This window comes from Helianthus annuus, chromosome 11 (genome assembly GCF_002127325.2).
Source record: "Helianthus annuus cultivar XRQ/B chromosome 11, HanXRQr2.0-SUNRISE, whole genome shotgun sequence".
Taxonomy (NCBI): Eukaryota; Viridiplantae; Streptophyta; class Magnoliopsida; order Asterales; family Asteraceae; genus Helianthus; species Helianthus annuus.
The window spans coordinates 17,949,460-18,021,548 of NC_035443.2; the positions used below are offsets into that span (position 1 = coordinate 17,949,460).

The window sequence follows — 72,089 nt, forward strand, 5'->3', positions numbered from 1 at the left end:
AGCGAATTTCGCAGTTGTAGTCGTTAAGCAATTCTACCCAACGACGTTGACGCATGTTCAGCTCTTTTTGGTTAAAGATGTGTTGTGGGCTCTTATGGTCGGTGAAGACCACACATTTAGTACCATATAGGTAGTGTCGCCAAATGTTTAATGCAAAAACAACTGCGCCAAGTTCGAGATCGTGAGTAGTGTAGTTCTTCTCATGTATTTTTAGTTGTCTCGAAGCATACGCGATAACCTTGTCTCGTTGCATGAGAACACAACCAAGACCTCGGTTAAATGCATCGCAATTCACTAAGAAATCATCATTACCATCAGGAAGAGCGAGAATAGGAGTGTTGCAAAGTAAGTCCTTAAGCATTTGAAAAGACTCCTCTTGTTAGGGACCCCAAACAAAAGGTTTTTATCTTTTTGAGTCAACAAAGTGAGGGGAACATCGATTTTCGAAAAGTTTGAGATGAATTGACGGTAGTAGCCCGCCAATCCGAGAAAAGAACAAATTCCAGACGGAGATTTCGTTGCGATCCAATTCTTAACAGCTTCGATCTTGGAGGGATCCACATGAATACCTTTTTAACTCACGACGTGTCCAAGGAATTAAACTTCTTTGATCCAAAATTAACACTTGGAGAATTTGGTGTATAGTTGTTTAGCACGTAGAAGTTCAAGGATCAGATGCAAATGACGTTCGTGTTCGGGTTGGGTTTTCGAATAGATAAGGATGTCGTCGATGAATACGATCACAAATCGGTCTAAGTGGGGTTTACACACACGGTTCATTAAGTCCATGAAGACCGTAGGTGCATTGATCAAACCAAAAGGTATGGCCACGAACTCGTAGTGACCATATCTAGTACGAAACGTGGTTTAAGGGATGTCCTCTTCGAGAACTCGAAGTTGATGATAGCCAGAACGAAGATCGACCTTGGAAAAGTACGTTGCACCTTGGAGTGGATCATAAAGGTCATCTATACGGGGAAGAGGGTAACAGGTTTTGATGGTGAGTTTGTTAAGCTCACGATAATCGATACACATTCGAAATGAACCATCTTTCTTCTTGACGAAAAGGACAGGAGCACCCCAAGGAGAAGTACTTGGGTGTATGAAACCTTTATCAAGCAACTCTTGAAATTGACTTGACAACTCTTGCATTTCAGAAGGTGTAAGACAGTAGGGAGCTTTAGCGACAGGAGTAGAACCATGGATGAGGTCAATGCGAAAATCAACAGTACGAGAAAGAGGAGGACTAGATAGGTCTTCGGAAAAACATCCGGAAAATCACGCACAATTGGAACATCTCTTATGTCTTTTCCCTTGCCCTTTTCTTCCACAACGTGAGCTAAAAAGGCAAAGTACTGTTTACGTAAGTACTTGTTCTCTTGTGTGCATGACATGAGTTTGAGTCCCCGTGAAGAGTGTCACCAGCAGGAAGAGGCAATCGAACAAACTTTTCATGACAAGCGATTTCAGCATGGTTCTTACGAAGCTAATCCATGCCTACTATGATATCAAAGCTACCTAATTGCATTGATATGAGATCGATAGGGAAAACATGATCGTTAAGAGTGAGAAAACAATCGTGAAGAACAAAATCAATAGTGATAGACTTGCCATTGGAAACTTCGACAGTAAACGACTTTGGGAGTCTAGAGCATGTACAATTTAACATTGATTCAAATTCAACGGACACAAAGCTTTTGTTCGCACCAGTATCAAATAGTAAGGAAGCATATAAGCCATTAACAAGAAACGTACCGTTCACGACTTCATTGTCGTTCTGGGCTTGGTTCGCGTTGATGTTGAATGCACGACCACGAGGTGCTTGCTGTTGTAGTTGCTCCTAATTGAGTTGAGGGCACTGAGGGCGAAGGTGAGTAGTGTCTCCACACTTGTAATAAGCTCTTACATATTTGGCAGGAGCTTAACGGTGTTGGTTTTGAGGAGGTTGCTGAGCTTGGTTGCCTTGTGGTGTAGGTCCACTACGACATATGGCAGTTGTATGCCCAAACTGATTGCAATTTGTGTAATAGCGGCATGAAATGTTGGCTGGTTGATGGTAATGACAGGTATTACACTTGGGATGTGTCCCATTGTAAGGCTTTCTCGTGGGTTCTTATAGGGGTTTGGGGTAACAACAGGGTAATCGCGTTACAACTCAGGCTTTGAAATCTGCGTTTCTTGCCTTTGTTGTCACACGACTGGGTTTTGGGTTCTTTGGGTTCAGTGGTAGCTTGATTAACGGTTTTGGTGGTAGTAGGGGTTATGGTTTGTTTATCTCTCACTCGGTTGTTGTTAAGGCTCGCTGCCAGCCGGTAAACTAACTCTATGGTGTCAGGTCTTGTGGCTTCAATGGTGTCGCGAATAACATAGGGTAAACCTAGTAAATATTTCCTGATAGCACGCTCAGGAGTTGAAACCAGGTGGGGTACTACAACACTCAACTGTTTGAAACGGGTAGTTTAACCAAGGTTATCATCACCGACCTGCTTGAGGTGCCAGAACTCTTCCTCAAGCTTCTGCTGCTCATAGGGAGGGTTGAACTCGGTCGTCATCATCTCCTTAACTTCAGCCCAAGGGAGGGCGTAAGCTTCTTCATTGGAACAGATATTATGCTCGTTCGTCCACCAGTCGAGAGCTCTCACCTGAAAGACACCAGTAGCACTTCAGGTTTTCAGGTTGTCAGGACATTCACTGTTTATGAATGCCACCTCGATGCTATCGAACCACTTGAGCATCGCGGTAACACCATCATTGCAATTGAAGGGTTTACGGTGACAAGCAGCGAAGTGCTTGTAGTTGAATGAAACAGGCTTAGGTTGGTCGACCTTGGAATTGACAGAGGATTTGGGGTATTGGATGCAGTAACCTTGCTCACGATTTAAGGTATTTCACGAGCCATCTGCTTAGCCATAAACGCGAGCATCTTCTTGTTGGTGTTGGCCTTAGATTTTCCAGTGGTGTTGGAAAGACGGTTGGAAGATATCTAGAGAGTCAAAACAGGGAAAAGGATGAGACTTGATCATAATGTTTTGGAAAAAAATTAGATTGTATCATGTAATGTGTCACATAACATGTAGTTCACATAAGCATAACAAGATTTCACATAGCATCATCACAAATAATGATAAAAGAATTGTAAATTTAGTTTGTTCACGAAGAATTATTATTGTTTTAGATTGCGAGGAAAGTGCGATTCGTGTCTCCAATGTTGAAATGAATAACGTATTAAATGTAAAACACATTAAAATTGATAAGACATAAAAGAGATTCAGTATAAAACGTGGAATGTCTCGGAATGAAACTAAGACTTTTCAAAAGTGTTCGAAAATCCTTTTGAGTTAGGGAAACATGTTTTGGCCTAATGGGTAGAATACTCTCACCGAGAAGTAGTTAACGGTATTCACCCTTCCAGTTACTACATATCCCTAGTCAACTGAAGATTCGAGACTTTGGCGAGATTGAAAATCGAAGAGTGGGACTAGTTATCAAGATGCGGGTTTCACCCTTAACTTGGTAACATGGTACCTTAAGTGTGGTTAGTACTTATCAGACAAAACAAAGAAATAAATTTCGAATCGTCGATAAGGGTCCTCTAGAATATGAAAGGGAAATTCCCATCAAGATATGGATATCACTCCTAACTTGATGGTGATATTTCGTGAAAATTGATAAACGCGGATTAAGAGTCCTTCACAAAGGTGAGGGTTTCACGCCTATTTCGGTGAGGTCATCTCGTTTATAAGATAAAAGTATCTTCAAGTCTTCACATGTGTATTGTGTTTGCCTTAGGAAATGCATGTATATTTGAGACCAAAGAAAATGGTTAAGAAACAATTAAGAAAGAATGCAAGTAGTTTTAAAGCACAAGCAAGAAATGTTCCTAAAATATAGACTAGGTCAAAAGCATAGCAACTTTTCCTAATTCCCTATAGTTATGGTTCTGATACCAATCTGTCACATCCCAACCGATGGCGGAAACATCGGAGTGAGACGAAAACAAGATTGCTCGAGACATCATAACACTAATTGTGACAATAATTAAATAATTCAAATTTCATAAATGCTAAATTGAAATACATTGTTCGAAATTCAAGTTACATCAAGTAGCAACAAACCAATGAAACAAAAACATAAGTTTATTTTTAAGGTGAGTGTCTAAGTCCACCCTAAATTGTTTCCTTCGTGTCGTCATCTATCAACCTGCAACATGTATTAAAATATGATCAACAAAATGTTGGCGAGTATACAAGTTTGATAACATAGCATAATAGTGAAAAAGTGTTTACTCATATCCAACATGATAAAATGTATAACCTATTACTAACATACTACACAAGTGTAAGCTATATGTAAAACGAGAGTTTAACGCAATCGTGATTACCAAACAACGTCGAAACAAAGATGGTGTAACATAGTTTACGTAATAATACCACTAGAATACGGGCGGGGCCTTAGTCCTATAGCGCTATAATTGTTAAGGTAGGCTTGCAAAGTTAATGAGCATATAGACACGTGTAAACAAAGCATGCGAGATTAACAAGTATAAACAAGTCTCATGTTAAATAGTGGATAGAGTGTGATTTTGTAACAAGTTTAATAGTGTTAGGTGTTTTTGTATAATTGTACATGTTGCACCCAAAGTGTCTAAAATTGAAAATGGGATCGAGTATACTCATAGAGTCACAGTTTTGCGTAGATTTCCATGATACTGAGAACTGATTAGTTGAGGTTGGTACACCGAGGTCACCCTGAAATGAGTAAACAAGGTGTGAGTATTCTGATGTGATAACGGTTCCAGATTAGACTTTAAAGTACGAAAAAGTGCAAAATAAAACTAATACTGGACCCTTTGTGCGAATGGGCCCTTCGCGTGAATGGTAGGCCATTCATGCGAATGGTTCTGTTTTGTGCGTAAAACTTTATTGTAAACTGATTAACGTTTAACCAGTAGTATTATTTGTCAATAAAAGTGTAAACAGTAAATAAAATGTTCAAATAGTCAAATGAGGTGGTGGAACTAGGTTGGAAAGCCAAAGCTTCCACGGTTCACACTTCTGTCACGACTCAGATTCATCCATATTGAGAATGGGGAATCTGATATGACTTCAACATTTGAGGAACTGATGAACTTGAATTAAACAGAAAAGAAAATCAAAACGGAAATACGTGAAACAGTCCCTTCATGAGAAGCGTGTTGCCTTTCATGCGAAGGGTGTGAAATCTGTTAAAACGATTGTTTAATCCATCCAAAACAGAACATTCCTTGGTGAAAATTAACCCTAACACAAAACCATAACTATGAACTGAGTTGTGAGCCTGGTGGGTACCAGATTCCATCAAGTTTTGTAACAAAATGCATGAACAAGTTTTAAAATTAAAGTTTGTAAATCTTAATTTCAATCTCATAAGTGGTGAGGTTTCACTAGTAGTTTGCCATGGCAAACTCGTGAAAACCATCCAAGAGATGTAGCAATCAAGATGATTTTGAAGAAAAGTTAAGAAAAGAAATAAAAATGCAAGAAAATGTAAAGGAAACAAAAAGAAATGAAAGAAAATAGTTACAGAATGCTTCTGCTCGCAAGAGGGAGTTTCGGAGTGTCGGGGAGTGTCTTGGGTGACTGGGAAAGTGGAAGGAGTGAGGGTAGGCGCTTATTTATAGGCTATAAAGTGCATTGGAGCGAGAGGACCTTTTGTGCGAGAGGGTCTTGGGGTGACTGGTAGGCTTGGAGCGAATGGCCTTGTCCATCCTCTCGAAGGTCCAAGTTTGATTATTTTTGTATTTTTAACCGGTTTTCGAAGTAACAAGCATAATTGTGTATTGTATAAGTATACTAAACATGTATAATGGTGTTTAAAACATTGATTTTGAGTATGAACATGCAAACAAGTATAAAATGTATAACATAAATGTGAATATGATACTTGAATTTCATTATGATCAATCGTCTCGGATTACAAAGTTGAAAAGAAAGTATGATACAACAAATAAAAGTTTCCAAAAATAGAATTATTACAATATTTCCTAAATAAGGAAAGTACAGAAATGCGAGGCGTTACAGCTGTGATCAGCATCATCGACGTAGAGGGTTTTGTTTAAGGGCGAAATTGAGGGTTAACCAGGATATCATCATCATCATTGGCGTAGGAGGTTGTTTGAAAGGTCGAATGAAGGGTTTTGTGGGGTGGAATCGTGGATATTGATTAGTTATTAGTGGATAATCTTGTCATCTTGAGGTATAAAATTTTTTATAATTCTTGTTTAATTTAGAATCTTTAGGCTTATTGTGTGATTTCATATGTTTAGAGCCGTAAATCCCAATGTTTAGTAACTTTAGTTAATGTGGTAAAGGTTGATTTTGAATCTTTAGGAAAGTGAACCTTTGATGTTTAATACTTGAAATGTATGATTGAATGAATGTTTTTGTTTTATGTTTACTTGTTTAGAAATTATGCCTCCGGTTCCTAAATCAAACACCTATCCGACCATCAAAAACGTAAGAAGAGGAAGCTAGAGGAAGAAAAAAGAAAGACGGACAAAGTAAAACAAAAGCGAATACACAAGTGTTTTTTTTAAAAGAAACTCATAGTTCTAGTTCTAATGTAGATGAAGAAGCTAATGTGGATGTGAACGTAGATGAAGTAGCTAATGTAGATGTGAACGTAGATGAAGAAGCTAATGTGGGTGAAGATGATGTTAACCCGGTTCCTGATATTGATATTTTTGATCCTAGAAATTGGGGTGGGCTTAGTAATGACATGATTAAAGAGTTGGTTACGAAAGGTCCAAAAAGAGATATGGATAGTATTAACTCTTAAATCATTGTCTACAACTCGTTGGGAAAGTCGTAAAGATAGTATTAAGCCTATAAGAACTCAACTTGGAGATGTAAGAAAAGTTTTGCGAGAAGTTAGGGAGACGGATAGAGATGCTAAAATCATAAGCGAAGCTAAATCATTAGAAGAGTATGAACTTGCTGATTTTGAATTTTTGGCACAAAGTGTCATTTGGTTTGAATTATTATTAAAAGTGAATGTGGTGAGCAAACGGTTGCAATCAAAAGATGTTTTTTGATATTGCTATTGATGAAGTGGACAAATTAATTAAATTCTTTAAGAATTATAGAGAAGTGTGGTTCTCTAAGGCGCTTGATGAAGCTAGAGAAATTGCAAATGAAATAGATGTTAGTGCGGAATTCCGTAAAAAAACGTGTGATATATAAGAGAAAACAATTTGATGAATCGTCAAGTGTAGAAGAAGTAACATTTTCACCCGAGGAGGATTTTAGAGTAAATTATTTATATATTTGATTAAATGATTGATGAGTTTATATTATATGAAGATTTGCGAATATGCCCCAATATTTTTCTCTCGGGCAGGGCCATTTTTTTTTATTTTCAGAAACGGCCCTACACGCATACGTGAGTCTCTTAACTCTCTTGCATCAGATTTTCATTTTTATTAATTAAACAACTTATTATTATGACATCATTGACATAATCCCTTTTTATCAATTATATAACTTATTACATGATATTTACGTAGTATTTATTTGCTAGTTTTGTATGTATAATTATATTGTATTTTATCTTTAGAGTGTTTAAAAAAACTTGCTTTTTTTATTTTTAACTCAATTTTTTTTTCTAACAAGTATTTTAATTTCAACTTTAATCCTCTATACTTTTCATCTTTCGCAAATTTTCATTTTACTTTTCGTTATAAATTTTATGAGTTAACGTGGCGCAACGTGCGTGTGTGGTTCAACATTTTTACGTTTTGTAAATTGATACGACAATGTGCTTGTGTGGTTCAATGTTTTTACGTATATATTTTCCCGTTTGACAGGTTCGTTGCAATGCCCGAATCCTAGATTGACTTCGTTATTCTTTTTTATGTTTTACGTTTCAGTCTAATTTCTTTGCATTAACACGCCCTAATTTCATGTTGGTGATCGCTAACGGTAGTGTGACATTGGTGCTATTTAGCATGGTTTTACGTCCCGTCACAACGGAGAAGCATAATAGTAGTCTCTTTTAAATAGTGATATACAATATTTTATTTAAGGTGATAAAAGAATAGATGAGAGACAGCTAATAGTGACATACAATATTTTATTTAAGGTGATAAAGAACAAATGACAGACAGCTAATAGTGATATACGGTATTAAAGAACGCCTATTTATAATAATAAAAAATGGCTTATTTAAACCAATAAAAAGGCCTATTTAAAGCAACAAAAATCAGGGTAACAATGGCAAAGAATAACAAAGATGGCCTTAGCAAACATCCTACATATGAATACTGGAGACGGAGAATTAAGCTATGCCAACAACTCCTTGCTTCAGGTTTGAGTAATATCAAAAACCTTTTCCATATATTTAACAATATGTTTCATCTTATTCGTTCTTATTTTCTAATCAGGAAACCGCGATACGGAAAGTTATACCATTTATAAAGCATTCAATCAAAGGTATAGCAAATTGTGACATCTTCAAAGATTGTATCACTGTTGCAGATTTAGGATGCTCATCTGGCCCTAATACACTGTTGGTCGCGTCTAATATCATTGATATAGTGCATGAGGTGTGCAAAGAAAATAATCGTAAAGCACCACAGTTTCAAGTGTGCTTAAATGATCTCTTTGGAAATGATTTTAATACTCTTTTCAAACTATTACCGGATTTTTATGCAAAGATTAAGGACAAAGGAGAAAGTTTTGGCCCTTGTTTTGTTTCTGCTGTTCCGGGTTCTTTCTATGGTAGACTCTTCCGCGACCAAAGTCTGCACTTTGTTCATTCAGCTAATTGTAATAGTTGGCTTTCTCAGGTATGCATAATATCCAACTCAATTTGTAGTTCTCATATGTGATATGACTATAGCTAAAATTACTCAAGAAAACATTTGAGATAATAAACTATGTGTAACATGTGATAGATGCCTCAAGGCCTAGAAAATAATGGATCAAACATATACATGGCGAAAACAAGTCCTCCAAATGTATTTCACGCATATGGAAAACAATTTAGTATTGATTTCACAAAGTTTTTACAAATGCGCTCTGAGGAAGTAGTATGTGGTGGAAGCATGGTTTTAACATTCCCTGCTCGGAGTATAGTTAATCCAACTTCAGATGATAGTTGTGCATTTTGGGAGCTACTCGGACAATCACTCATCGACATGCTCAAAGAGGTATATATGCGGTTATTTCGTATCCAAATTTGAAATCAAATTATAGATGAATATTTTGGTCAAAAGTTCTAGCTATTCTGCTTTGCTTACGTGACTAACCATTTAAGATTAACTGACAGGGGTTGGTACAGGGATCAAATCTTAACTCATTCAACATTCCATTGTATTTTCCATGTGAGGATGAAGTTAGGAACGCTATTGAATATGAGGGATCATTTTCTCTTAAAAACTTGAATGTTTTTAAACTCAACTTGGATCCACATGACACTGATTACATAAACATGAATGATTCTAATGAGCTTAGTCAAATCCATGGGAAAAACACATCAAACATGCTTAGGGTGGCTCTTGAACCGTTGTTGGTTTCACATTTCGGAAGTTCCATCATTGATGTGTTATTTAAGAAGTTTGAGAAGCATGTTGCCGAATATCTCTTTAAAAAGAAAATAAGACACTTTTTTGTAACCATAACATTGACCAAAAAATGAATTGCCCGTGTTCAAAATAATCTTTAGTGGTTATTTTAAGTTTCCTGAGTTGATCATATATAAATTCTTGTCATTGTATACATTATATGAACCATCTATATATGAAGAATTATAAAGGGAGGGTTATTTGGTTAATCTGGACGTTTTTTTTTTTTACATAAAAGAAAATATCTACACACTTGCCTCAACAACATCATCTCATGCATCACCTTATTTTTAGGACCAATTTAATTTAAACCATATAAATAAGCAACAACTTTGTGCTTAGGTAGGTTGTAACTTCAGCTTTGGGTGTTTCCCAAAAAAAAAAAATTACATCTACTAGGTTCTCCACCACAAAACCCTCTTTCTTCAAAAATATCATATACCCTGTGTCTCTGAGCATTCTTTCATCTTCCCTACCATAAAAAACCTTCTTTTAGAAGAAATATCACATCTGTGATGTCTTCTTCGTCTCACCCAGCCACAAGTACATGCACAATCGACTTCATCACTCTCACTGAGTACAAATCCAAGATCATCGTCGACAACCCATCTCCGGCTGGCCTCCCTAATCCGACAATTATGACCGGCACCGATTCATACCAACAGTTGACACTAAGTTATGGATCCTTTTTCTCGTCGTGGTCGTCGTCCACTGCTTCCGCCCAGGTGAGTGAATTGAAACCCTAACAATCTTGTCTCATTGATTTGATTGAGAGTGAATTGTTTGATTTTTGGTTGTTTATTGTGACTGAAAGTGGTAGTGAATTTTGTGTTTTGGAAATCAAATATGTTTTTTTTTTCAATAGGTTTGGTGGGATTGAAAAAGTCCCAACATGCTTGAATCGTGAACTGGCTGAAAGGAAGCATGAAATTATACCTCTTGACAGGTGACATACGGAACTTCACTAATGTGTTGTTGCGATTAAACATTTTGTAACGGGAAACTTACCTTGCTCTATTTTACTTTAAGGGTTATTTTTTTGTCTCTGTGTATCGGCTTTGATAGGCATGGGAGAATTAACATGCCTGATGCATTCTTTATCCGACAATCATGTAAGTTTTGATAAATTAAGGGTTTTTGTTATTCAGTACCAAATGTCCGATGAATTGAGTTTGTTTGAAGCATGTTTTATTGTAATGTTCGTGGTTTTGGATTGGTTGAGAACGGTTTGGGGTGTTGTTTGGATCGTATTTTGTAGGGAAACAATGTACATGCTCTTGGGGATTCAGCCGACCCATGGGGGTAAGGACAGGTTATGTTTTAAATAACTTTTTTATGCTCAAAATGTTGATGTTAGTTAAGATGAATCCTTTCGCAAACAAAAAAGAGGTGTTCTAATTGTAAATTGTATTTCTAAAAAGAAAAATGGCATCATAATTGCAGGTGCTTTTTTTAGGGAATCGAAATTAGTGAAAGAAGGAATTGGAATTATTTCCACTAGAAAATTATGAGGTCTTTGGTTTATATATTGTTCAAGGAATTTGGTGAAAGCATTAAGGAGTTTACTAATGAAGAAATTGGTGATGGCATGTAAGATACCATGGTAATACTTCCTTTACTTACCTTCGTTGTTTATTGAAACTGACTAAAATTTTGTTTTTGTTCTTTAAAATGTCAGCTATACTTTTTTCCCTGCTTTGTGGACAAAGTAAAAGGTCTAGACTGGGGGTCATGTACATGGTGAAAATCTAATCCTAACTAGCAAGAGTTTGCAGAAGTCAAGATCCATGTATAGTTTCGTCGATTGCCTGTGTTGTTCATAGTTTCATAACGGCATTAATACTACACTTGTCTAAGACGCGTTTGTAGATCTCAAACAAATCACTCATTTATGTTTCTTCACATTACCAGATGCTACTGCCCCTCTTTTTTCAACTAAAATTAACACCAAAACTTTGTCAAGAACTCTTTTTCAAGGTACCTTTTCCTTTAATTTATTTGTCACCACTGGAAAACAACATATATCTACTTGATTATTCAAGGGTCATGTTGTGACCACTTACTCTTTGAAGCTTTGTTCATTACTTTGGAGTACAAAGTGATTATATGTGATATATTTGACTAATGTATTTTTAAAAGAAATGGTAGTCCTGATAGTTATAAATTGGATGCTTGATAAATTATTGTTAGTTATGGGCCCTTGAAGTCAATTTTTTTGGAATTGAAGTCAAGAATTAAGTATTGTAGGATTCATAGCACATTGCAGCGTGTCCTGTTTGCATTTTCAGCCAACCTGCCACCAAAAATGAATGTTAATTACTCTTAAGTAGATCTGGCAAAACAGGTTTGGGTCAAATGGTTCGATTAAATAAAACAGGTTTGGGTCAAATGGTTCGATTAAATAAACATATATTAGTTCAAGTAAAAAAAAATAAATTTTATGTGTTTCCCACGACGAAGTTAAAATGTTTGTTTGATGTCATACGTTATAACACGTGTTAGCAACGTTTCTGGCTTCGTAGCCCGCGCTGCAACGCGCGCGGGTGTAATTTCTAGTTTACGTAAATTAGTAAGTTCATACAAAATATTAAGGTTGTAAACCAAGTTAGCTCATTTATCTTAATGAGCAAATTAAAAGCTCGAGCCATTTTTGGCTCGTCGAGGTGGCTCGTTTGTTTTCTAAACTTGTACTTTTTCTAATGTTGTGTTTTATTACAACGAATGATATATGTAAAGAAAATTAATAATTTTTTAAGGCTTATACTAATCACACCCCTATAACCTTATTTTCACATCCCTACTTGTATACGACCCATATAGAATGTTGTTGCACAATATTAATGCGTTGGAATGTGTTGTTATGACTTGTTGTATACGGGCCGTATAATATTATATGGTCCGTATACATTATACACGACCACCCAATATAATGTTATATGGCCAAAGTTGATTAATTTAAAGAGGCTTAAATCAAGTTTTTGGTTTTTAACACATGTATAAGACCGTATAATATTATACGGTCCGTATATATTTATATGTTTTTTTTTGAATTTTATAAACCGAAAGAAAGTATATTATGTTGGTTCAGTTCTGTTTATACATGAAGGAAAACAGTAAAACATACCTGTTATAGCAGACAGTGCGTTGGAGAATCCGGTAATGGAGTTCGACATGCTTGTCATCGTGATCTGGTTCCTCCTTAGGATGCTGACTAATGATGGGGACTTAGAAAACCGAAAAGGGATATCGGCTAGGAGAGGAGGTCGAATTATGATGTTATGGCTAATGGGATGTGTGTAATTGTGTAACTGAGTAACCCCTTAACCTTCACATAATTCTCCTTATATAAGCACCCAGGAGGAAACCTAATTAGTTAATAAGGGTAATATGGTCCATCAACAATTACCAACTAATTATTTAATAGGTTCTAATATATTTTGATCTCTAGAATGCAAATGATTATGATGGCTATAGATTAAATATCAATACGTAATATATTTAATCTTACATTCTCCCACTTAGCCGAGTAATCATTTACTATGAGTATTAGATAAGCCTGATCAGGAGTTAACACTCATTTTAGCCTTAAACAAGTACTATAGCAGAAAAATACAGCCGTTGAATCATTATGCGACTCAGGACCCCCATTAATCATACTATAGCCTTAATTTAAAACCTAATCATCATGATCAAAATACGCGTAAGCCCTTTGTTTGACTTGTAACTTTATTTGTCTATATGCCATTATACCGGTTGAACATATTCTAACAGACATACAAAATCAAACTGAGGAAATTTCATTAATCATAAACATAAGCTAGTACAATATGCTCAAATAAGGTCTTTACTAAATCCCATATTCCGAACATGTTCTTCATAAACCTTAGGAGGGAGACCTTTAGTCATCGGATCCGCAAGCATATCCTTAGTACTAATATACTCGATACAAAGATTATTTTCCTCAACTCATTCACGTACAAATAGATATTTTGTATCGAGATATAAACCAGCTCCAGTCGAACTGTTACTGTTCGAGAAACTAACGGCAGCTGAATTATCACAGTAAAGCTTCAATGGTCTAGAAATGGAATTAACGATTTTGAGTCCAGTGACCAGGTTTCTAAGTAACATTCCATGACAGGTTGCGTTATAAACAGCAATGTACTCTGCCATCATTGTGGAAGTTGTGGTCAACTGTTGTTTATGACTCTTCCATGAGATAGGGCCGCCTGCTAACATAAAGATATAGCCCGAAGTGGATTTCTTGTCATCTTTGCATTTGGCAAAGTCAGAATCAGAATAGCCCACAACTTCTAAATGATCACTTCTTCTATAAGTCAGTTTATAGTCTTTCGTCCCTTGCAGATATCGAAGTACCTTCTTAGCTGCTTTCCAGTGATCTAAGCCAGGATTAGTCTGATAACGGCCTAGCATTCCAGCAATATAAGCGATATCTGGACGAGTACAGACTTGAGCATACATCAAGCTCCCGACTACTGATGCGTAAGGTATATGGCTCATTTGCTCCTTCTCAACCTCTGTTGTCGGACACTGGAATGAACCGAAAACATCTCCCTTAACTACTAGAGCGACGGAGGGTTTGCACTGTTGCATGTTGTAACGTGTAAGGACACGATCTATGTAAGCCCTTTGGGACAATCCTAAGATCCCTTTGTTTCTATCTCGGTGAATTTCGATGCCAATGACGTAAGAAGCATCTCCGAGATCCTTCATGTCGAATTTATGCGAAAGTAACCGCTTTGACTCATGCAACATGTCTAAACTATTACTTGCCAATAGAATATCATCTACGTAAAGGACAAGTATAGTAAAGTTACTCCCACTCATCTTGAGGTAGGTGCATTGATCCACTTGATTCTTCATAAAACGTTGCTTCTTCATGACTTCATCAAACTTGAGGTACCACTGACGTGATGCTTGTTTTAACCCGTAAATGGATTTCTTCAACTTACAGACTAGATGCTCCTGACCTTCAGGTTTAAAACCTTCAGGTTGTTTCATGTAAACATCTTCGTCCAAATCTCCGTTAAGGAAAGCGGTTTTAACGTCCATCTGATGTAACTCCAAATCAAAATGAGCTACTAGGGCCATGACGATCCTTAATGAATCTTTACGAGAGACAGGTGAAAACGTCTCTTGATAATCAATTCCCTCTTTCTGAGTGTAGCCCTTTGCAACCAATCTCGCTTTGTAGCGTTCAACGTTCCCATTCGGATCCAGTTTTGTTTTGAACACCCATTTGCATCCTACGGGTTTGACTCCGTTGGGTAATTCTACCAAATCCCAAACGTCATTTTTCTTCATGGATTCAAGCTCATCAATCATTGCTTTATTCCATTCAGAAGACTGATCACTGCTAATGGCTTCATTATAAGAGATAGGATCATTGAGCTTTCCGGGATCCATTTCAGTCAGGTAGGTAACATAATCATCCCAATTAGTAAGCCTTCTTTGCCTAGATGACCTCCTGAGTGGATTATCGGGTACAGCGTTTTCTTGGTTATGAGCGTTTGATGTGCCTTCGTCATGAGGTATAATGGGTTCTGATTGTAGAGGTGAATTTGGAGTTGGTGCAGTAGCTTCAGGTGCAGTAGTTGCATTGGGTACAAGAGGAGTAATCGGAGTAATGGTAAGCGACGAGTCTCTCCCCCCCGCGTCTTGTACTTCTTGCAATTCTTCGTAAGGGTTGGTACTGCTCCCACTGACCTTGAAATCCTCCAAGAACGCGGCACGCTTGGTTTCAACAATACGGGTGACATGGGAAGGACAGTAGAAACGATAACCCTTAGAGTTCTCAGGATACCCGATAAAGAAACAGGTAACTGTTTTAGGGTCAAGTTTCCTTAGGAAAGGATTGTAAAGTTTTGCTTCAGCAATGCAGCCCCATACTTTCATATATTTAAGACTCGGTTTCCTTCCTGTCCAAAGTTCATAAGGAGTTTTAGGGACAGACTTAGAAGGAACTCTATTGAGTATATGAACAGCTGCTTTTAACGCTTCAGTCCAGAGGAATAATGGTAAATTAGTGTTGGCTAACATACTGCGCACCATGTTCATAAGGGTACGGTTTCTTCTTTCAGCGACACCGTTCTGCTGAGGTGTACCAGGCATGGTGTATTGGTTCACAATCCCCTGGCCCTTACAAAACTCATAAAATGGACTAGGAGCTTGACCCACATCAGTATGTCTTCCATAATATCCACCGCCTCTATCTGATCTCACAACTTTAATCTGACGATCTAATTGCTTTTCAACTTCAGCCTTATAATCTTTAAAAGTTGTTAGAGATTCGGATTTCTCCTTAATAAGATACAAGTACATGTAACGAGAATAATCATCAATGAAGGTGATAAATGAAGTATGTCCTGTTATGCCAGCGATTTGGTAGGGGCCACTAATGTCAGTGTGAATGAGTTCTAATAAATTAGAACTCCTAGTGGCACCTTTCTTATTTGCTAATGTCATTTTACCTTTAAGACATTTGACACATGTTCCAAAATCAGAGAAATCGAGAGGAGGTAAGAGTTCATCCTTTACGAGACGATTTAATCGTTCTTTTGAAATGTGGCCTAAACACTGATGCCACAACATGGATGAAGTCTCTAAGTCTTGTTTCTCTTCCATCTTTGTGAGTGATTCATTAATGTTATATGACAACAAAGATTTAGAAAAGTTATCTTCTAGTTCTAATCAATAGAGACCACCATCCAGAACACCAGTACCATAAAGAACAGAATCATAGAGGATAGAGAGTTTGCGATGACCATGGGAAACAATAAAACCGTCCATGTCTAACTTTGGTCCTGATACAAGGTTCCGATGGCCTTCACTTCTAATTCTCGATATAAGGTATCATAAAGTTTAATACATAAACCAGTTTTCATAACTAATTGTAATGTTCCAATGGCCTTCACTTCTAATTCTCGATCATCCCCAACCTTAAGCGTTCTTTGGTTTCTTTCCAGCTTCCGGATTGAAAGGAATCCCTGAGTAGAATTGGTAACATGAACCATAGAACCAGAATCAAACCACCAAGAATTAGCAGGAACACTTAAATTATAGGACTCAAGTATCATAAAATAATCGTTACCTTTCTTAGCCAGCCACTCCTTAAAGTCAGGGCATTCCTTCTGCATGTGTCCTGTCTTTTTACAGAACTTGCAGCGGATACTGCCTAAGGAGTTCTTAGAGCTGGAAGGTGCACTTGTATTAGAATTAGGATTAGGCCTTTGGACTTTTGAAGCATCCTTCCTCTGATAATTGTTCTTCCTTTTCTTAGAATTGGAGGTAGTGAAGTTTGCAACATCAGTATGGCGATCCATCCTCATACGCTCTTCCTCCTGCACGTACATAGCGACCAGTTCACTCATTGTCCATTTGTCCTTCTGAGTGTTGTAATTGATCTTGAATGCTTCAAAGGACGAAGGAAGCGAAGTAATGATGAAATGAACAAGGAAACCATCACTGATTTCCATTTCCAGCCCCTTCAGCTTATTGGCCATGTCATTCATCATCATGATGTGTTCGCGAATGCCACTCCTCCCATCATACTTAGTAGTCACCAACTTGAGAATAAGGGTACTAGCGTGTGCTTTAGACGTCCCCTTGAACTGCGCCTCCACAGAAGCCAAGTAGGTTTTAGCATCTTCAGAATCAGGAATAGCTCCCCTGATAGCATTGCTTATGGACTGCTTCATAAACATGAGACACATGCGGTTACACCTAGTCCACTTTTCATGAAGTATCTGCTCAGCAGCAGTACTCTGAGTGGTAAGGTCCGCTGGCTTATTCTCCCTAAGAGCGTAATCAAAATCCAGCAGCCCAAGCGTAAGCATGAGAGCATCCTTCCATGCAGCAAAGTTATCACCCGTCAAAGATGGAATCCCCTGATTTGGTGCTGATAGTGGAAATAAGATGAGCAAGTTATGATACTAAGGAAGAAGTCCTAATGTGATCTAAGGGCACGTTAAACTAAGGCAGGCATAAATAATGACCATTTTACATTATGAAGCTGTGATAATGTCTATGACTAACATCAAAATAATAGACTTAGTTAAAATTCTACTTAAACGAAAACAAAACAGCTTTGGCCAGAAGTGTAATCATTTAAGCATATGTGCAAAGTGGTTGTAACAAATCAGGTTTGGCCAGAAATTGAAACAATCACTTTAGTTATGCACTTGTTAAGTATGCCATCTATGAATCTTCCTGTCAACAGCTGTTAATTGTGATAACATAACTGAAAAATTCGAAATCTAAGGGATTATGAGATATTATTTCATGTTTTAAGATGATCTAATTTTATCAACATATTTCGAAAATAGTAACTGTTTATCTAATAACAGTTTTGAGTAAAATTAAAAGATAAAATTAGATCAAACATGGAAAAACACCCATTAATCCTAAATCATTCCAAAACATAACAGAATTCTTCGAATTTTCCCAAGAACATGATGAACCCTAAAAAATTAAAACATAAAATTCTGGACCCCGAAACCTGAATTCTAATAATTTTTCTAAACAGATTTCGGCTAAAACATAAACCAGTTAATTTCGAATGAACATATGATTAATCTTTTCCGAAAACAATGATCTCGAGTGGACATGACCGACTCGAAACCGGCTGTTAGATTCATAAGGTTTCAAAAAATTCCGTTTTCCAAGTTTCAATCCCAGAATTATGGATACGAAAACAGAACTGACTAATCAACATATGCTCTGATACCACATGTTGGTTCAGTTCTGTTTATACATGAAGGAAAACAGTAAAACATACCTGTTATAGCAGACAGTGCGTTGGAGAATCCAGTAATGGAGTTCGACATGCTTGTCATCGTGATCTGGTTCCTCCTTAGGATGCTGACTAATGATGGGGACTTAGAAAACCGAAAAGGGATATCGGCTAGGAGAGGAGGTCGAATTATGATGTTATGGCTAATGGGGTGTGTGCAATTGTGTAACTGAGTAACCCCTTAACCTCCACATAATTCTCCTTATATAAGCACCCAGGAGGAAACCTAATTAGTTAATAAGGGTAATATGGTCCATCAACAATTACCAACTAATTATTTAATAGGTTCTAATATATTTTCATCTCTATAATGCAAATGATTATGATGGCTATAGATTAAATATCAATACGTAATATATTTAATCTTACATATTAAGTTTTATTGATATACGACCATATTAGCGATAAACGTACACGTACGATCCGCATATAATTAAATGTTATAATTTTTTTTAAATTTTATAAAAACAAAAAAACGTATAATAAGTTTTTTTGATATACGACACGTACGAGCCATGTATAATTATTTTTTTTTACTTTTAATTTTATAAAACCGAAAGAACGTATAATAAGTTTTTTTTTGATATACGACTAAATTAGCGATAAAAGTACGCGTACGGTGTTAGACCCTAATACGTTTTAACCAAAAGCCGTAGCGGAAATACGAATATCAAAATTTCTTTAATTATAAATGTTCTAACATACTTGAAATCCATTTAAAAGGAATCATTTAAAAGAACTAAATCATTCATCTTTAATTAATGTACCAAATATAACATGCGAATACAAACTAAATGACCATCCTTTTGTACAATCCATGTCCTATAACTCGATCTTCGCCCGCTTGTTCTTTGTGATAAATGGTAATGATCCGTGTAACCAGCGGTCACCATAAAGAACCGACACATTAGTAATGGTGACATCAAACTTATAATATAAACATATAGCTAGAGGAGCATATTACATTCTAAAGACGCGATAAATCTTGTTCGATCATTCTTCCAAACTCATCAACTACTTCCCGGCAACAACTCACTTGGACCCAACGTTATTATACCTGCACTTTTCAATTCATTCTCAACGATAACATTATTAGCAACGTGTACCCTTAAACATAATGAAAACCCACAACCTCACATAAATACATTCTATTAATCTACAATCATTAGATTACATCACATGCACACACGCTCATATATCCGAGCACATACTTACGTTTCCCATATACATGTATACACCTATAAGTTCGTACTACATACGTTCACTATGAATTCTTATTTATTTACCGCATACGATCACATTCATTTAATTTTTTTCAAGAACCATACCTTGTTGAGCACACCATTTTCCGAATATAAACATGCTTATGTATTAGTTCTGTCCATTCACACCTGTGTTACATCCACATACAATCATTCCTACGAGAATCAGTCTCATACATAATGAAATTCACATTTACATGCACCAACATACATGCTACCCCTTTGTGCAAGCTCTCGTACGGGTTCCGTCCTTACTTGTATCCCACAAAACTCTATAATAGGCTTGGGGTACCTTTAGGAAGCTAAACGGGGACTTAGAAACCAAGAAAAACGAGAAAAACTAGTTTCCGGCATCGGACCTGCGTAGACAGCAGCTTAAGGCGTCGACTGAAAAGGGGTATTGCGTCGGCGATGGCCTGCAGAGGCGTCAGCGACGCGACCTGCAGGTTCGACGCCAAATTTCATTCTTTTGTGCATTTCGACCCCTTTTCGCGCACCTCGAGCATCCGGAAACATGAATTAACAATTTTCCCAAGCACCCAAATCATTCCTTTTCTAATTCTCATTTCCCAACATCCAATTTTCACAACCTCGTTAAATACTTTTGTAGTTATGACTCATTTGTTTATCATATATTATTTTAAACACAACTAACATATATAATCAAATTCCGTCATTCTTAGCTTGATACCACTATTTGATTCCCATCCTTTTATGATTCCCAATAATAAGCATATCTAACTTCATTTAAATAAATTAAGAAGTGAGTTCGGTAATCACTTACCTTAAGCGTTAGTATTCATGTTAGCTTCATTGTATCCTTTTGACCTATTAGCCTTCCATTCTTGAGTCCATATCAATTGGGGTTCTTATCCTTTCAAGCCATTATGTCCATCAGGTAGTATGCATGTTCATTCATACCACATTCATTTCCACCTCTTAGCTACATAGACTTTCATTCGTCAAACTTTTACACGCATAAGAAATGAACCCACAACCACTTTGTTCAACATTCATGAAATCAAATTTATCATCATACATAACATATAATCGGTCAAACACCCATATCACATGATTCTTTATAATCTCACAAACATATTCATAAGTCTAACCATGATATTCACATATTCGTTGACTTTTCAGAAAGTCAACGGTCAAGCATACTAATTTCCAACTTAGAAACTTATGTCCATATTTATATAGTAGACCATACTAGCGACACCATATACATTTCATACTCATGTTTTAGGACACATACAAACACATGATCAATTAACTACATGATATACATAGATAATTAATTCAATTCGTAGTAATGCTCTCATGATACTACAATTGTCAACTACATTAGAAGTTAGCCAAAATAACATAATTCCAACATCATCCTTTACTTGTAAGTCCACATGCTATACATTTAGTACACATTCATTTCTAAATCACAACTAAGCAATTAGTCCAACACATTTTGTGCACCACACCATTCAAGCATAGCGTACTAGTTCCTAAAGCATACTTTTACTGAATCACCTCATCAATTTCATTCTCACATGGAATTCATCAAAACACATTCCTTATGCTGTTCTACTATCAACTACATCATTATCACTTTCTATTCATGTTTAGCCATTACTTGCATACAATTTCACATATTTTTGTCATTTAAACATTTCATCAAACATTTGGTATGCGTACCACATTCTAAGCATAATGTACAAGTATTTCATGCTCTTCTTCCTACTTATCACTTTCATTCATAAAAAAAACTAAACATCTAATAAATTCCGATCATGCTCAATTTATCTAAGAAGAATTCATCACATATAACATCACACATCCAAATTGCATAAGTATTGGTATGGGTGATACACCCATGTCATCTTCATCATCACCAAGTAGGTTTCATGTCAAAACATCATATTACTTGAAATTGTTCATAACGAAAGTTTTATTTGGTGATTCTAACACACTTTTATACTTAGTTTCATACAAATTTAAGAATTGGTGATAAACCCACTTCATACATAATCACAAAATCAAATATTGCAACTTACCACAGGTTTATTAGGTTGTGATGATTAGGAATCCTCATTCATGCAAAGGATCATTACCTAATTTGATTTTGATTTGGGAGAATTTGGGATGGATTGAATTAGAGGGAGTTCTTGCTCTCCCTCTCTCTGTACACGAGAGACATGCACACACACTGACAAGTGTTTTTGTGTTTATAAAAATTTAATTCAACTTGCTAGATTTAGCCCCTCATGTTTGCCATCTTAACCCATTTACCACAAACCTTATATCCTACTATTAGACTTATGGTATTTAACTAAGTTAAATAACTTAGTTATCACCTTTCATTCAGTAACACATAAAACTATACTTGTGAGTAAAACATTCGGGTTTTGGGGCGTTACATATGAGTGTGGAATAATTTTCAACTTTTATTATTACTTAACGAGTTTGTAATATGTTGTCGATTATTTTATGCAAGCATTTTTAGGTTAATAAACAATATATACTAACAACAAAACATGTGCATACGATAAACAATTCGATAACAATCATCAAACAAACAACATACAATATAAACAAAAGATAAACATTTACCTGTATATGCATAGCAGTAATGGCCTCCACCATCCACTGTATATGTCGCTCAGTATGTCACACCCTCAAATTCCATATGCGGAGTACTACCGCGAGGCGCGTGGCTGACCAGGATCATGTCACCAATCATATTGAACAATATAATAACAAACAGTTTTTTTTCATAAATAATACGATTAGTGACTAACGTCCAAAGTTCGTAGTTTAAAATAACATTTAAAGTCAACAGCGGAAGTATAAGTTTAGCAGTTTAAAATAATTTATGCATAAATATATTAAAAATTCTACAATAATATTTTTTGCAGATTTTTTTTAACTTTGCAGAATTATTGTAGAATTTTTTAATATATTTTTGCAGATTTTTTGTGGATTTTTCGCATATTTTTTTGTAGACGTTTTGCAGATTTTTTTTGAATATTTGCAGAATTTTTTATTTTTTTTACAAAAGAATAATTACTCATATTTTTGCTGATTTTAATTCTGTGAGTAATCTAATTTAACTTTGGGTAGAAAAATAAAAAGAAATATATAAATTATGTAAAAAAATTAAAGGGATATAGAAAAGTACCCAAATAGGTAAATATTTTTCAAAGTACCCAAATAGGTAAATACTTTTTGTATCTACACTAGTTTGGGAAAAAACTCGTTTAAAAATCCATAGTTAGATAATAAGAAAACCCAACAAGGGTTAGTGCGACCACTACACTCCCCGCAGCAAGCTCCTGAGCAGTCACTGAGTACCTGCAAAGCATGCAGTAGGGTATCAACATAGAGTTGCCGAGTTCACGAGTTATCCAGTTTTAGTTCCAAAAACTTTTGTTTATTAAATTATTCATTTATACCATGCCATGGAGAGCTACCCCATAAAACAAGCTACTAAACTCCATGATAATATCGAAACTTTCGCACTTAAGTTGTTGGTGCCCCGTTTGTCAGTGTCTATCATCATTGACACTTGCCGAGGACTATTAGTTCACACCCGTCCACTCAAGGCACGGTGTGAGGCCAAAATAGCGCTATTTAACTAATATCCCGTTCACCTGGCCCCGACGACTAATCGGTAGAGTAATGTAGGGACTTCATGATAGAGTTGCGTTTAGTAGGCTAGTTCATGAAATATAAATAGTATTTAACTTGAACATCCCACACAAGGGGAAAGTGTTGTCAGTTCCGTTCCTAACCACCGGGAATACATGCTTTAGTAAAGTGTGTGAACTCACCTTGGTTTGCTCGGCAGGTAGTTTTTTTGTTTTAATAGTTGGTCAACCATGTCCTAATATGGTTACCAATACTAGTTAGGTTTTTTTTATCCAAGTACTTCACATATTTGTACACATAACTAACAAGTAGCATACAAGGTATCACATATAACACAAGTATTCTACGTGTCACATAGACAAACAGTAACTTATGTGAGTACAGGATCGGATCGTAAACGATCACTAGATCTGCGGTGGATTCGATTTAACGTGCGGAATCCGTTAAATTGAACCGTAATCATGCGCGAGTACGTAATTAAACAACGTTTATTACGAAACGACGACAACCGGACAGAGTTTCGACTCAATCTATACAACGAACACTCGAGATCTAATTAACGTGACGTAAACAGAGTGTTCTTGACGAAGATGATGAAGATCTGATCAGCTTCAAGAAGTTCCGGTCAAGCGAAATATCTTCTGATCGTTCATCTCTTTCCTTGATTTCGCTTGTAAATGAAATAATATGATATTTATAATAGACTGATTTCGCTTGATGGACATTTTCAATGTAAAAGCGAAATCACTCCCTTGCCTTTTAAGCGGAATCAACTTCCATGCGTTTCGAGCGAAATCAATATCCTTGTGAGCATGCATTACGTACGAAATCAAACTATGCATGCCATTTCATTTTTTTATGATGTCATATGAATGATGTCATCAATAAGAATGATGACATCATTCTTTTTCAGATCCGCTCCCTTCGTATCATGTCATACCGTATACTGACCTAACATTACCTAACGACACCTAGCGAAACCTAGCGAAACCTCTGTCCGGTATTTTACAGACTCAAGACACTAGACTTTACATGTACAGTTAGATTCCTATCTATGGCCACACAAATAGTGCACTAACAATCTCCCCCTTGGACATAGCTAGAAATCTGTGATGTTTAGTCTTGAATTGCCTTGGATAACATCTTCAAGTGAAACTGTAGTTTCCCCCTTGAATGATGCCCCGAAATTCTAAGATTTGACGTTTAATCTTGCTCCCCCTTTCATTTAGCTTCCTGCACATTCTCTACCAAGAAATTTAAATCGAAATCTTTACGTTTTGGGTAGAAATTACTTGAAACATTCTCAAATTTTATCTTCACTTTACATTACAAACACACTCTCCCAACCCTGTTGTTCATCATGTTTAGCACTTGGAATTTTGAATATCAGCTCTCCAACATCAGCTGTCAAAAATCCTTTTTGAATTTTTCAAAATTTCATGCTAAAACACACTAAAATCTTTTTGGATATTTGTCTTTAATGAAAAGCAGTAAAGAAATATTTACAGATAATATTTTTGTGAGTTCATGTAATAGGATCATATCAGTTTATGAGACAAATCACCAACATCGTTAAGCTTCATTTCATTTTAAGTTCTAAACAATTCACCTAGATTGTCAGTATATTGATCCACTTAAATTTTTACACAAAGTTCAACTGATCCGAGATAAGATATTAATGTCTTAAGATATTAAACAATTCCATTTCTTTAGCATGTTGTGACAGTCCACTGATGTACTATCATTTCCTCTTCTTATACAACAAAACTCCTTTTTAATTTTTTTTAATGTTTTTGACTTTTTCAAATTTTCTAATTTTTTTAAAATTTTTCTCCCCCTAAAATCAAAATATGTTTCAATTTTGATTTTCCGGGAAAATTTGAAAACAAACTATACAGATAAAGTGACAAACTGATATCAAATCGCTTCAATTCTCCATCCACATGACGTAAACAATCAGAACTCCCCCTGACAACAAACTATTTTCCCATTATGATTTCAAAACACTTAATTTGTTTTAATCAAAATGGTTTTTCTGGAAAATTAGTTTTGTGGGGTTTCATCACATCGTTTTCAAACACTTGTAGGTTTATCACAAAAACAATTTCCAATAATCATACCACTTGTAAGATAGTTAAATCAAGTACAACTTAATGTCCTTGATTAACCACTTGTAAGTCGAAATATCACAGTTACCAACCTGTGAATTTCTTAAGAAAGATGCCGATTCCTACTCCCCAATTACCAACCTGGGAGTTCCGGCAAGTCAGGTTTTTCATTTGAACAGATTCACCTAAGCCTGACGGTCCTTGGGTGATTTTAAATTCTTGTTCAACAATGGTGGAAAATTTGCATCATCCATTGTTAAACCTGAATTCTCAATTTTTACCTCAACAAATGGCTCTTCTGGTTTTGACACACCAGAATCATTGCCTGAGTGTGGCTTGTCTGACTTTGATGAGCCAGATTCGTCGCCGACAACTTTAGTTTTCTCTTTTTTCTCTTCTGTCCTCAGATTTGTATCTGATGGATTCATTTTACTTGACTGATTTTTTGTTGAGCAAAGCGATTCATCAGAACTTTTATCTGAATTAACCGTTGTACCCGAGGACAAAATCCTTTCGAGATACTCTCGTGCTTTCTTCCTCTTCTTCCTCAGTCTGTCTTTCTGCCCTTGTGAAAGCTTCACTTTCTTTTCTTGAACTTTAGGTTCTTGAACTTTCTGTTCTGAAACTTTCAGTTTCTTGGGCTTTTCTTTGACTGACTTCATCACCCTTTTCTGAGATACAGCCCTCGATCTTTCATTTGATCTCATTGGGCAATCTCTTGCAATATGTCCTTTGATTTGGCAGTTATAGCATCTTCTCGTCTCAAACCACTGATTCTGGCAGTTAACAGCAATGTGTCCTTGATAACCGCATCGGTAACACACTCTGTTATCGTACCATGTACTACCTTCACACCAAACGCTCAGATCATAGCATTGTCTGGCTTTGTGGTAGTCATCATTCCTCTTGTAAGCTGGATTTGACTTTTGAGTACTGTGGTCCGACCTGCACCACTTATTGCCAACTTTTTGTGAGTTTTGATTTTTCAATTTTTGTGGTTTTTTATCACGATTGGATGATTGAACTGATGAGCTTTTATTGTTGTTTTGAAAATTTTTCGAATTTTTAACTTTTTGTTTATGTTCTACAACCTTCTTAACAGGTTTTTGCTTTGAGCATTCACCTATTTCAGTAGATTGCAAAACAGTATTTTTAAAATTTTCTTTTAATTCCAAAAATATTTTTCTTTTCTCATTTTTCTCATTTTCATCATCAGTTTTATCATCACAATCCTCAATTTTGACTTTGTCAAAATTTGTGACACTGTCACTTATTGGAACCGAATTGATCGGTTTGGACATACAAGATTTGGTAATGATGATGAGGTCACAAAACCTTTCAATTTCTTTTCAAATTCTTCAATTTTGTTCCTTGATTTCTCAGCTTTTTTTCAAGCTGAGAGATTTTCTCAAGATAAGAATTGATTGCCTTTTCATTCACAATTTTGTTTTTCTCAAAAATTGATTTTTCATTTTCTAAAATTTTTATTTGATTTTGAAATTCTATTTCTTTTTCTTTCAAAACTTTGTTTTCCAGCTTTATCCAAGAAACATCTTTATTTTCACTTTTAATTTTTCAAAATCTTTGTTTTCTAATGACAAACTCTCAATATTCTTCAAAAGTTTATTATTTTCAGATTTCAGTTTTTCACAGTTCAAGCGCAACTCCAGAATCTGTTCATCACCATCTTTCTTCTCAATCTTCAAAGTTTTGTTTTCCAATGTCAAACTCTCCACATCCTTCAAGAGTTTCACATTGTCTGCTTCTGATTTTTCGCATTTCGAGCACACAGCTTCACCTTTTGAAATTTCATCTTTCTTGGATTCTTCAATCTTTGAAATATCCTGTGTCTCTGTCTTGTATGTTCCTGCACAGAAAATTTTAACAAAATCGAGAGGATTCAGATTTTCATCAATGTAACAACCCCTCTTAATGTCATATTTTATAACATCTTTTGCTACAAGACACATGTTAACTCTTCTTCTCATTTCAAAAATGACATCCAAACTTATTTTTTCTAAGTTCTTTTCTATTTCATTCATCAACCCCTTCTTTTTCTTTTCATTTTCATACTTAAGTGTTTTGAGCTTATTTATAAATTCATTTGGATAAAAATTTGAGAACCTAGAATCCTTTTTCAATTCAATCAAAAATTCATCCCACTCTGAAGGTAACGCGTCTGCAAATTTTGATATTTTTTCAGCATTTGACATTCTTATCTCGTACCTTTCTAAATTGTCAAGTAAACTTTCATACCGCTTTTCCAACTCATTAACTGTTTCATCTTTCTTACACAAAAAACATTCAAGTCTTTTAACCCAAATATTTTTATTCTCATCTTCTCTCCTCTTAACCCAAAACCCATAAAACCAATCATTTAATCTTTCAAGGTTATCGTTTTCCTTTTCGTCAAACATTTTAACCACAATTTCTTTGTTAATTGACTTGGTTCAAAACTTTGTTTTTAGTTCAAAGTCCATAAATTTCAATTTACACGAAGCCCACTAACAAGCCGAATCACAAAGTCTTGAAACTTGATAACAACTTAATCCAAAACTCGGTTTAAAATGCTCGGTTCAAAAACTTTTTGATCCAAATGACAAACAGCCCAAACACTAAACAACTTTGTAGCTCAAATATTGGAAAACAACCCAATTATTAATATTCAGCCCAACAGCAAATATAGGCCCAATTGAAAGTTTGGTTCAAATGAACTGATTGGGCAGCACGATTTAGTGGACAAATTTAAACGACACATTTATATCACAACAAATATGATTGAGCCGAACAACCTAAGTTGATTGATTGGACCGTTTTTTTTTACACATGCAAATACTAAACATGATCTGATTGGGCCGAGAATATCATTCTTTTAATTCATTGGACCGAAAATATCGATCAAACAACTCCTATATAGCCGACATCACTTTTATTACTTATGCACATGGACAATTCAAACCACTAGCCTTTATTACTTATGCACATGGACAATTCAAACAAACACAACACTTCAATTCGTCACTTAAACATCTTGTTCTTCGTTAAGATCAGAACCTGCAATTTTTTTTTTCTTCAAACAAGGTACACAACTAGATATTATTTCAAAACGATTTTGTTCATGAAAACAAAATTTTAATGGAAACAGAGCAACACTTGTTCGATACACATGAACAATCAACCAAAACACTTATGAGATGTCCGAAATTCATTGAAGATTATCCGAAACAATTCGAACTCAACCGAAATCCGATTTGATTATACTGAAAAACAATTGAAGCAGTCCGAAATCAATCCGATTTAGTCCGTAACAATCAACCAAAACAACAAACTATTTTCTTCTACGATGAACAACACAAACAACTCTAAGACGACCTATAGCACCTTTTCTTTCTGTATAATGAGCACACAATCAATCAACAAAATGTATAAATGACCAAAACGTATAATATTCAAAACGTTGAAAACTTATCAGAATCAAACTGATATGTGTTTGAAATGATCAAAATTTCATGGAAACAAATCGAAATTCAATCTGAATCACAACGAAACATACCTTAACAGATCTGAATGCACAAACTTCTATTCGACAAGAACCAATTCGGCTTGAAATACACAATCAATACATCGAACAGATCTGAATTAGTTCAAAATGGATAAAATTTCAACCGTATATTCTCAAATCAGTTCGAAATCACAGAAACTCAATCTAAAACAGTTCAAAATCAAACGAAATCCAAATCGATTTCACAGAAACTCGTCCGACTTGAACAACGATTACACGCAGAGCATCCGTAGCTCTGATACCACTTGTGAGTACAGGATTGGATCGTAAACGATCACTAGATCTGCGGTGGATTCGATTTAACGTGCGGAATTCGTTAAATTGAACCGTAATCGTGCGCGAGTACGTAATTAAACAACGTTTATTACGAAACGACGACAACCGGACAGAGTTTCGACTCAATCTATACAACAAACACTCGAGATCTAATTAACGTGATGTAAACGGAGTGTTCTTGACGAAGATGATGAAGATCTGATTAGCTTCAAGAAGTTCCGGTCAAGCGAAATAGCTTCTGATCGTTCTTCTCTTTCCTTGATTTCGCTTGTAAATGAAATAATATGATATTTATAATAGATTGATTTCGCTTGAAGGACATTTTCAATGTAAAAGCGAAATCACTGTTGGTTCAGTTCTGTTTGTGCATGAAGGAAAACAATAAAACATACATGTCACCGCAGACAGTGTAGAGGAGAATCCAGTGAGAGAAGACGACATGGAGTTCGACATCTTTGTCAGGGTGATCTGGTTCCTCCTTAGGGTGCTAACTAATGATGGGGACTTAGAAACCGAAAAGGGTATCGGTTAGGAGAGGAGGTCGACGTGATGATGTTATGGCTAATGGCGTGTGTGTAATTGTGTAACTGAGTAACCCCTTAACCTCCACATAATTCTCCTTATATAAGCACCCAGGAGGAAACCTAATTAGTTACTAAGGGTAATATGGTCCATCAACAATTACCAACTAATTATTTAATAGGTTATTATATATTTTGATCTCTATAATGTAAATGATTATGATGGCTATAGATTAAATATTAATACGTAACATATTTAATCTTACATTCTCCCACTTAGCCGAGTAATCATTTACTATGAGTATTAGATAAGCCTGATCAGGAGTTAACACTCATTTCAGCCTTAAACAAGTACTATAGCAGAAAAATACAGCCGTTGAATCATTATGCGACTCGGGACCCCCATTGATCATACTATAGCCTTAATTTAAAACCTAATCATCATGATCAAAATACGCGTAAGCCCTTTGTTTGATTTGTAACTTTTATTTGTCTATATGCCATTATACCGGTTGAACATATTCTAACAGACATACAAAATCAAACTTGAGGAAATTTCATTAATCGTAAAACATAAGCTAGTACAATATGCTCAAATAAGGTTTTAACTAAATCCCATATTCCGAACATGTTCTTCATAAACCTTAGGAGGGAGACCTTTAGTCATCGGATCCGCAAGCATATCCTTAGTACTAATATACTCGATACAAAGATTATTTTCCTCAACTCGTTCACGTACAAATAGATATTTCGTATCGAGATATAAACCAGCTCCAGTCGAACTGTTACTGTTCGAGAAACTAACGGCAGCTGAATTATCACAGTAAAGCTTCAATGGTCTAGAAATGGAATTAACGATTTTGAGTCCAGTAACCAGGTTTCTAAGTAACATTCCATGACAGGTTGCGTTATAAACAACAATGTACTCTGCCATCATTGTGGAAGTTGTGGTCAACTGTTGTTTATGACTCTTCCAAGAGATTGGGCCGCCTGCTAACATAAAGATATAGCCCGAAGTGGATTTCTTGTCATCTTTGCATTTGGCAAAGTCAGAATCAGAATAGCCCACCACTTCTAAATGATCACTTCTTCTATAAGTCAGTTTATAGTCTTTCGTCCCTTGCAGATATTTAAGTACCTTCTTAGCTGCTTTCCAGTGATCTAGGCCAGGATTAGTCTGATAACGGCCTAGCATTCCAGCAATGTAAGCGATATCTGGACGAGTACAGACCTGAGCATACATCAAGCTCCCGACTACTGACGCGTAAGGTATCTGGCTCATTTGCTCCTTCTCAACCTCTGTTGTCGGACACTGAAAAGAACCGAAAAACATCTCCCTTAACTACTGGAGCGACGGAGGGTTTGCACTGTTGCATGTTGTATCGTGTAAGGACACGATCTATGTAGGCCCTTTGGGACAATCCTATGATCCCTTTGTGTCTATCTCGGTGAATTTCGATGCCAATGACGTAAGAAGCATCTCCGAGATCCTTCATGTCGAAGTTATGCGAGAGTAAACGCTTCGACTCATGCAACATGTCTAAACTATTACTTGCCAATAGAATATCATCTACGTAAAGGACAAGTATAGTAAAATTACTCCCACTCATCTTGAGGTAGGTGCATTGATCCACTTGATTCTTCATAAAACCTTGCCTCTTCATGACTTCATCAAACTTGAGGTACCACTGACGTGATGCTTGTTTCAACCCGTAAATGGATTTCTTCAACTTACAGACTAGATGCTCCTGACCCTCAGGTTTAAAGCCTTCAGGTTGCTTCATGTAAACATCTTCGTCCAAATCTCCGTTAAGGAAAGCGGTTTTAACGTCCATCTGATGCAGCTCTAAATCGAAATGAGCTACTAGGGCCATGACGATCCTTAATGAATCTTTACGAGAGACAGGTGAAAATGTCTCTTGATAATCAATTCCCTCTTTCTGAGTGTAGCCCTTTGCAACCAATCTCGCTTTGTAGCGTTCAACGTTCCCATTCGGATCCAGTTTTGTTTTGAACACCTATTTGCATCCTACGGGTTTGACTCCGTTGGGTAATTCTACCAAATCCCAAACGTCATTTTTCTTCATGGATTCAAGCTCATCAATCATTGCTTTATTCCATTCAGAAGACTGATCACTGCTAATGGCTTCATTGTAAGAGATAGGATCATTGAGCTTTCCGGGATCCATTTCAGTCAGGTAGGTAACATAATCATCCCAATTAGGAGGCCTTCTTTGCCTGGATGACCTCCTGAGTGAATTATCGGGTACATCGTTGTTTTGGTTTTGAGCGTTTGATGTGCCTTCGTCATGAGGTATAATGGGTTCTGATTGTGGAGGTGAATTTGGAGTTGGTGCAGTAGCTTCAGGTGTAATAATTGCATTGGGTACAAGAGGAGTAATCGGAGTAATGGTAAGCGACGAGTCTCTCCCCCCACGTCTTGTACTTCTTGCAATTCTTCGTAAGGATTGGTACTGCTCCCACTGACCTTGAAATCCTCCAGGAACGCGACACGCTTGGTTTCAACAATACGGGTGACATGGGAAGGACAATAGAAACGATAACCCTTAGAGTTCTCAGGATACCCGATAAAGAAACAGGTAACTGTTTTAGGGTCAAGTTTCCTTAGGAAAGGATTGTAAAGTTTTGCTTCAGCAATGCAGCCCCATACTTTCATATATTTAAGACTCGGTTTCCTTCCTGTCCAAAGTTCATAAGGAGTTTTTGGGACAGACTTAGAAGGAACTCTATTGAGTATATGAACAGCTGCTTTTAACGCTTCAGTCCAGAGGAATAATGGTAAATTAGTGTTGGCTAACAAACTACGCACCATGTTCATAAGGGTACGGTTTCTTCTTTCAGCGACACCGTTCTGCTGAGGTGTACCAGGCATGGTGTATTGGTTCACAATCCCCTGGCCCTTACAAAACTCATAAAATGGACCAGGAGCTTAACCCACATCAGTATGTCTTCCATAATATTCACCGCCTCTGTCTGATCTCACAACTTTAATCTGACGATCTAATTGCTTTTCAACTTCAGCCTTATAATCTTTAAAAGTTGTTAGAGATTCAGATTTCTCCTTAATAAAATACAAGTACAAGTAACGAGAATAATCATCAATAAAAGTGATAAATGAAGTATGTCCTGTTATGCCAGCGATTTGGTAGGGGCCACTAATGTCAGTGTGAATGAGTTCTAATAAATTAGAGCTCCTAGTGGCACCTTTCTTATTCGCTAATGTCATTTACCTTTAAGACATTTGACACATGTTCCAAAATCAGAGAAATCGAGAGGAGGTAAGACTTCATCCATTATGAGACGATTTAATCGTTCTTTTGAAATGTGGCCTATACGCTGATGCCACAACTTGGATGAAGTCTCTAAGTCTCGTTTCTCTTCCATCTTTGTGAGTGATTCATTAATGTTATATGACAACAAAGATTTGGAAAAGTTATCTTCTAGTTCTAATCTATAGAGACCACCATCCAGAATACCAGTACCATAAAGAACAGAATCATAATGGATAGAGAGTTTGCGATGACCATGGGAAACAATAAAACCGTCCATGTCTAACTTTGGTCCTGATACAAGGTTCCGAGTTACCTTAGGAACATATAAGGTATCATAAAGTTTAATACATAAACCGGTTTTCATAACTAATTGTAATGTTCCAATGGCCTTCACTTCTAATTCTCGATCATCCCCAACCGTAAGCGTTCTTTGGTTTCTTTCCAGCTTCTGAATTGAAAGGAATCCCTGAGTAGAATTGGTAACATGAACCATAGAACCATAATCAAACCACCAAGAATTAGCAGGAACACTTAAATTATAGGACTCAAGTATCATAAAATAATCGTTACCTTTCTTAGCCAGCCACTCCTTAAAGTCAGGGCATTCCTTCTGCATGTGTCCTCTCTTTTTACAGAACTTGCAGCGGATACTGCCTAAGGAGTTCTTAGAGCTGGAAGGTGCACTTGTATTATAGTTAGGATTAGGCCTTTGGACTTTTGAAGCATCCTTCCTCTGATAATTGTTCTTCCTTTTCTTAGAATTGGAGGTAGTGAAGTTGGCAACATCAGTAGTGTGATCCATCCTCATGCGCTCTTCCTCCTGTACGCACACGGCGACCAGCTCACTCATCGTCCATTTTTCCTTCTGAGTGTTGTAGTTGATCTTAAATGCTTCAAAGGATGAAGAAAGCGAAGTAATGATGAAATGAACAAGGAAACCATCACTGATTTCCATTTCCAGCCCCTTCAGCTTATTGGCCATGTCATTCATCATCATGATGTGTTCGCGAATGCCACTCCTCCCATCATACTTAGTTGTCACCAGCTTGAGAATAAGAGTACTAGCGTGCGCCTTAGACGTCCCTTTGAACTGCGCCTCCACATGTTCCAAGTAGGTTTTAGCATCTTCAGAATCAGGAATAGCTCCCCTGATTGCATTGCTTATGGATTGCTTCATAAACATGAGAGACATGCGGTTACACCTAGTCCACTTTTCATGAGTTAACTGCTCAGCAGCAGTACTTTGAGTGGTAAGGTCCGCTGGCTTTTTCTCTCTTAGAGCATAATCAAAATTAAGCAATCCGAGAGTAAGCATGAGAGCATCCTTCCAAGCAGCAAAGTTATCACCGGTCAAAGGTGGAATCCCGCAGTTGGGTGCTGATAGTGGAAATAAGATGAGCAAGTTATGATACTAAGGAAGAAATCCTAATGTGATCTAAGGGCGCGTTAAACTTAGGCAGGCAAAATAATGACTATTTTACATAATGAAGCTGTGATAATGCCTATTACTAACATCAAAATAATAGACTTAACTAAAAGGTTCTACTTAAACGAAGACAAAACAGCTTTGGCCAGAAGTGTAATCATTTAAGCATATGTGCAAAGTGGTTGTAACAAATCAGCTTTGGCCAGAAATTGAAACAATCACTTTAGTTATGCACTTGTAAAGTATGCCATCTATGAAAGAATTAAATCAGCTTTGGCCAGATATTAAAACATTCATGCTTATGATGCACACTTAACATAGCTTTCGTAATACTTGAATGATAAGTAGATGTATCAAGTCAGCTTTGGCCAGAAATGATATATCAAAAACTCATTCAAGTTAAGCTATTCTGGTTTTGCAAAACATTATCTGATTCTGATTAATTAACTAAGTAAATTACAAAACCATTTATTTAGTTCACATTTAAACAGCCTAAAATAATGAGGTTTCGAGTCGCAACCACGGTCTCGAGTTATGACGTTATGGTCTCGAGTCGCAACCACGGTCTCGAGTTATGACGTTATGGTCTCGAGTCGAGACCTTTGTCTCGAGTCGAGACCTTTGTCTCGAGTCATCACGTTACGGTCTCGAGTCGAGACCTTTGTTTCGAGTCAGCACGTTATGGTCTCGAGTTGTAGACCTTTTGCTCCCTTATGGTTTCGAGTCGAGACCTTATGGTCTCGAGTCGAGACCTTATGGTCTCGAGTCGAGACCTTATGGTCTCGAGTCGAGACTGATGGTCTCTAGTCGCAATCTGATGATCTCGAAACTTCCTGTTACAGCTGTTTATTGTGATAACATAACTGAAAATTCGAAATCTAAGGGATTATGAGATATTATTTCCTGTTTTAAAATGATCTAATTTTATCAACATGTTTCGAAAAATATGGTAACTGTTTATCTAATAACAGTTTCGTATAAAATTAAAAGATAAATTTAGATCAAACATGGAAAAAACACCCATTAATCCTAAATCATTCCAAAACATAATAGAATTTTCGAATTTTCTCATGAACATGATGAACCCTAATCATAAAAAAAAAAAAAAATTCTGGAACCCGAAACCTAAAACTTTTAAGACTTCTAAACAGATTTCGGTTAAAAAACATAATCCAGTTAATTCGGTGAACATATAATTGATCTTTTTCCCGAAAACAGAGATCTCGAGTCGATCTCCATGACTCGAAATCGGCTGTTAGGTTCATAAGGTTTCAAAAAATTCCGTTTTCCAAGTTTCAATCCCAGAATTATGGATACGAAAACAGAACTGACTAATCAACATATGCTCTGATACCACATGTTGGTTCAGTTCTGTTTGTGCATGAAGGAAAACAATAAAACATACCTGTCACCGCAGACAGTGCAGAGTAGAATCCAGTGAGAGAAGACGACATGGAGTTCGACATCTTTGTCAGGGTGATCTGGTTCCTCCTTAGGGTGCTAACTAATGATGGGGACTTAGAAACCGAAAAGGGTATCAGTTAGGAGAGGAGGTCGACGTGATGATGTTATGGCTAATGGGGTGTGTGTAATTGTGTAACTGAGTAACCCCTTAACCTCCACATAATTCTCCTTATATAAGCACCCAGGAGGAAACCTAATTAGTTACTAAGGGTAATATGGTCCATCAACAATTACCAACTAATTATTTAATAGGTTATTATATATTTTGATCTCTATAATGTAAATGATTATGATGGCTATAGATTAAATATTAATACGTAACATATTTAATCTTACAATCACTCCCTTGCCTTTTAAGCGGAATCGACTTCCATGCGTTTCGAGCGAAATCAATATCCTTGTGAGCATGCATTACGTACGAAATCAAACTATGCATGCCATTTCCTTTTTTATGATGTCATATGAATGATGTCATCAATAAGAATGATGACATCATTCTTTTTCAGATCCGCTCCCTTCGTATCGTGTCATACCGTATACTGACCTAACATTACCTAACGACACCTAGCGAAACCTAGCGAAACCTCTGTCCGGTATTTTGCAGACTCAAGACACTAGACTTTACATATACATTTAGATTTCTATCTATGGCCACACAAATATTGCACTAACAACTTAGATAGCCCAAAATATAACATGTGGTATGCGACCCAAACAGTTTGTAGTCCAACAATACAACATATTAGTGTGCGGTCTAGAACTAAGTGTGCGATCCAGTATTATTGGGTTCGGTAAAAAATGTGCGGTCCAATTACAAAATCGGTGTTCATGAGTGTGTGGTCCAGTTATCATTTAGTCCATTAGTTGGTGTGCGGCCCAATAGTTGAATGGACCAAGGGAGATGTGCGGCCCACTGCCTAGTGTGCGACCCGCATGTAAGTGTGCGGTCTCTTAGGCAGTGTGCGGTCATGTAGTCCCTAGTTGTACCAAGTGTTTTATATGCTTGTACAAGAGCTGTGAGGTCTACATAGTGTGCGACATTCTTAACTCCCTTATACCCTGTGCGATCACAGCTTGTACACTAGAGTGTACTGCCTCAGAGGTGTGGACCTAGAATACTTGGGTGTACGAGATGCATCGCGACATGTACCCAGCCAAGTGTGCGGTCTGCTATGCCGGTTTGTACGTCATGCAGGTCAGGCTATACCCTTTGAGGGTGTACGGTATCCTTTGTTTTAACACATTTTGTCACAGCTTCCATGATTGATTCAGATAAGACAAAACATAATTCTCACATCAATCATCTCACTGATTTCTACCACTACACTTATGAATTTTCAGTTCATGTTTCATCAATCATTTAAAATCATCAAAAGTTACATCTAAAGTCCTACTATATTGTCACTTATCAAAAATATCTCTTTTACACATAACAGCTTTTATTTCGACAAAATCTGAGATCACTGAGTCTTGTTTCTAGCATTATCCTAGATCTCGGTTTAATTACCAAACACAACCATGAATCACAGAAAAATCAGATTTATGAGGATCACACTTATTCATTAATCACACTATCATTTCAAAAACATTGTTTTATCAACACAATAAATTTATCAAGCATCATAGTACATATCATAACATCTAACTAATCAATCATCATGCTCTTTATCATTTGACACCTACTTGATTCATCACTTAAGATTATCATACCAAGCACATTTTATGACATTCAAGCTAGTATTCAAAGCATCACACAAAATAGTACACGAGTCATCAACCAAGCTTGCACCTTTATCATGCATAATCATCAAATAATAGTGACATACTAACCAGGTATCGTATGGCACAAGAAGGTGTAGGATGAATGATGAAACAAGGCCTCTAAAGCTTCAATAGCTAGCTATCTTCAAAAGAGCAAAGTTGTCGTCAAAATCCTAAGTAGGAGGAGAAGGTTTGGTGTGTTTTTAGGGTTTTTAGAGAGAGAAGGTTGATGAAGAGAGAGAGGGAGAGGGAATGTTTTTAGGGATTTCTGCCCTAATGATTTGCTGCCAATCTTTCCTAATGTCGACTGTCAAGGGTTTAAATACAGCTCCAAGGTTACTGCACACACCATTAAGTGTGCGATGACATTAGGGTTTCTCGTGGGCCGTGTAGTGGGCTTGGGTTATAAAGTGTGCGGTCCTTAGCTTAGAAGGTGCAGCCCATTGGCTTAGAAAAGGGGTGTGCGATCATGTAAGACCCTAACACGTATTTGACAAAAGTCACAGCGGAAGTTCGTGCCATAAATTTATTTCATTATATAATACTTTAACTTACTTGAAAATTCATTTTAAGATAACTCTTTCACATAAATTTTGTCAAATAACTCATTTACAAATACAAAAAAGTTATATCTTATGTCTGCTATATTACATACACCAACGTTCCCGTACAAACTATCTTGTGACTCGGTCTTCGATCTCTATTCCCCGTGATAATCGCCCGTGTTTCGTACAACCTGCACTCACACATACATTCATAACATTAGCACACATTATATAAACAAGATTCATTCCCGTACACTTCCAATTTCGTTATCTTCCTAACTTTAAACATTCCATCTGCGTATGCATTTCCCGATGAGGCTTCAATAATGTACCTGCATTACTTCTCATTCTCAAGGCACACTGTTAATAATGTTATTACTCAACGCATCTAAATCATGCTTACATACATTCCTACATGCATACATATACATCTACATACGTACATACCTTCCTACATCTCTACATACATGCGTACACTCATACGCACCTTTATGCATACATACATACACATTTACATACGTACCTACATTCCTACATACATGTTCAAGATCTTGCATACCTCTTACGTACACATACTTTAATTGCATGGGACTTAAACTTAGATTTGTATCCCATAAACATTAAAGGCACGATCAAAATCATGATTGGGAGGTCCGCCGTGGTCCACGGTTAACATACCAAAGCCTACGTTCCATAAATCGACTTAAATAACAAATTTCAGCTTTTTAGACATGGGGAGGGCGTCGGCGACGGCCCTAGGGGGCGTCGACGACGGCCCTTGGATTTACGCGTAGCCAGAACGCCCTGTAGGTAGTAAAATAAGGCGTTGGAGAAAACTGAGATTGTAGAGCCCGTCGGTGACGCCCCTAAGGTCGTCGGTGACGCCCTCTAGATATTGCCTTTTTCTGCAGGTTTGTTTCATCGTCCGTACGTACTAAAACGCACATAACTTTTTAATCGTTGACCCATTTAACCTCCCGTTTCTTCCTACATGCTCGTAGTTTGACATTTTATCATGTGAACTTGAAATTCCATATCCGGATTAAGGAAATTCTTAACTTACGCGCTATCGGCTTATTATTCATTTACGATTTATTCGACCCGTTCATGTTTTTATCAAATAACTCATTCCTTCTAACCCAAAACTTACATGAACATAATGACCAAAATACTTTTACACTATTCGGAGTGTCGTACTTGGGGTTTACGCACCCGATTCGTTAAATTCATTCGTTATTACGTAATTGAACATTAAATAGTACCATTTCCATCTATGAAATTGTTTATTCATTTACTCATAATTTACTACCGAACCTCTTGCCCATTAACCCGCGTCACCGTTTCTTGGTTAGCATGCTTACATACAATTTTATCCATTACCCAGTTATCATACCGAAGTCGTTACTTATGCAACCTTTCCGGTATCCAATAAAACCTCATCTTGACCCATTTGATTTACTTAGCGAAATTCATCGATTTCATACAACTCATTCCTATTTGACCTCAATTATCATAATTAATTAAGTCGCACATAACTTTACATTAACAACTAAGAAGTGATTACGGAAATCACTTACCTTGTGCATCCGTGTCCGTATCCGCTTCCTTGCCTCCTCTTGACCCATTAGCCTTTCATGTTTGAGTCCATCTCGACATGATTCCTCTACTTTCATGCCACCAAATCACATTCTCGTTAGCATACACAATTGTACATGTTAACGATCATATCAATCGCATATTTCACATTTGACTTTCTTTAGTCACAACTAACAAGCATAAGACATATAATCAAATTCATATCCTTTCAAACTCATGTAATTCATCATGCCATCACGAATATCACGTATTGACATAACGTGTAACTTACGACTTCCTATAATCCTACTTTTACGAAAACAAATCATATCATGCTTCTTATGCGTAGTTGACTTTCAGAAATCAACAATTCATCATATGAACTTTCGACTTATTCTCATCTACTCGTAATATCAAAATAGGCTATATGAAAGACACCATATACATTACCTACTCTCGATGCAAATGTGCTTACAACCAAATTCAAATTAGTAATTTAACATGACCATGCCATCATTTTCGTATTTCGTTCCTATATACACCAAGCTTTTTCATAAAATTTTGCATCCTAACTTCACTTAGGCATTTCATCATACACTTGGTGGGCGTACCATTAATTAAGCATAGTGTACAAGTATCATTTGCATATCATGACCAATTCATGTCAATATCATCAAGAACATCAACTACAATAGAACTTCACATAACTTTTCTTCTAATTCAGTTCTAGCTAACAATTTTACCAATAAAAACAATCATCATACATAATCTCATCCAATTTCACACTTCCAATCATCAAATTAACCCAAACCATGTATAATCTATGTTCTATATCATGATACTAACACATACTCGTACTCAATTTCATCCCAATTCACGGATTAAAACATAACCCACTTCATACACGGTCATCAATCTTAATTTTGAGACATACCTTATGATCCCCTCTTGATGGTGGTCATTAATCCATATTAATCCATGAATTTAAGCTTCGATTTACTCTTCAATTTGATCACTTAAAGCTAGTTTGGCTCCTTTGGGAGCTCCTGATCGATCCAGAACACACCCGATTGTGTGTTTGTGTGTGTTATTATTTTCTTTTAATACCCCCACTTTCATTCTATACCATCTAGCCCCTTGTGTTTACCACTTAACATATTTGGCACAACTTTCGTCACTTAATAGTTTTGGCCATAAACCTTAACTAGGTAAAATAGCATAATTATTTATTTCGGGGTATATTATACAAGAATGTATGTCAATTATAATATTCGGATTTTGGGGCGCAACAGATCAAAGGCTTGTGTACGAGATAGGATGAGCGTGTGCGGCTGGGCACACTTAGGTGTTTGGCTGAGTTGATGTGTGTGTGTATATATATATATACATATAATAACACTCACAACGCCCATGCATATACACACATATATAACCAACACTTATCACATAGATCTCGTTCATTAAATTCACATAGTCACCACACAAAATAAACATGCGGGAAAACCCGAAGTGTCACACTGTATACGGGATACATCCATCTGTACAACAGCTACATCCGACTCGACCCGAGCCAGTCTATCCTCCAACCCCGGTGGAGGCATCACACGCTGCCTTACGGTCCATCACTCATATGGCGCTCAACCGTACATCCTCTGCCCTTATCTGTGATCTATCACCAAGTTGGATTCATTAGTTTAAGAAATCAAAGAAATGATGAAAACTTTGGTACAAAACTCTGAAACTCCACCATCAAATGCAAACATTGCAATAGAAATATGGGCACATGTTCAACCATATCTACATCTTCAAAAGCAAGCTACAGAAGAAAAACATAACATGCAAGTATAGTTGGTAGAACAAAAAACGGGAGGAAGATTGCATGAGAAAGCTCCCACCTATGTTCAAAAAGGTTGAAAAAAGGATTGACACTACTGCTCTTAAAATGGCAAGGCAAGAAGAGATTTGCCAAGGAAGTAGAGAAAGAAAAGAGGAGAGATACTAGGGAAACTAACATGCAGATAGCAGTGCAAGAGATCATTGGAAGAAAGAAGATCCAAGATAATCAAGGTTCTTCAACAGATGTTCTAGAAAGCACTTCTGCAACAACTATCTAAACACTCACCACTCAAACCACTGCTCCCATTGTCTAAACATCTGTTGGCACTACAAAAGTATCAACAGATGTTACAACTACACTACCACCACTACCAACACAAAAGTCCCCCTAAAGGACTTCTTATCCAGAAAAGAATACCAACAACACAACCTCCACAACCATCATCAAAAATAGTAACACATCAAATTAGAACCAGGAGAACTAAATTCATTGTCCAAGATAATGATGAAGAAACTCCTGATGCATCTCCTATAAAAACCACAACCACCACATCAATATCCATCACATCTTAACCATCCACTACCACAACCACAACACTCACTGTTACATCACCACCCACTACCATACTTGCACCATTAGAGTTAGAAAATTTATCAAGAGAGACAATCCTTCTACTCTACAATTGACATTAGCCAACTTACCATTCCATCCCTGAAAAGATATCAAAAGCCTTAAAATGTACAAGAGTACCTGAATTTGAAGATCAAACATGCTTAAAAGATAGCTGCTTTCAAAAGCAAAGGGAAAAGTGATAAGGAGGCTCAACAATGTCTGCTGAATTTACAAAAGTGAATAGACCTGTAAACTTTGCAAAAGGTGTCAGTCAGAAGGCTTCTCAAGGACCAACAAACAACCCCAACCTCAAAAAGGAACTAAGGGAAGATTATCTGGAGTTTATAATGAAGAGAGTAAATTACTTTGTGAGTCCATGTGTTTTAGTTGTTTTAACCACTTGAGTCAAAATCAAAAAGTTTAACGTTTTGAGTCCCTAACCACTCATTTTATAACATTTTGAGCCCCTGTGTTTTAGTGGTTTTAACCACTTGAGTCCAAAACTAAAAGTACAAGTGTTATAAATCGGACTCAAAACGTTATAAAACAAGTGATTAAGGACTCAGAACGTTAAACTTTTTGATTTTGAATTCAAGTAGTTAAAACCACTAAAACACAGGGACTCAAAAAGTAATTTACTCTAACAAAAAAATAAACCTTACAGAGCCACAAAAGCTCAATTCTCTAGTTGGACTACAAATGCTCTCCTAGAAGAAATCACAAAGATTGAGATGTTAAAGCAAGAATGAAAGAAGAAATGGTGGCTGCAAAATTTGGATCTATGCAATCCATGGCCAAGTAGAATGAGCCAACAATCAAAGAGAGCTACAACAAATTTGAAGCAGTAACAGTCAAAGATCCCTCACTCCCCAAAAGGCCTAACTAGGAAGATTTGCATATCAGCTCACCAGTTAATCCTCCTTAACTTCCATCTGCAAAGCATGTCTCCTTAATGAATAAAAGCCACCTTAAAAGAAAAAAATGAGATGTCAGCAGAAGATCTGAAAAAGTTTGAAGATGATATAAGGTATTATTGTAGCATTTTTTGCAATGTTTTAAAACCATATTTGTATACCGTATGGGGTAGGCTCAGAAACCATTTAACCGATTGTATCAGGCGATTCAACCGAATAATTAGTCAATCCTATAATTCCATAAAAATACAACTTTAGCTCAAAAATAATCCAAAACTACATAATCTCAAACAAACATCAAATTTCAACAAAGTTTTTTTTAACAAAAGGCTACAATAGTTTTATGGCATTAGAGAGTTTAATGAGTCAAGTTCACGATCTTTAAAGACAAAATTCACTATCATCGCAATCCTCATCAACAAGAAAATAACTATTTTCGTTTCCTACAATATAAGATAAGAAGCTTTAGTTACTAAATTGAACATGGGTACGTATAACCCGGTTATCGGTATGCACTGCTAACACTAGATTTTTCAGCGGTTCAAAAACTAAACTGGTACCCTAATTAGACTAGGCTTTATCGTGCATCAGTGATGTCTCCATAAGTCGGTTCAACCTGTGAAACCAACCGGTTTTAAAACATTGATTTTCACTTACATACACAAAGTGCCACAAAAAATCTAAACAAATGGCATAAGAACTAAATACCACTAAATGTATGCTAAGAAATTGTGACATACACAAAGTGCCATTAAAAGCCTACATTAATGGCACAAAAGCTAAATGCCATGAAAAGTGTGTGCCACTACATGGCATATTTTTGTAGTGATATGATCTTCAAAGCCAAAACATGATCTAGAGATCAAGAAATAAACAGAAGTTTGAACCAGATTCTCCCCAAAGATCGTGAATCTTGAACACTTAAATCAGAGCATCTGTTGAAGACAAGCAAACATCTGATCAAAGCTTAGAACCGCTGATCAAGAAGAAACAAGGTCTGCACAAGCCTAAAGTCTGTTGAGAGCAAAGGTTTGATGAAGAAGACCAAACATCTGTTTGGCCAAACAGACGTTTGGATGAAAGCAACAGAGGTTTCCTAATGTAACAGTACTTGTTTTGTATAAGTGTTTAGTATAGTTAGATTTGCACAGATGTTTGCAATATCTATGGAATCTTTTCTGTTAGGAATGTTAGATGTCACTATCAGGGTGATGTCAGCAAATCATAAACAAAGCTTTCGTACTTAGTATAAATAAATCTCACCTATTAGACATCTATTTATCACTACACACCACCTTTTCTTTTGTACGAGCAGTCTTTGCTACAGTGATCAGTCTGAGGGGGAGTCTGTAGAATCAACCTTTTGTAAAACATTTGAATCAATGAAAAACAATTGTTGATGATGACTTCTCATTTGTGATTACTTATCAGTGTCAACATTCACAAACCTTGTAAATTCAGACTTAACAATGGGCATGGCAACCCACAACTTGTTAACAAACGACAACGGCATGTACCATTAGCATCTTGCAAGTCCTTTATGACATTGATTTCCTTAACTAACAGATCCAGACATGCATGTGTGACCTTCTTTCGTAGGAAATCAAAGACTGATTTGTCATGGCCATCCATTGTACAACTCCTGCTTTGTTCAATGCTGCCTCTTATCTTTGTTAACTAATTTTCAAGGACCTGTTCGATATGCAATACAACTTTATCCAGTGTGTTGTTTGACTCGTTGAGGTATCTTTTCAAAAGCGCATGTTCACCCTCCACCCTATTGGTTGTACGCTGACCAAAGTTAAGATGTAGATCGGTCCAAAAAGAAACAAACCGTTCTCTATATGGTTCTAGCTAGGTAGAAAACAAATAATCCATAATCTCTTATAATTACAATTATTATTATTCAGATAAGTACAAGTACGATTGATAAGAGAATCAGTAGGAAACTTACCGTTACGTTTTTTGCTTGGCAATCCTTCTCATATTCGCTCGTACCAGTAGGTGTAATTAACATCAGTCGTTGAGTTAATCAACTTGCACCACTTGTATAAACTCTTATCCCAGTGTGTTTCCATTTTAAAGCTTTGCTTGCAATATTTGGCGATATTTTGTTGTATGTGCCACTTACATAGTGAATGTCTAGCATTCGGAAACACAATTGCACATGTATTCATGAGTGTGGGGTCTTTGTCAGTTACTATTACACGGGGCTCCATAATACTATCCAATGAGTATTTCAACTTCTATAACACTCACGTGAAGTTTTTCTCTTTTTCGTTGGTTATGAACGCATGGGCAATGCAAAAAAAGATATATGTAGGTGTGACACCGATAATCTGGACGAGCGACATTTATTATTGGTTTGTCTTGTAGGCGGAGTCTATAAGCAACATATGCGGGAAGGAACACCACAACTTGGTCGACTATGGGTGGATAAAGAAAACATCTTGTACCCTTTCGTCCTTCTCGGATGTTCGATGGAAGAAAACAAACCCAATTTTATTCTACCAGTGGAAAAGAATCTGCATTGGAGTCTCGCTGACTTGGTCCCTCCGACCCAATTTTGCACGCATACTGTATATTTTATTTCTTGTTGAGACATTTTCGGGGTTCTGTTTTTTAATTGTCGAAAGTCTGTCGCGTGGTCGCATGTTCTGGTACGTCACCTGTGCCACCATCCTCTCTTCAGCCTTTGTCATGACACTTTATTTTATACGGGTTGTATAACCTTATGCGGCCTGTATATAGTATGTTAAAATAAGATTTTGGGGTGTGGGATTATTAACTCCCTTCTCCGAATCTATACATTTGGAAAGAAGAGTGGAACTGAAGGTTCTAGTGAAAGAAGTGATGCGAACTCTGAAAATGTAGGTATCCTTGGAAATACATTCATTCAACTGTTGGATGAGTGGATATATGTGGGCCAACATAATTAATTGGAAGAACATAAAGGTCTCTCTCTTCTTCAATTGAAGCATATTTCTTGAAAAACTATACAAGCATCGATGTTGAATTAGAATATCCCCCACCATACCTCAGTTTACTGAGCTCATAAGCTCTCAGCTTGCCAACTACCTCTTCCAGCTCCTCCTTTGTCTCATAATCTGCTTCTCCCTTGATCATGAGAGTGTAGATATCCCACTTAGTAGGTAAGGCATCGAGCAACTTGTCATTCTTCTCTACGTCAGTATAGCAATCGATCTCATAATTTTACATTTCTGATATCAGAGGGTAATAACGAGTGATGATGTCCTCAAGTGACTCATGTTTCATGTACTTGAAAATAGCAAACTGCTTCTTCAGTAGATCAACTTTGTTTTTCTTGACATCTGCATTTCCCGCATATCTTTTCTCTAATGCATCCCACATATCCTTTGAATTTGTGTACTTCTTGAAAGTATGCTTGATGCTATCAGGTAAGGACATTTTAATTACAGCCAAGGCTCTTTTTTTAGCCTCATACATCTTTTTATCAGCCTCTTGCATGTTCACATAGGTTGTTCTACGCGGTCTGCCCTCAAAGTCGTGTGTTGGGTTTGTGTACCCATCTTTAATACATATCCACATTCGGGTGTCCTGATATTCAATGATGGATTGAAAACGATCCTTCCATGTCAGATAATTTTCCACCTTCATCATCTTAGGCGGTTTGTTGGTAGTGCCAACCTCATGCTCCATTCTCAAAAGCTCATTCAAACTAGACATGTTTGACATATTAACGTAACAAACTGATAAAACCGTACAAAATATCTCTGAAAATAGTGGTTACCAAATTACACCGTTAGAGTCGTCTAGAAAAGACGAATCCAATGATATATAATGTCAAAAACCGAATTCGGGATTTTCCAGACGGTTTCTTCAAATGAGTAACGGTTTCTTCAGATGAGTTACGGTTTCTTCGTTTTTAGGTTTTTTTTTTTGTCCTAAAAATGCAAGGAATTCAACGGTGCAAACGGTTTCTTCAGATGAGTTACAGTTCACTTTCTATTTTTGAAAACGTGAATTTTTAGTTACGCCTTGTCAAAAAATCTTCCACCTTTTTAAATTTGCTGGTTTTAAATTTGCTGTTAATTTCGCTGGGTCAGTGATTAATTTCGCTAGTCAGTAAGTTGTCCAATATCGCTGGTTTAGTTCGCGTACAGGTCAATTTCGCTACCAAGTTCACTGATCAATTTCGCTTCTAAAATCGCTGGTCAATTTCGCTATTACGACGACCAGTAAAGTCGCTGAAAACCGTGATAATTTCGCTGAGGAAAATTATACGGTTACCAAAGTCGCCTTTGGATTTAATTTCACCGATGATTACGTTGGTCAGTTAATTTCGAAGATCAGTTAACTTCGCTAGATCAAATCAAATCTTTTCCGAATTCAGTAGATTTTTCCAAGATTTCGTAACAATTTCCTGCAAAATCGAACAAGCAAATCTGCAAAGTTTTGACGAAATTTTGATGAACTTAAGGAAGAACACGAAGAACAGTCTTCGAATCTTCAAGTTTCTCAGCCAAAAATTCTTCCAGAATCAACCACAACTTTCCTAAAAACCCTAAAAGAACCTGCAAAATAGCAAACAACCAAAGCAGATGATCAAAACAGCCAAGAATTTTGAAAATTTTTATCAAACCAACAAAAATTTTGAAACCCTAATTGCAAAAAAATTTCGCAAATCTATCTCCCTGTTTCTGCCAAGCAACAATTCTGAACCGAGCCTTCAAGAGCCTAATGCTCTGATACCAATTGTAGGTCCCCTTGTTGTATGGATCTTCACAGAATTGTCAATCCAATCTAGAGTGCGGAATCCTCTAGATCAGAATATCACAGAATGAGTAGAAACAGAAATCAGCAATTCACAATCAAACCGGATCTTTATTGATTATCTATCAAACTGATTACAATCAACAAGCACCGATTAAGGGGGTGGTTGTTGGATTATTTGGGTTTGTTTACGGGTCACGGGTCGGTGCGTTATCGGATCACGGTTTAATGGGTTATGGGTCCAAGATTAATGGGTCATGTTTCATCAATAGTTTGCACGTTTAAAGATTTGGTCAGGAGTTGACCGATTTTGATGGAAGCTATTCAAAGTGGTCGTTGGAATTATGCTAACGAAAAGGGACGTGGACTGTGGACTTGGTTATTATTTATGGCACATGCTTTTATCTTGAGTTTAATATATATAGGATAGGAGTTAGTAAATTTGTTTTGTACCCTCTTTTGTTTTCATTGAATAAAACAGTTTCCTATATTTCTTCTGGCACCTCCTGTTATCCTCCTTTCAAATACACATATATTACGTGAGTGTGTTGTGAGAGTGGTTTGAGTGAGGGACCTGAACCAACAAAACAGACTGCAAATCATTGCCAAGAATTTGAATCGGTGGAGTAGATTAATGGTACAATGAATTCTCAATTATACGTGATAAAGCTGATGGAATTTTTGAATTGAAGATGAAGTAGGGCAGGATTGGAAAAAAGTATAGATGAAAAGAGATTTGAACGAAGACCCTTGATATGCCATCTTAAACTTGATGTAAATTTACCAAGTTTAACCTCCACTTTCTTTTATAAGGTATAAATGTATTATAGATCATAGATATAAATTGATGGAGAGGAGATTCAATTAAAACCCATAATTAAAGTAAGAACTGAAAAACTCCTATTTAATAAAAGGAATGAGACTTTTAATGAAGGAGAAGCAAAATTGAAAATAAAATATATAACTTTTTAAATATTTCTATCTTCTTCGTATTTTATTATTTAAAAAATGCACTATAAGATCATAAATTTTCTTATCTTTCGTTTGAATATATTTGAGCATATTTTTTAGACATAAATTAAAAAGAATTAACTTGCCAACTACGTAGTTATAGGGTTTAGTTTTTGGTTTTAGTTTAGTTTTGGGTTAGGTTTTTGGCTTCGTTTTTAGGGTTTTTTTTGTCCTAAATTCAAGGAATTCAACAGTGCAGACGGTTTCTTCAGATGAGTTACGGTTCACTTTCTATTTTCGAAAACGTGAATTTTTAGTTACGCTTGCCAAAAAATCTTCCACCTTTTTAAATTTGCTGTTAATTTCGCTGGGTTAGTGATTAATTTCGCTGGTCAGTAAGTTGTCCAAAATCGCTGGTCTAGTTCGCGTACAGGTCAATTTCGCTACCAAGTTCGCTGATCAATTTCGCTTCTAAAATCGCTGGTCAATTTCGCTATTATGACGACCAGTAAAGTCGCCGAAAACCGTGATAATTTCGCTGAGGAAAATTATACGGTTACCAAAGTCGCCTTTGGATTTAATTTCGCCGATGATTACGCTGGTCAGTTAATTTCGCAGATCAGATAACCTCGCCAGATCAAATCAAATCTTTTCCGAATTCAGCAGATTTTTCCAAGATTTTGTAACAATTTCCTGCAAAATCGAACAAGCAAATCAGTAAATTTTTGACGAAATTTTGATGAACTTAATGAAGAACACGAAGAACAGTCTTCGAATCTTCAAGTTTCTTAGCCAAAAATTCTTCCAGAATCAATCACAACTTTCCTGAAAACCCTAAAACAACCTGCAAAATAGCAAACAACCAAAGCAGAAGATCAAACAGCCAAAAATTTCGAAAATTTTTATCAAACCAACAAAAATTTCGAAACCCTAATTGCAACAAAATTTCGAAAATCTATCTCCCTGTTTCTGCCAAGCAACAATTCTGAACCGAGCCTTCAAGAGCCTAATGCTCTGATACCAATTGTAGGTCCCCTTGTTGTATGGATCTTCACAGAATTGTCAATCCAATCTAGAGTGCGGAATCCTCTAGATCAGAATATCACAGAATGAGTAGAAACAGAAATTAGCAATTCACAATCAAACTGGATCTTTATTGATTATCTATCAAACTGATTACAATCTATCAAGATCCCTCACACACTCAAATTCATCCAAGAAGTAAAGCTCTCATGAAATTCTCACTAACTCTGTTTTTGGCCGATCCCCTAAACCCTAAAGGCTAACCTTGTTTATATAACACAAGGTTTGCTACTTGGGCTAGGTTAAAACCTCATGGACTGCGAATTGGTATAAGCCCAATTCGTTCCCCATTAACCCAATTTGTTGGGTTTGGTTAGCCCAAACATTTCAACTAACTATTACAAAGCTAAACCCGCTAACTGTTTATCATTTAACTAATTACAAGATATCCAAAGACTAAATCTAAGCTGTTGTCACAAATATGCACCAACAAAATCCACCAACAAACCACGTAACACAAAATACCCAATTAACTGCTTGATATCTAAGAACTTTCCCACTTTCCTACCTATCCATCTACTCACTCTTCTAGATACGTTTTTGGAGTTTTTCTCTTTCAAACACTATGTTCCTCGTATACAGTCTTTAGATTTTTCATATTTCTTCATAGAGACTTAGGGTTTCGAATGGTTCGAAGAGACTAAGGTCGAATTAACTGATTTTGTGGCTTGAAAAGATCAAACTGAGTGAGAGGAATCAAAGTTTACATCATCAGATGTTGAATTAGAATATCCCCCACCATACCTCAGTTGGTCAGTTGGGCTGGTGTTCTCCTTGGAGACGCCGGTTCGACTCCCGGCTGTAGCAAAAGGTGCGGGACGTCCCAATGATGGATAGTTTCCTACCGAGGCATGGTTCGATCCGGAGGGCAACCTGGTTTTACTCAGTTGTTACCCCAGCGAGGTTCTCGTGTGGGGGCCGTATGGTTTCAGGGCGAAGGTCAGTTTGCGCGACGGTCGGGGCCCGATAGAACATCGCGTCCGAAGGCGGGGCTGACGGGGGATTGTCTTTGACAAGAACCCGGTGACCACTAGGTCCTTTACATAGAAAGTCGCCCTTAAAAAAGATGTTGAATTAGAGCAACGAAAACCTAGAACATGACACGTGAATTGATTGATGATGCAATCAATGGGTCATCAGTTGTACTAAAATAACAGGTGATAGGGATTTGCGAGTGAAACATGTTGGATTATTCGGGTTTGTTCACGGGTCACGGGTCGGTGCGTTATCGAATCGCGGTTTAATGGGTTATGGGTCCAAGATTAATGGGTCATGTTTTATCAATAGTTTGCACATTAAAAGATTTGGTCAGGAGTTGACCGATTTTGATAGAAGTTATTCAAAGTGGTCGTTGGAATTATGCTAAAGAAAAGGGACGTGGACTGCGGACTTGGTTATTATTTATGGCACATGCTTTTATCTTAAGTTTAATATATATAGGATAGGAGTTAGTAAATTTGTTTTGTACCCTCTTTTGTTTTCATCGAATACAATACTTTCATACTTTTCTTCTTGCACCTCCTTTTATCCTCCTTTCAAATACACATATGTTACGTGAGTGTGTTGTGAGAGTGGTTTGAGTGAGGGACCTGAACCAACATTTGGTATCAGAGTCTGGGGCTCGTTGAGAAACAGGTTTGAAGATCGGAGGAAGCCTCCGCCGACGGCGGGTGTGCCGGGTTGGTGGAGGGCAAGCGTGAAAAAGGTCCAGCCCGTCGTTGCGGGATAAATGCATCAGGAAAATGGGTTGTTTGGGACTGTGTTGCAGCGTTAAACGGAAGCACTAAGGTGTTCTGGTATGCCGTTGTTGTGGTAGACGTACTGGTTAAGACCGCGATGGTGGCCGGTGATAAACATTTGTTTTCCAGGGCTGTTAATAGTGATCAAAAGAAGGTTCAAGGTTGTGCGGATGTTAGTTGCGGGTTTGTGCAGCTGTTATACAATGGTGACAACATCAGAATGTTTTGCAGGTGCCTTGATCGTGTTTCGTGATAAGAGGAGACATGCGTGTTGCGTGATAAATGGGCGTAAAAGATCCGTCAGAGCAAGTGGCTTTGAATTCGTCTCGTTTGGCAAGGTTAGAAAACGGAAGAAGCGGGTGGCTTGTTTTCTTTGTCGGTGGAGAACCTCTTGAACAAGTGTGATCGGAAAATGGTTGTTGAAAAAAAGGAAGAACACGGTGGTGACATTATGGCATTGGAGTTCAATCGGGTGGGTTTGGATGTGACCGGGGAGAGGTCGTTGATTCGTGATAAGTCGTGATGTTAGTGAACGGTTCCAACGGGATGCCATGTGACATGTAACTACTGTGGTCGGTTTTATTCGGGTTGAACCGAGTTGACTTTGGGCGTGACCGGTGGTGGTCGGGGTGTCCGGTAAAAAGTCGTGATGGTTTGACACCGAGGTGATTCGGTGCTGTGGTGAAGGCGTAAACAAACACCGATTAAGGGGGTGATTGTTGGATTATTCGGGTTTGTTTACGGGTCACGGGTCGGTGCATTATCGGATCGCGGTTTAATGGGTTATGGGTCCAAGATTAATGGGTCATGTTTCATCAATAGTTTGTACGTTAAAAAGATTTTGTCCGGAGTTGACCGATTTTGATGGAAGCTATTCAAAGTGGTCATTGGAATTATGCTAAAGAAAAAGGACGTGGACTGTGGACTTGGTTATTATTTATGGCACATGCTTTTATCTTGAGTTTAATATATATGTAGGATAGGAGTTAGTAAATTTGTTTTGTACCCTCTTTTGTTTTCATTGAATACAACAGTTTCCTATTTTTCTTCTTGCACATCTTGTTATCCTCCTTTCAAATACACATATATTACGTGAGTGTGTTGTGAGAGTGGTTTGAGTGAGGGACCTGAACCAACAAAACAGACTGCAAATGATTGCCAAGAATTTGAATTGGTGGAGTAGATTAATGGTACAATGAATTCTCAATTATACGTGATAAAGCTGATGGAATTTTTGAATTGAAGATGAAGTAGGGCAGGATTGGAAAAAAAGTATAGATGAAAAGAGATTTGAACTAAGACCTTTGATATGCCATCTTAAACTTGATGTAAATTTACCAAGTTTAACCTCCACTTTCTTTTATAAGGTATAAATGTATTATAGATCATAGATATAAATTGATGGAGAGGAGATTCAATTAAAAACCCATAGTTAAAGTGAGAACTGAAAAACTCCTATTTAATAAAGGGAATGAGAATTTTAACAAAGGAGAAGCAAAATTGGAAATAAAATATATAACTTTTTAAGTATCTCTATCTTCTTCGTATTTTATTATTTAAAAAAATGCACTATATGATCATAAATTTTCTTATCTTTCGTTTGAATATATTTGAGCATATTTTTTAGACATAAATTAAAAAGAATTAACGTGCCAACTACATAGTTGTAGGGTTTAGTTTTTGGTTTTAGTTTAATTTTGGGTTAGGTTTTTGGCTTCGTTTTTAGGTTTTTGAGGGGACTAGGTTCTTGGAGGGCGCAAGTGGGGGGGGGGGTTTAGGATTTTTGGGGGGTTTAAATTTAGGGTTTAGTTTTTAGAGTTTTTTTTTTTTTGGGGGGGGGGGGTGTTTGGTGGATGGAGGGTTTGCGGTTTTAGGTTTTTTTTTTTTTTTTTTTTTTTGTAGTGTTGTACATGTGTAATTCTAATTTATTTATTTTTTTCAAAGAAAAAGGTTTTTTTTATATCTTTAAAACACTAGATTTACAAGAAAATAACGTTTAAAATATTGGTGTGTTTTTTAGTTTTTTTTTGGGAGTTTTCGAGTTCTCGAGATAAAATGAGTTTTCGCTTCAACCCTCCCTTATTGATAGATATAAGAATTTTTTTCGATTACTTTAAGACATAAATAAATATCTTACCAAGTTCCTATGATATTAAGTAATAACATATGATATTTATGTTACATACAAATGTTTGGCACTTACTTTGAACATAATATTTTCTTCCTTATTGTTGCATATCACCGAAAATTCAGTTTTATTCGGTTCATCCCGTCAAAGAATATTAACGAAAATGTTTACGGATACAAACCTGACCGATCGATGGATGGATGGTAGGGCATGGTGATCATCGAAATCCATATTTTGTTCAATAATTGTGTGTAAGCACACATCATATAAAAAAAGAAGGATCGAAAGTTTGATTTGTAACCTTAAGATACGAAAAGAGATGCTGATTGATCTTGCAAAATTGAGACATTTCGCAACGAATTTTGTAGAGAATGGTAACAATGATAAGTGGATCAGTATATCGACAATCTAAGTGAATTGTTTAATTCTTAATGTGTAACTAAGCTCAACGGTACTTGTGACTTGTCATAAACTGATATGATCCTCTGACGCATACTCAAACAAAAATATTGTCTGTAAATATGTTTGTAAATATTTCTTTACTACTTTACATTTCAGAAAATACAAAAAGATTTTTGTTTCTATTTTATTTTCGACAACCGATGTCTGAGAGGCTGAGTGTCAAAATCTAAGTAAGCTGATTGTGTTTCTGAAAATAAAACAAGTTCATTAATTTGAAACTTGAATATTTTTAACAAAAATCAAAAACAGTTTGTGATATCTCCAAGGTCATTAGTTTGGACTTGGATGATTAACTGTGGGGAATTTGGATACTTAATGCTGCCAAATCTATAATGTTTATTGATAGAGGGAGAGTTTTAGATAATTGAATTGCCAGGTTTTTAATCCTGGAAGTCTAAAATGTTGTTACTTATAAACGTATGAGTGTTGCAGATATTGTACCAGATGTAGGATCGGATTCTGACCCGAACGAGTCAATCAGAGGAGTTTGATCAGATACAGGTGCGGAAAACAAGTACCTGACGTGAAAACAGCTAGATATTTTCTTAAATCTCTTTTCTGATTAATTTGACAACGTTTACATTCAGTTCTCACACCGGCAGCACCTCGGTATGGAATCCAGAAGGTTACAAATGAGGTCCTCTTTTGCGGTATTTATAGTCCAGGTAGGTTCCCTTATACGGACATGTCCGTATAAGCGGACCTGACGAATAAGCGGACCTCCCATGTCCGTATAAGCGGACCTGACACAAAAGAGGATCTCCTATGTCCGTACAAGCAGACCTGACATAAAAGAGGATCTCCTATGTCCGTATAAGCGGACCTCCTCTCTAAAACACATAAACTCTCCAGTTTTCTCGTAAAACACGCCCTAATCTATACATTACAATGAAAGACTCGATCTAAGACGAAATCAACAGATGTAGTGCACCAACAGACTCCCCCTCAGATGTTGATGGAGTCGACTATCGAGTCACAACAATGCTGTGTCTTCACATCTACAGTCTTGATCAGTCTCTGGGCTTTTCTTTCTCTCTATCTTCAGACTCCCCCTCTCGATTTACTGGTATTCCTTTGTTCTTCAGTAACATCTTTAGGATCGTTGTCTGGCTGTCCATCTAACAGCTTCTCATCTTATCCTGCAAAAGCTCTACCTCAAAGTAAATTTCTTTCACATATATATTTCAAACATATAACCCTGCACCAATTCAGACTCTCCTTCAAAACAAACACAGATTTTGATGAACCACTTGAACGGTTAGAATTTGAAAACATTTAATTTCACAGAAACACTCCCCCTCAAATATTGCTCATCATGTTTAGCACTCGGAATTTTGAAAATCAGCTATTCAACATCAGTTGTCGAAAATTTTTTTGACTTTTTCAAAAATTTATGCTAAAACACACTAAAAATCTTTTTGGATTTTGAAATAAAGAAACCTGTAATGCAGTAAAGAAAAATATTTACAGACAATATTTTTGCGAGTTCGTGTAAGAGGATCATATCAGTTTATGAGACATGTCACTAACACCGTTAAGCTTGATTACATTTTCAGTTCAAAACAATTCACCTAGATTGTCAGTATATCGGTCCACTGAAATTTTCACACAAAGTTCAATTGATCCGAGATACGATATTAATGTCTTAAGAACTTAAACTTATCCGTGTGTCCCACTACTTGAATATACTCCCGTATCCAGATCCCAATATTCAGTCTTACAGGTGAGTATACCACAGATGATATCTATTTAGGGGTTAAATGCGAAACCGTGAGAGCTCAGGTCAGAACTTCCGTTCAGCAGAGAAATGATGGCTCGACTTTTGGTGTGTCCCCTTTAGAGGATCTTTTGATTACAACAGTAGCGACTATCAATTTTATTGTTTCATCAGCTTGCTGAGGGCGATGCTGTGTTTCAAGCATTTGCGGAAAGCATTATCCGGGGACTAGGTCAGTACTTCCATACAGCAGAAGTCCCGGGATAATACCCCAGATATCACTGAGCATAAAGACCTAGTATCTCAGAATAAGGGACCTATCAAACAAGATTTCAGGGGTTACCTATATATATATCCAAGTTTGTGTTAACCCACAGAACAAGCAAGTTTGAAATTTAGTTTATATCTTGTCACAATTTACTAAATGTGTAAAAACCTACTGGCATATCCTCAGTGAGATTGTTTATCACATTTTATCTTTACATTTCTTTAGCATGTTGTGACAGCCTACTGACGTACTATCATTTCCTCTTTACACAACGAAACTCATTTTTGAATTTTATCATGTTTTTGGCTTTTTCAAATTTTCAAATGTTTTTGGATTTTCTGAAATTTCTCTACTCCCCTTAAAATGCAAACATATTTCAAAGAAAATTTGAAAACTTCTAGACTCTTGACCCACTAGAAACATGAAAAGTAAAACAAACTGTACAGAAACTTGACAACTGACATCGAATCACATCAAATCGCCATTCACTAGGCATAAACAATCTGAACTCCCCGATTCAACAAACAATTTTCTCATTTAGATCTCAAAACACTTAAGTTTGTTTTAATCGAAATGATTTTTCCAGAAAATGAGTTTGTGTTTACCACTTTTAAGTTTACCACTTATGAAGCATGGGGATATGGTTCATCATCTTGTTTATCAATCTCATATGAATAGTAAATCAAGTACAACTTAATGTCCCTGATTTATCATTTGCAGTTCAGAATCACTGTACCACTTGTAAATGTAAATTCTTCAAGGTATAACCACAAATACCACTTGTAGATCAAAAATACCACTTGTAGGTTTTACTGTAGGAATGAAACATCTACAGAAACCTCTTTACCACTTGTCAAATTATTCAGAAAGATGCCGATTCCTGCTTCTCAATTACCAACCTGGAAGCTCCGGCGTAGTCCTTTCACCTGTAAAATTCAAACACTATTCAAAATCTTTCAAACAAACTTTTCAAACACTAGAATGATGCCGATTCCTGATCCACGATATAAATTTGGGATCTCTGGCATAGTCCTTTGACTATCATGGGAAACAAGTTTCCATCCAAGTCTTTTCAGACTTGATGGATTTCAACTCTTGCGCAGTGGGGTTGTATGTTGCCTTTTTAGTTGCATAAAAGTCTTTAACCCCCTTTGTTCTCCCACTTAACATTTTCCCAAATATCTTTTTAACATTCCCGTTGAATGTTTTCTCGACATCAAAATCTTTTTTTTCATTGTAAAACTGATTTGAAATCTCAGTTTTTCCAACTTTCTTTTTAACTTCCTCAAACTTCAGTGATGGAAACTCCTCATCATTCACTGAAATTTTCTTTTCATCCTGTGGCTCTTCTGGCTTTGTGGAACCAGATTCATCGTCGACATTCACATCAACCTTTTTAGCAACCCACACTTGGTTTTCATTCTCTTTACTTTTATAAAAATTCTTTTTCGAACACTCACCAACCTCATAAGTTGAATTTTCAAAAATTTTAAGTCTATTGGTTGGTGGTTCAACATCAACAATTTTTTCTTTCAATTTCTGAGAAACTCCCTGTTTTGTTCTGGCGTTATTTTGACAATTCCATGCAATATGACCAACTTCATTGCATCGATAACAGGTACGAGTCTCTCTTTGATAAAACACTGCAGTTCCATTTTTCTTCTTTTCAGCAAGAAACTCCTGGTTTGACTGTCTCCAGAATGGTTTCTTCTGTTCCTCATCTGAACTTCCACCTGACACAAATTCTGTTTTTGTTTTAGAATTTTTATCATTTTTATGGTTTTCTGGTGGAACAAAACCTAAACCTTTCTTTTTGTAGCTACGATTTTGGTTAGGTTTCTTTTGAAAACCAGAACCAGAATTGTAACCCTTTTTCTTGTTTAGACGTTGTTGAACTCTTGAAGTGTATTTTTTAGGTTTTTCAGTAAGATTTAAATCTTTTATTTCAGAAATATTGATTTCTGTCATTTTGAAAACCTTTTTGATCATGTCAAAGCGAACACTTCTTATTGGAAATTCTTTGTTATAGTATAATTTGTCCGAATCATTTAAAGTGTATGCAACTTCAAATATTTCATCATCCAAATTTGCTTTTGATAACAAAAATTCTATACTGTAAGACCGTTTAACCGGCGAATTTTGACTGTTGACTGACGAATTTGACCCTCCAGACTTAGATTTTGACTCGGACTCCTCATCAGTATCCAACACCTGATCGACCACCTTTTTAATTAACTCAGACTCATGATCGGTATCGGACGAGGTAAACGTGACATCAATGTTATCTGGTAAAACGTCAGTTGTGTCGGTTTTTAGCTTTATATTGACTGCTTTCTCAAGTTGCTCCTCATTTGGTTTCCTAGGAGAATACCCATCCCAAATCGGAGGCGGACACTTGTTATAGCTAACAGTCGGTTTCTTACCACAATCTTTCTTTTCCTTCGGCTTCTCATCTTGAAAAGCTTCCATACCTGCAACAGTTGGGTAAATACGATCAATGAGATAATCAGAACTAGAATAGCTTAGCTGTAATCGTCTAATTCTCTCTTCTCTATTTTCTCTGTTTCCAACTCTTGCTTCCATTTAGCACTCTCTTCGATGTAGAAATTTATCGCTTTCTGCTTTGACATCATGACTGCATTCAACATCGTCAGTGCTTGTTCTCTTTCTGAGTTTGTCTTTTGGAGACCAGTTACTGTTTTGTTCAAGACATCGTATGATTCTTTCACATAATTGAGGTTGAACAGTAACTGCTCCTTCTTCTTCTCGTACTCAGCTATAATGTCGTCTTTTGCTACACATTCCTTGCAAGCTTCCAAACACTTCTCGCAAGGCTTGACGACTTCAACAATCTTCTCAACCTCGATTGTTTTCACAACTTCAATCATCTTTTCAGCTTCATTCACATTTTCTTCATCTTTCACAACTTCAGCGATCTTTTCAGCACCACTTTCAACATTCTGAACATCACTTTCAGATTCCTTTTGTCGTTCTTTAGCAGCTCTTTTCTCCTTCAGTTTCTCCATGCGATCTGCAAAATAGAAATGAAAACTTTCAGGAGAAATATGAGATTTAGCAACATTTATATGTTTTTCTTCCTCAACATCACTGCTACTATCAACTGGTGACTGATCAAACTGTGCAGGTTTTTCAGATTCAGCATCTGATACACCAGAATCAGACGGTGTTTGATCAAATACAACCGCTTTTTCTGAAATAACCTCATTCTGTACACTCTCACATGAACTCTGTAAACTTTCATCTGAACCCTCTGAAATTTCTCCAGATCTTTCTGAAAGTTCATCAGTACTTTCTGAATTTTCATCAGATGTAACAGACTTTTCATCCTCACTTGCTACATTCACTCCAATAGATTTCATCCAAGTAGCAAACAAGTCTGGCTCTCGGACAATCTTGGCAATGAATGCTTTGAACTCTCCTTTTTCATCAATAAACATATCCCAGCTGAAGCCTTCAGGTAGTCTCTCATCATCTTGATCAACAAATTAGGCTTTGCTATCAGGAGATATGTATTTATCCCAGCTGAAGTCAACTACACATGCTCTCTTGGGGTCTTCAATCTTCCTACCATGAGCCGTCTGTGGTTCTTGAGATTGACCAACTTGCTGATAGATAGCTTTCCGGTAGTAGTCGTCTTTTCCGAATGGATTCTGTGCACCGCTAGCTTCTCTACCCTTGCACTCCCGTTTGAAATGACCTTTCTCCCTGCATCGAAAACAAGTAACTTTAGATTTATCAAAACCTAAAGTAGATACATGAGCATCAAGAAAATCATTTCTCCCGGTAATTGCTTTGAACTTCTCAGCACGTCGAAGAACACTTGCAAGACACCATTTGATATCCATGAGTTCCATCTCTTCGGCGTCTATCTGATCGTAATCCTCCTTTATAAGCATAGGATTTCCGATCCGACCAGCAAGAAGACCTTCATAGGATAACAAAACAGAACCTAGAAGTGCCATGTGGTCTTTCGTAGTGTCTTCTGAAAAACTTTGACTTTCTGGAAGGTTGAGAGCTATGTTGCATTGAATCACATATTCATTTCCTGTCTTTGTACCCTGAGACTGAAAGTTTGTAGTTGTCTCTTTAGGATTTACGCTCAGAAATGATGAAAAACCACTACTACTCTTGTTTGAACCCTGATCATCCTTTTCTGATGAATCCCCAGCACTGAATGCGGTTTGAATTTTCGGACTTCTCTCAGCTTCAGGAACTGGAATGCTACCTTTATAGTACATTTTTACATCCTGTTGACCACTGGGACTGCTCATCCTAGCAATCTTCTGTTGTTCCAGATCCTGACTCTCGATCTTCTCTATGAACTGAGATATAGTCAACCCATCATAAACACCTGTGTTTTTCAGAATCATCAGATAGGTTCCCCACTCTTTCTGTGGCAACGCATCAGCTAACTTGTCCACCCATTCCTCACGATCTTTCTTAATGCTCAACATCGACATCAATCGTACTAGGTGACAGTATCTCTCAATCAGCTTCTTGGTATCCTCTCCTTGTAAACTTCTAAACAGATCAAATTCTTTCTTTAGCAACGCCTTCTTGCTTTTAACCATATTCTCACTACCTTCAAACTTGACTTTAAGTGCATCCCAGATTGATTTTGCGGTTTTGTCATGCTGAAGTAGAATAAAGATGTCTTCCTTGATAGCTTGTTGAAGCAGACTGATCATCATCTTTTCTGCTCTGTACATAGCACGTTCTTGATCCGTGAATTCTGATAACTCTTTGGTAACGTGCAATTCTGTTTCAGGCAACACATACTTCTTTAATATACACTCCCACGATCTAAGATGATTTGCCTGAACCCAGTTCTCAAATCGATCTTTCCACCCATAATATTCTTCGATACTCATCAATTTCGTGGGTTTCTGGATGGTTCCCGTTTCGTTCTCTAAATTCATCGCCTGAGCAATCGCAGCTGGATTAGACGGTGTTGCAAATGCATTGTAAAACTCGGTATCCATGTTTCACACCTATATCACCTGACGTAAAAAAACAAACAAAACACAATCAGTTTAAAAACACTACTTATCAAAGCAACTGAATCAAAACGATACTCCGTGCGAACTGAACACTCGAACTGATGATTTTCTGTGCGGATTGAAGTTTGACACACTGTGCACACTGCTAAGACTCGGATCAATTTCAAACGAACAAACTCACTTCGTGCGAACTTATGGACTTTTGAACAACCTGATGAATATTCATCCTGACGAACTCTTGACAATCGTAAAATCAAACCGTACAAACTGTAACCAACTTTCAAGCGAATTGGACCTTTACAACTAAATGACCTCATGAATAATATGCGTGAAGTGAATAACCTGTTTGGGCCTTAGACTGGAAGGTATGGTGGCCGGCTGATGCCCGGCTAGGCCCGGCGCCGGACCCCCACACCGCCCCCTGGGGCTCGGCTCAGCACAACCGGCCACCCACAGCCGGGGTAGCCGGACCACTTTCTCCTCTTGCCTCTCACATATACCTATACATACACACATATATATACATAAAGGGGTTCATCCCCCACCCCCTAGGTCCATCCCCTCCAAGCCACTCCTACGTGGCGCCTACGTGGCGGCTCATCCCCTCCAAGCCCATCCTCTCCATTCCCTTTAGTCTTAAAAATCCACTTATCCGACAACCAAAACAGTGAAATAATTGTGATTGGGCTGTTGATTAACACCAATTGGTTGGGCCGATGAACCTTGTCACATGTAATGGCTTGAAATCAAAGTAAAAATTGCAATGAACTGACCGCATATGAGCCGCAAAAATAACTTGGTCTGATTGGGCCGATTTATGTGATAGGGCCAACAACCTTTATAAAAGCAATTCTAAAAACAATATTTTAACCTTTCCAATATAAGCTTTTATGTTTAGCAATTCAACCCTACGTGAAATCCAATGTGTTTATAAAAGCAATTCAATGTTTAGCAATTCAAATATTTTTATTGACTTCCATACACTATCAATTCTAAAAAACAATTTGCAGACAACCTTTCCCTTCTATTGGACCAAAACTGTTTATGGCCGACAACAATTATTCTTTTTTAAACCACAATTCTTTTACTATGATTTGACCATTTATTTCACTACTATGAAATATTACTTTGATTATATACTAGCCGACAAACTCTTAATATCAAAGAATCAATGATTGGGCCGAACTCTGACATACAATTTTCAATGTGCATTATAAGCGAAACTAATCAGATCATAAACGCGGACCTATGTGTTCTAAACGCGAACCTAGTCAGATCATAAAAGCGGACCTATGTGTTAAATGAAACCATTTGAGCGAACCTATAAAGAAATTTTGAGCGGACCAGATTTTGGAGCGAATCTAACACATTTTGGAGCGAACCTGTGATGTTTCAAGCGGATCTAACAAGAATTTGGAGCAGATCTATAAGAAAACGTCCTAAAAGCGAACCTGATCCAAATTTTGGAGCGAACCTATGACGATTCCGTAAAAGAGAACCTTATTCGGAACACGTTTTGACCCACTTTTACTTTGAATTTCAGCCTCAAATTTTCAAGGATTTGACAATGTACTGAAACACACAATCTGTGAAATTTTGAGCGAATTCCGACCGTAAAATCTCGCTCTGATGTAAAAAGAAGGTGTAGAAGTAAGAATATGTGATGAAATCCAGCAAATTTCAATAAAACTCCTCCTCCTGAAGCTCTGATACCACTTGTAGGATCGAATTCTGACCCGAACGAGTCAATCAGAGGAGTTTGATCAGATACAGGTGCGGAAAACAAGTACATGACGTAAAAACAGCTAGATATCTTCTTAAATCTCTTTTCTGATTAATTTGACAACGTTTACATTCAGTTCTCACACCGGCAGCACCTCGGTATGGAATCCAGAAGGTTACAAATGAGGTCCTCTTTTGCGGTATTTATAGTCCAGGTAGGTTCCCTTATACGGACATGTCCGTATAAGCGGACCTGACGAATAAGCGGACCTCCCATGTCCGTATAAGCGGACCTGACACAAAAGAGGATCTCCTATGTCCGTATAAGCGGACCTCCTCTCTAAAACACATAAACTCTCCAGTTTTCTCGTAAAACACGCCCTAATCTATACATTACAATGAAAGACTCGATCTAAGACGAAATCAACAGATGTATTGCACCAACACCAGACTACGATCCCGACAGCATAGTCTAAGGGAGAGTCTGAAGACGAGCTCAAAGCAAGGGGGAGCTTGTAACTAGAAAGCTAGGTGTCGATCCCTAAAGCACAGAAGCTTGATGAAAGGGGGAGCTTGAAGAAGCTGATGAAGTAAGAGTTAGAGTCAGATTTAGGTAGAATGATAAAGATAGAGCCAGGATGAGATTCTGATCCTGTGAAGAAAAGATAAAGATTGATAGATGTTTACAGTGTTAGACAATTTGGAAAGAGCATGAAGACTGATCAAGACTGAAGATGTGTCATGATGGAGACTCGACACTGAAGACTTCGTCAACATCCAAGGGGGAGTCTGTTAGTGTAGTATGTCTATTGACTTCGTCTTGTATCAAGTCATGTAATGAGATAGGATAGGATAATCAGTGCTCGGTGTGCTAGAAACTGAATTTAGTGTATTTGGTGGTGATTCTGCTTGAAAGTGCCAGAGACCATTTCAAGCGAAATCATGTTAATCTGATTCCGCTTGAAAGTGCTCTTGGCCATTTCAAGCGAAATCACAACAATATATATAGGGGCACTTGGTTTTTCATTTGTAACTTTCGGATCTGAGTAGCGAAGCTCTGCCGAATTTTCTCCAGGTTGTAAATCAGTGTTAAATCAATAATAGAGACATTATAATTGCATCGAGCGTCCGTTTCATTGATTCCGCCTTTGATTCGGATAAACAACTATTCTGATCGACTCATTCGGGTCACACAACGATCCTACACAGGAAAGGAGCATATGATGAAGCCTCCGATTACATCATGAACACAATCGCATGTCTGATTTTGAATCGACCCTACAATGTGTCTCAAGTAATATTTGAATACATGAAGGAAAATATCAATGCTGGAGATGAAAGATATATTATGTATCCACGATTCATCATGATGATGATCAATGATCAGTTCAAGGATCTTCCGAAGAATAATAGTGATATTTTGGGACTGAGAAATATGACATCTGAAACCATCACTAGACTGACCAAAGGAACTGATGAAAGAGTGAAAGGAATGATATGCAAAATCAGTAGGCCAACATATGTTGCTCCAGAGGATGATAAATGGAGACATGAGAAGAGTGATTCGGATAATGAAAATCAAAAGATGAGTGAGCTGGTAGAAAAGTAAACCAGATGGTGGTTTGCAAGAGATGGAAAGAGAAAAAGAACGCCAAAGACTTCCCCTACTGTTTCGATTCCGAAAATTGTTGTAAAGGGTATAGTGAAAGGGGGAGTCATAAGGCAGTTAGATCTTTAATCTGTCATACGTTTCTAATGAATTTATCAGTAATTGTTTTGCAGGGCCTTATGTAGAGCCGCAGCAAAGACTGGTGAATGAAACAGTTCAATGAAGCTGTAGGTGCTACTCAGAAAGATCAAGGATCAAGTGCTCAAGCTGAGAGTGTCAAAGCCACAGAACCTGAAGGTGAGGTTCAAGATGATTCAAGTGAAGATGATTCTGAGGCTACCGAGTCAGAGTCAGAGCTCGACCCAACAACACTTGGTAGAGGTAAAGCAAAGTTGAAGAAAAAGCCTACAAAGAAACAGAAAGCATCGGATGAAGAAGACTCTACCTATGTACCTGATGAGCCAAAGAAACAAAGAGAGAAACGTAAAGCTGTTCAAGCAGGAGTGATTCCGAGAAGAGTTCGAGCAAAGAAAACTGGTGCTGAACTGCCAAAAGACAAAGGTGGAAAGAAAGAAAAACATGTTGAAAAGTCAAAGGTTCAAGAACTAGAAAAAGTTCAAAGTGTTGAAATTCCAAAGGAACCAGAGGTGCAGAATGTTGAAGTACCTGAAGTTAAAGTTCAAAAGAAGACAGATGATGATGATATGTTGAAATAACAGGGTTTAAAGCTGCTACACCTCCCTACCACCACCACAAGATCAACCAGGATCCTCACATCCAAAAGATACAACTTTTGATTATCTGTTTGAAGGTCTTCCACCTGCTACTGGAGTGTTCAGAGAAGATATTCCAGAAGATGATTACGATATGTTTAACAACGAAGCTGTGAAAGAGTTAATGAAGAAAGTTGTTGATCTTGAAAAAGAGAAAGCTAAAGCTGAAGCAGAGCGTGATGTTTTAAAAGTGCAGATTGAAAAGCTGATGAAAGCTCATGATGAAATTAGGATGGTTTTGATAGACCAGGAAGAAAAGATGAACAAAATGAAGGATGATGCTCATGGTAACTCTCAACTGATCGAAATTCTGACAGTAGAGATTTCTACATTGAATGTGAAGATAAAGAGTCTGCAAGATGTGAATCAGACACTGAATCAGCTTCTGAGTGAAATAAGTGAAGCTTCATCAAATGAAATGAAGGTGATGAAGTTAGAAATGGAAGCAACAAAAGCAGATAAAGTGATGAAAGACAATCAGCTCAACATGTTGTATGCGGTCATGGAAAGTCATCTAAAGATTGATGTTCATGTGGCATTCTATGAGATTGAAGTAAAAAGGGCTGAAGAGCGAAGAATTGAAAGAGAAAGGCGACTGGCTGAAGAAGCTACACAGAGAAGGAAAGGTATTATTGAAGAAACTTAAGAAGCAGGTGGTTCTTCAGGCCAAGTCGATGTGGAAATGGTTGAAGCTGAAGTAGATCCTCTGGGATTCGTGCTTGTTGGTGAGTCCTCTGAATCTCTTGATCTTAATGATATTCTTCATCGAGTACAAGTCTTACAGAAGAAAAGGAAAGTGAGAGAAGTGTTAATGCTAAAATGAAAAGATGAAGAAGAAGTAAAGGAAGAGACTCCGAATTTTATTCTTGTTGGTAAAGCCTCTTCGGTACCTTACAACATCAAAGAAATTGTTCGCCAAATCAAGGTCAAAGAAAGGCGAAAAGAAGCTAAGATAGCTCGCGGAGAAATTGTTGATGATGATATTGATATAGAATTGTTTGGTGACGAAGAAGGGGATGAAGCTGATAATGATGGCGATGATGACAAGTCTGATAAGAAAGATGATAAGGATGACAAGAAGGATGATGATGATCACGGTGCTTCTGGGTTATTGGTTGAGAATCCTAATGTTCAAGAAAAGATTGAAGAGTTGCTAAACGATGAAATCAATGAGCAGGAGGATGATTTACATCATGAAGCCTCTACATCTGGAAAACAACATACGGATCAGGTATTCCTCACAAATCCAACTGTTATTTTCTTGCATGCTCAACATGAGGGGGAGCTCGAGGTTTCGAGGACCAGGGCAGAGATGTTAGAGGAATTGGGATTGAATGAAGGGAAATTTAAATTTGATATTGAAGATGAGATTCCTCAGTCACCGGAGAAGGAGTTTGAGTTCAGTTATGCTCATGAAGCTGATCACTACAATGATGTTATTGTTGATGATGCTTCAGATTCCTCCGACGAAGAAACTGATTTTCACTATTCGGGAGTTGATGAAACATTTCCATCGTTGGCAGAAATGTTCAAGGATCGAAATGAAGATGAGATAAGAAGAAAAATTGTAGAAAAAGTTTCAACTGAAGGTGTTTCAACGACCATACCAAGAGAGAATCTTGCTGAAGAATGGAAGAAATGGTTCAAAGTGATGCCGAAAGAAAGAAAGTCTCTCAGGGCACTTCAGTTCTTCACTCACAGCAAAAACATTTCATGGGGTGACATTTTATCGTGGGGATATCTTGAAGATCTTCAGGTCTACGCCATTAGGCGGGAACAAGGGGTGTAGTATTTTGAATATCTGTCAGATATCAAGACCCTCCCGTGGTGGGATGTAGATGAATTGGTCAAGACGAAGAACATCAAGCAGTTCTATCATGGTTTGGAAGTGAAACAACATGATCAACGCTTGTGGAACTATGTGAAGTTGCAGGCTAAGAATGGTTATCTTGACTGGAAGCCGCAACAACTAAAGCAGATTGTGACCATGCTACAGAAGGGAGAAAAAGACATTACTTTGGATGTTAAGCCTCTAAGATGTTTGAAGAACATGCCTCTCAGGGCAATGGAGCAGGATTTTCATGATTTGTTCGAAGGTTGGCTTTACAATGAAACAACAGCTGAAGCAGTAATTTCATTGTTTGACAAGTCAAAAGGGGAGTCGAGGAGAATTTGCATACTAGACCCGATGTGGCTAGTTAACTGCTCAAAGAAAGACATCGACTGCTTATTTTACAACAAAATCGTGTATGAGAAGAGAGACAAAGAACAAGCTTTGCAATATCAAACGATCGTGGATCTATGCTTTGCCCAAGACATCAACTCAGGAAGGTACTGGAAGTCGAATTGGAGAGATCTTGATATTGATGAGTTCCTGAAAAAGTACAAACGAGAACAAAGATCAAAGGCTATATCTGAAAGAGCAACAAAGCTTGGGAAGATGAAGTTTATGAGACCGCCACCAATGGATCAAACGCCAATAGAAAAAGAAGAAAACAAGATTCCCAAGTGGGACCGGAAGCGTGATGGTGATCCAGTTTACAGAAAATGGTGGATCGAGGAAGGAAGGCTCATAAGGAAAAGAATGTTAGAAGAAAGAGCCGAAAAGAGAAGACAGAGAGCCAGAGAACGGAGACTAATAGGAAAGATTGAAGACTATGCTAGAAGGAACTACAACTACATCCGAGGGGGAGTCTGTTAGTGTAAACGTCTGTAGCCTCCGTCAGCATTTAGTCATGTTTTGAATGTTTATGTCCTTTGTGAACAATTATGTTATGTATGTATGTTAGATAGAACGACAACTCAGGATATGGGTTCGGTTTGTAAAAGTGTTGACTTTTGTTGACTTGTGTCACCCGATTGGATGGGCCATCCGATCGGACAGCAGCCATGCCATCCGATCGGACAACACTTATTAGCATCCTGAGTTGCCTATAAATACCCCTTCAGGGTATGTCATTTAGAAATTTTGCAACTTGTGCAACTCTTAGCTCTCTCTGTCTAAGTCTGATCTTCTACTGGCATTTGTACTTTCATATCATCATAATAGAAAGTTCAGGCCGTGTTTAAACGTTGAATACTTTGTCGTACTTTTGTGACTTGACCCAAAGAATTCCACACTTTGGTAAAGATCGGTTCATCTATGTGTGCAACAATCAGATCCAGTACAAACCGGACCTAACACTTTGGCCTAATGGGTAGAATACTCTCACCGAGAAGTAGTTAACGGTATTCACCCTTCCAGTTACTACATATCCCTAGTCAATCGAAGATTCGAGACTTTGGCTAGATTGAAAATCGAAGAGTGGGACTAGTTATCAAGATGCGGTTTCCACCCTTAACTTGGTATCATCGTACCTTAAGTGTGGTTAGTACTTGAAGAAACAGTGATCTGAATGACCGGAATCAATCAGACCATGGGTTTAGTCTCTGCATAAAAGGGTTAATCCTCTCGTTGATTCAGGGGTTTTGACCGAGCTCGTTCTCCGATGATCACTGCAAAACAGAAAGTCGTTAGACTCGCCACGGGGATAATGAGGGTTCTCTCCGTGACCACCATCCGGCGTGAGAATAAGTACAGTGATCTCAATGAAGAAGAAGAAGTAGTAAAAGTGAAGTGAAAGTAACTTGTGAGATCATACCTGGAATGACTTATTTATAGCTGGATTTGGGCGGGAAATTTGTTGACAAAGATAGTAACGGAAAGTATTTTCCGTCGGCGGTTATTTCCTTTTCCGTCAATCACTAACGTCACCTCCATGCACACGGATCGTGAGTGTGATCGACTGCTGGGGAGATGCCACGTGGAAAGTGGGTTTGTAGTACATTGATCTTGAAAGGAGTGCCATCACCGTGATCAGATGAGCGTTCCAGATTATGCCATGGTCACAGTTAGTTATAACTGAACGGCTGTGCACGATGAGCCTTAACAACCTTAACCGAAAAGTTACTTTTGTTCAAGTCTCGATTTCAGGCGCGCGGAGATGTTTTAGGATTTTACCTTCAAGTCTAACTGTACCCTTCCGCGAGCCTGGGCAAGGGTGTTAGTTGAATGTTTGTTTCGCCTTTTCTCCGATGCATGGTTATCGAAGACTGCTTTCTTCCACATCTCTGTTTAAAACCGCTGCGCAGCCGCGTAGGGTCTTGTTAAAGGTGTTCTTGGAATAAGCCTATGATATAGTCTCGTGAGGTTTCCTAGACCATATTCCTTTGTATTTGACCTGTTTCTTCCCAAATCTTGTTCAGGACCACTGCGTAGCCGCGCAGGGTCTTTGTTCAAGATGTTTTGGGATATGGTTGTGGTATGGTCCTATGCGCCTGCGCAAGGTTTTTGGGACCATACCCCTTTAAAGTTCCCCTAGTCCAGTGTTGCTTCTATGCAAGTAGGTGGAGAACTGGACTATATAAAATGAAGTGTGCGCTTTTTGCTTTGAGAAGTAAAAGGCTTGTTTTGGCGCGAAATATGAAGAATCTTCTTGATTGTTGACTAGGATGTACAATCATGTCCGCCTACCATTGTGGTGAAAACTTTAGCGTATGATTTGTATGGAATCCCTGCGCCATATACCGGAGGTGACAGGCGAATCAGAGGAAGAATAGGTGTTTGATTGTCCGTTCTTTTATTATGATTGTGATATTTTGTAAAAACTATATTTTGTTGGGATGTATGTAAGCACTTGATGTTGTCAGGGATCATTAATGAAATCTATGATTACGGTAGCGCCACCGTTCAAAGGGTGGCAATCTGACGTTAATCGTCATGACTTCTTATATCTCCTTTAATTATGCTTTCGTTATCCCTGTCAGCTCGTTTTAGCCTTTATATACCCATTACTCCTTTTTACCAAATTTGATAAGTGCAACTTGAGCCTCAAATACCGTCTACGGAAGGTTTCCGACATCTTGAAAACCCTTGATGCTGCTAACGCCATGGTCCGTCTTCTAGATAAAGTGTCGGATAAAGCCGTAGGAAGTGGAGAGTTTCCCGACACCGTGCCCTGTCTGAATTTGTTGGGTAAGGGTAGAAAGGATGATTTCCCTTCCATTATCGGGGTCGGTGCCGATGCAGGTGTTGTGTTATTGATAGCAGATGCCCAGATGCAAGCTTTTCCACCTGACCGGAGACGTCGATGTAGGATGGTGTACGAACGACGCCAAAGTGATCGTCGATGTGCGAACCTGGTCGGTGCTCGGAGGATGATGGCTGCTCTGACTGGTGAGGGGAACGATGACGACTTGATCGTTGATCCTCACCCTTTAGAGTGGTACAGTGAAGCATTGTACACCCCTGCAGAAGTGTTGGCAATGTTTCCCGACCTGTAGTTTATTAGAAAGTGTTCGTTTTTTTGGTATTCCCGTATGTTGGTTTATATAGTTACTTGTATAAATGTGTTGTCGCGCATTTAATGTGCTATCTGTTCAATCTTTGTTATTGCACTGTCGCGCAAGTAACTGTATTAATGTGCAGCCGCACAATTTTTATTATTACGCTGATGCGCAAGTAGCTTTATTAATGTGTTGTCGCACAATTTTGTTATTACGCTGCTGCGTAAGTAACTGTGTTTCTGCCTATGTTAGTTACAATGTTTGCATGGGTACGATTACTTTGTTTAGGTAGGACAAATAAAGATGGTATAAAGCTCATACGTGAGCGTAGGGCTGGACCTTGCGCGGTACTTGTGACCGCGGACCGTTCATGAGACTTGTATTGTATTACCATAGTGTTTTTGTGCTTACCAAAAGGAATCACATGCATTTGTAATAAAACACAAAAGTATAGTGGAAGTAAAACTTTGTATTGATTTGGATAGGGCGCAGGGGACGGTAGATACAAAGTAAATAAATACGATAATTATGATGCATACATGAGCAGTGACCGTTGTACTATATGCATATTTGCGTTGTATGTTGTTTAAGTACGAATGATCCTATTACATATAGCACCTGCGCAACTATTGCGCATTCCAAGTACGTGGGACGTCCGTCCCGTCGAGCCGTCGTAGGGTGTACGCGCCCTCTACTAGGACTTCATTAATGACGTAGGGCCCTTCCCATTTGGGCGTGAGCTTTCCCAATTTTTCAGCGTTTGATGCTTCATTGTCTCGTAGGATAAAATCTCCCGGTATGAAAGTGCATATGCGTACTTGAGCATTGTAATATTTTTCTAATTTTGATTTATACTTGGCTTCCTTGATGGATGCGTTTTCGCGTCTCTCCTCGAGGAGATCCAGGTCGAGTCTGCGCTCATACTCGTTGTTTTGTTTTTCCATGGCTAGCATTCGTGGTGACGGGAGGCCAATCTCCGCCAGAATTACTGCTTCGGAGTCGTAAACGAGGCTGAATGGCGGTTTCTCCCGTGCTAGTCTTCGGCATAGTGTGGTGAGCCCATAAAATGCTTGGGAGTTCATCAACTTACCCCCTTCTTGCGGTTTCCAGTCTTGCTTTAATGCCATCGACGATCTGTTTGTTGATGCTTTCAACTTGATCGTTTACCTGTGGGTGCACCACGGAGGCGAAACTATGTTCGATGTGCATTTCCTTCATCCATTTTTGCAGATCTTCTGATGCAAAATTGGTACCATTGTCCGTGATGATGCGCAGTGGCAATCCGAACCGGCATATGATGTGTTCCCAGATGAATTTTCTGA

At 37.4% G+C, this 72,089-nt stretch overlaps 2 protein-coding genes and 1 long non-coding RNA gene across 7 annotated transcripts; 2 read left to right on the forward strand and 1 right to left on the reverse strand.

The window, feature by feature from the left end:
* Nucleotides 1-8,268: 8,268 nt before the first annotated feature.
* LOC110889848 (benzoate carboxyl methyltransferase) lies at nt 8,269-9,810 on the forward strand. The gene is made up of 4 exons (XM_022137417.2): nt 8,269-8,343; nt 8,420-8,824; nt 8,933-9,187; nt 9,307-9,810. The coding sequence occupies exons 1-4, from the start codon at nt 8,269-8,271 to the stop codon at nt 9,673-9,675; spliced, it is 1,104 nt and encodes a 367-aa protein (XP_021993109.1). The 3' UTR covers nt 9,676-9,810.
* Nucleotides 9,811-9,946: 136 nt separating this feature from the next.
* On the forward strand, nt 9,947-11,478 carry LOC110889849. Of its 5 annotated transcripts, none has more exons than XM_035979629.1 (6): nt 9,948-10,326; nt 10,467-10,547; nt 10,667-10,713; nt 10,860-10,913; nt 11,045-11,191; nt 11,280-11,478. In XM_035979629.1, exons 1-5 carry the CDS (start codon nt 10,280-10,282, stop codon nt 11,110-11,112), a joined length of 297 nt encoding a protein of 98 aa, XP_035835522.1. In that variant the 5' UTR covers nt 9,948-10,279; the 3' UTR covers nt 11,113-11,191; nt 11,280-11,478. The 5 variants fall into 5 exon arrangements, with proteins under 5 accessions (XP_035835521.1, XP_035835522.1, XP_021993110.1 ...); XM_022137418.2 differs by having other exon boundaries at nt 9,949-10,326; nt 10,631-10,713; XM_022137419.2 differs by having other exon boundaries at nt 9,951-10,326; nt 10,631-10,713; nt 10,860-10,903.
* Nucleotides 11,479-19,147: 7,669 nt separating this feature from the next.
* On the reverse strand, nt 19,148-20,598 carry LOC110891871. The gene is made up of 3 exons (XR_002565619.1): nt 20,460-20,598; nt 19,742-19,804; nt 19,148-19,470 (listed from the first exon to the last, which is right to left on the reverse strand). It is a non-coding gene; the product is annotated as an uncharacterized LOC110891871 (long non-coding RNA).
* Between the last annotated feature and the right edge of the window lie 51,491 nt (nt 20,599-72,089).

Coding starts and splice junctions, on each gene's coding strand:
- LOC110889848 (XM_022137417.2), top strand. CDS start 8,269: ATGGCCTTAGCAAACATCCTACATATGAATACTGGAGACGGAGAATTA. Junction 8,344..8,419: donor CCAACAACTCCTTGCTTCAG/GTTTGAGTAATA, acceptor TTTTCTAATCAG/GAAACCGCGATACGGAAAGT. Junction 8,825..8,932: donor GTAATAGTTGGCTTTCTCAG/GTATGCATAATA, acceptor AACATGTGATAG/ATGCCTCAAGGCCTAGAAAA.
- LOC110889849 (XM_035979627.1), top strand. CDS start 10,280: ATGGATCCTTTTTCTCGTCGTGGTCGTCGTCCACTGCTTCCGCCCAG. Junction 10,548..10,630: donor GAAATTATACCTCTTGACAG/GTGACATACGGA, acceptor TTTTACTTTAAG/GGTTATTTTTTTGTCTCTGT. Junction 10,714..10,859: donor ATTCTTTATCCGACAATCAT/GTAAGTTTTGAT, acceptor CGTATTTTGTAG/GGAAACAATGTACATGCTCT.